Source organism: Bos indicus x Bos taurus, chromosome 16, assembly GCF_003369695.1.
Source record: "Bos indicus x Bos taurus breed Angus x Brahman F1 hybrid chromosome 16, Bos_hybrid_MaternalHap_v2.0, whole genome shotgun sequence".
In the NCBI taxonomy this organism is placed as follows: Eukaryota; Metazoa; Chordata; class Mammalia; order Artiodactyla; family Bovidae; genus Bos; species Bos indicus x Bos taurus.
Window position 1 is genome coordinate 12,930,755 of NC_040091.1, and position 72,089 is coordinate 13,002,843.

General features: G+C 37.0%; 1 protein-coding gene across 1 annotated transcript; it reads right to left on the reverse strand.

The window, feature by feature from the left end:
* Positions 1-2,683: 2,683 nt before the first annotated feature.
* Positions 2,684-30,513, reverse strand: RGS21 (regulator of G protein signaling 21). The gene is made up of 4 exons (XM_027565940.1): positions 30,430-30,513; positions 29,175-29,292; positions 24,689-24,855; positions 2,684-5,401 (listed from the first exon to the last, which is right to left on the reverse strand). The coding sequence occupies exons 1-4, from the start codon at positions 30,511-30,513 to the stop codon at positions 5,198-5,200; spliced, it is 573 nt and encodes a 190-aa protein (XP_027421741.1). The 3' UTR covers positions 2,684-5,197.
* Positions 30,514-72,089: the final 41,576 nt, after the last annotated feature.

Here is a 72,089-nt window from a genome sequence, read left to right on the forward strand (position 1 = left end):
AATAAACATGCTTTTAAAGCAAATTTTTAATAGTTCAATCATAAACTCAACATTTAAATCTCCCTCAATGTGCTCTTGGTTTTTAATAATGGATTTTGGTATGATCCCCAAAAAGATTCATGTTCAGGTATTAAACAAATACAGCTTTGAAATATGAATTTTAAAATATATTTTTCCCTAGTACATAATAGGAATTTCCTCTGTCTTTTCTGTTTATAAGCAGTAATGAAAACCAGTTTTGTGGTTTTGATTCCTGATTATGTCTTTGTGGTAAACACAATGTATTTGGAAAGTAGAACAAAAATAATAATTCAGAGGCATCACTCAAAAATATTAACTTTTTAAAACCTAATCTTATATTTTAAAATAAGATAGTTTAATTAAAATAGATGAAACAATTATAAGAATATTTAATATAACCTACATTATGAAACACTTAATTTTTTATCAGTTTTTAAAAAGCACCAGATATTTATAATATTTTATATCCAAGCCAACTGTTGAGGAGGACATGGCAACCCTCTCCAGTATTCTCACCTGGAGAATCCCCATGGACAGAGGGGGCTGCAGCCCATGGGGTCGCAGAGTTGGACATGACTGAGCAGCTAAGCACCGCACAGCACATCATCATTTATAAAATTAATTTACAACTTATTTTCCCTAATGCACAAAATGAGTAAAAGTATAAGAATAAGGAAACTATACCATATTTGTTAAAAATTTACTACTTCAAAATTCTTATTGTAAAAATATAAGTTGATGAAATGTTTTATGTGAGATATCCAGGAATAACTGAACAATCATCACCTCAGGGAAAAATGTAAACTTAAGAAGACAGGTTTCTTTTTCCAGAAATCTTCATTGCTGACTTCAATCTGGATATAACACAAGGCATAAATATTCAATGGCTAAACAATAACCCAATTAAACTTTTTTGTTCTCTTCTAGACATCCAGTATTATTTTTGTATCTTAAATAAGGAGAGAAAAATTATGTTTCTTAGAGAAATGAGGTTATTGTTAGAAATGTTATTTTCCCACCTTCTGTTTGTTATACTTGGAAACACACTAATATCTATCCATGTATTATTATAATTAATTATGCATATATATTTTACATTCAAATGTACACTATAAATAGTAATTTTAATAAAACATATAAAATTCCTCTGAAGTGGCATAGCTAAAGTAAGTAGTTTTTCTTTAAAATTCATTCTCCATGCTTCCCAATTAAAATGCAAAGACAAATCTGACAAAAAACGAAGAGGAACACAGAGCGAGTGCCCTTTATTCATATAATAATTGATTACTGCTGTGACAACATCCCACCTTTTCCACACAGTTGTGAAAAGAGTTCATTTTAAATTAATTGGCATCACCATGAAATAAATTATAAAACTGTGTAGTTGGGAAGAAAACCAGGCCCACATAAGATATAATTGGGTGAAACTGATACAAGGATTGTGTGGGCGAATGTTAGAAATGGAGTTTTTGCATAAGAAATAAATGTATGAAGCCTATGATACTGAGACCAGCCTGTTTTTGTTTTTAAGGGGAATTTCCTCTCTTTAAAAAAATGAATGTCTTTGGACCGTACAGTCCACGGGGTCACAAAGAGTTGGACACGACTGAGCGACTTTCACTTAGTTATCTAACAATGATTATTATTGATTACTTATTTTAGGACGTGGCTTGTATAATTCAGAAGATTAGCTAATCAGCTTCCATTTAAATGAAAGGGGAGGTCCGTTTAATTTAAACTTCAAGTCCTAGATAATAGATTTGAACGTTCCTTGAAATATTGGAAAATAAATCTAGACTATTCTCCAAAATTGGAGAAGGCAATGGCACCCCACTCCAGTACTCTTGCCTGGAAAATCCCATGGATGGAGGAGCCTGGTAGGCTGCAGTCCATGGGGTCGCGATGAGTTGGACACGACTGAGGGACTTTGTTTTCACTTTTCACTTTCATGCATTGGAGAAGGAAATGGCAACCCACTCCAGTGTTCTTGCCTGGAGAATCCCAGGGATGATGGAGCCTGGTGAGCTGCCGTCTATGGGGTCGCACAGAGTCGGACACGACTGAAGCGACTTAGCAGCAGCAGCAGCATTCTCCAAAGTTATGGGCCAGGATGCTACTGTTTGTTTAAAAGCCAAGATGATATTAAACTCATTAGAAAAGATATTGGAAAGGAAACAGAAAAAAAACATTTTTCTCTGCTTTTATTATATCAACATATATGCTTATTGGGAATATTATGGATACATACATAATAACTACACCACACAAAATTTGAAACACTATATAAAAAAGTAAAACAATGAAGGTGAATAGAATGAGTTCTATATAAACACAGAATGAAAAAAATGTTTGGGGAAAGAAATTTGACACTAGCTCATGTTTGTAATGCCCCAAAGATTTTAGTTGTTTATAATATAGGATTAGTATTAAAAAAGTTGATTATATTTTGAGGTTGGAATAGATACTTCCTAAGCAAGTATCTGCATAAACTTATAGTCTTCCCAGGTGGCGCAGTGGCAAAGAATCTGCCTGCCAATGCAGGAAACTCAAGAGGTGTGGGTTTGATCTCTATGTTGGGAAGAGCCCCTAGTGAAGGGAATGGCTACTCACTCCAGTGTTCTTGCCTGGAGAATTCATGGACTCAGGAGCTGGTGGGCCACAGTCCATGGGTGAGACAGTGTCGAACATAACTGAGCAACTTTAACACACATAGTAAAAACTATCAGAAAATGGAAAACACTAGGCTTGGGAAAACTCTTCTTATAATTTGAAGATTATATCTATGTCACTATTTTATTACTGCTTTACTGCTTAGCTTAGTTTTTAATATAAGTAATTCATTTCTTAAAGCTGATGTAAATATTTTTAGAAAATGGCATTAAACAATTGTTGAATATTTAAGAATGTTACTGGGAATGTTAATGATGTTATTCATTTTTGGGGGAAATTAACCTTTTATTTAAAAATCCCATCCATAAAATCACTCATCAGTGATAACTGATGAATAAAGTAGCATATGGAGTAAAAGAGACCTACAGAGAACAACGTATCAAAGATAAAGATCTGATATTTTACCAAAATTCATCATTACCAAGTGTTCCAAATACTGATTTTATTCCCCAAACTGGCAGTTTTATTTTCTAAGTCAGAAAACCTATAATTATAGTTGAGGAGATAAGGGGAAAGGATTGCTATTGAGGGCCTTTGCCTGGAATCTGCGAGAGGTGATTCAACATCCAGTTTTTTAACAGATCTCATTGACACTTACTGTATTTTTAGCCACTACCCACCATCTGCTTCTGGGTGGTGAAAGTCTGACTTGTGACTGCCTGTGCATTCTTAGAGAAAACCTGAGGCAGTCACTGAACAGGAAGTCTTGCTCTAAGGTAACCAGAAGGAATTTGCAAACTGACTGTAAAAGGACAATTTGCATGTTCAACGAAAGGAAAGGGCGCCTAAGTATTTGAGGTTGAGTAGGATAGTAGATTTCTGGCCTTGGTAAGGTCCTAATGGGAAGGACGTTGCTCTGCTCTTGTGGAAAAAGGTGCTGGTGTGGCCCGTGTGGAAAGCACTGCTCCTACCAGCTCTGCCTCTTACCAGCATGTGACCTAGGAAATAACCAAGATCATGGTTTTTTATGTCTAAAAGGACCGATGTGATTTTAATTTCTATTTTGAAGTTTTCTTTTTCTGTCTCTAGGAATAATTTTTAAATTTCCTCTTTAAATACAGGATAAATTAAGGTTGGGACCTTCCAAATAAATGTTGCAGAGTATATCTCTTTTCCATTAAGTGCTGCTTAAGGAACACTGAATATTCACAATCAGTGTTCATTATGTTTTCCTTTAAAGAATTTGCAAGTATCCAGGGAACACTCCATTTGCATGTGTTTAAATGTTTATTTTTAAAGATAAAGAGTAGACAGAATTTTGTTTATCAAATGAATAGCCTGTGGAAACATAAAACAAATCCTGCTATTTTTCCTCCATTTTCTAATGTTCAAATAATCTGTAAAATAGACATATCAACAAAGTTAAGTAAACCCGTGAAAACATGGAAGTGGAAACATGGAAGATCTATTGAATCTTTATAGCTTCTCATATTGACATTAAATTATTCAAAATTATCATGGAATGTTTACACGTAGTGGAGTAGGAAATGGCAATCCACTCCAGTATTCTTGCCTGGAAAATCCCATGGACAGAGGAGCCTGGTGGACCACAGTCCATGGGTTGCAGAGTTAGTCAAAACTGAGGACATTTACATGTAGAAAGAGTATGATGTAGGAACATCTCAAAAGAAATGCATTTTGAAAATCTCTTTGAGTTCTATAAACAAATTACAGTGCTGAAGGAGAGAATGCTTAACTCCATACTTATTTGAGTAGATAATGTTGCAGTAATTTTTTGTTTTATGGGATAGGTACTGCTGTGCAGCTCATCATATATGCACTTATCCATCCTCTTTATTCCTCCTCTTTTCTTTATATTTTTATTGAGCTAAGAAAATCAATCCTTCTTACCCACAAGGCCCATTTCATATATGCCTGTGTGATGCCGCAGAATTAAACCAAGTGATCTATTTTGATGGTTTAATCAATGGCATATATATATGTGCCATTTTTTCTTTGTCATTAATCTGAGGGCCATAGCAGTTTAGATAACCACTGCATCATTATGTAGCAGATCCTGGTTGCAAAGAAATAGTTGATATACTAAACGAAGGGTTGTGTTTCGGTTCAGAATTTCTCTTTTTACAAAAGTGAAGTTTTGAATAATGCAAATTGTATTTAAAATTATCTGTATGATGCTAAACAGTCTCCCATGCAGCAACATGAAGATATATAGTTTCCTGAATTTATAATGTCTTGAGAATATCCACTTATGGTTTAAGAGTGTATTATATCTCCATAAACTTTCTTTGTACTCTCCCAGTAAGAGATTTTTAAGTACCTGATAAAATAAACACATTCTAAACAAGTCACTTAAACATTCAGGCTTCAGATATAACATATTTTTCTACTGAAGTAAAGCATGTTTTCTAAATCCTAAAAAAACTTACATTGTGTTTGTATATTTAAAACATTTTAGCCTTGAAGTTTATCGATTGAGCTGATCTATCCTATCACTTCTTCCCTCCAAATTATAATCTGATTGTTAGCTTATCATTTACCTTCTTTACAAGAAAGGGAGCCATTTTTTATGACTTCCAATCTCTTTGCTGTTTACCAGTTTCTTATAAATCTCTGACTTTAGAAATCGAGGAAAAGAATCATTGGCCATCAGACTATAGATTAACTTCTGAGCTTCATCAAAACATTTGAGAGTTGGTTCTGCAATATTCTTTGAGATGAGGTCCCTGGTACTGAAGTCAATGTTAATCTGTGGAAATAAATTGCATCACATTAGACTAGTTTCATAAAGACTGCATGGTCTATACAGATGGGAGATCCACATATGATCTGAATTTTTTTAAGCATCAAGTTAATCTTATGCAAAACAACAGAAAGGTCACACATTCATTTTCTGAAATGCAGAACACATGCTTTGTTTAATTACTTTACCTAGGTTGAGAGGGTTGGCGTTGACAGCAAACAGAGGTCAAACCTTATTTTCAGATTATAAAAAATGACAAAGGAGATGCATAAAAGAATTTTTATGACCTCACATTCTTTTTGCTTACCATCTTTTATTTCTTTCTAGTACTTTGGCATTAATACCTAAAATGTTCTTCTATAGGCAGAGCAGTAATTAGAATTTACTAAACTGGCCTTCACCAGCACATTCCCTTTCTCCATAACTCCCGGTGTTGTTTCTCATAATGTTGCTTTTTATCCTAAATTGTGTTTCTTTTTGTTTGCCAAAATGGACCACCTAACACTCTACCCCTGTTCACAGAACACCACGCCTCCCATGGGATGTACATACACCCGCGCAGATGTGCGTATGTACGTTCTTGCCCCCTTAGCACTACCACAAGTAAGCATTCTCAGCAAGGTCTAATAGAGATCTATTATACTGCAACACAACACACCTGCAAATACACAAATGCCGCAAACCTCATGGAAATTCTTGTTCAGTTCTACCCATTTCCAGGATGCTTTCTGAGAAGCAGAAAATTTCTATTCCAAGTTTTTTCACTTAAACTGAAAATATTCGTGAATTATCAAAGAGATGTGAATCTTAAAACTCAAAGCTCACCAAAGGCAGGTGCTGCTGCTGCTATAATAGGCAGTCAAAATTATTTGTTGCATAGAATTATGTCTCTTGGCAAAATAAGGGAGACTGTAAAATGCTAAAAATTGGGGGTCTGGTGAAAAACTATAAGTTACAATTTATATTCATTGAAGTTAAAAGATAGGCAGACAGACCTTCAATCAAATTTCTTAGCTACTTACTTGCTGTTCACATGAGTAAAGCAAGTTTTACAGTTTCCTTCAACTTTCTATTTCCATAGTGTAAAAAAGGATAATAATAATGTCTTGAAGTCTTTTAAGGGCTAAATGAGATAAGTGATATCAAATTATTTCAATATTATTATTCTAGTAAAAAGAAAAAAATATTTTGAAAAGAATCATCAAAGGCTGCTATTTGCTCACTGATATTTTCTTTCTTAGGGATTTCAGCTACTTGGGGATTCAGATTACACCTTGTTTTTATTTCTTTGATCATCCTCTCAGTTCCTGCATCAAAGTTCCAGATGAAATTCTGCAAAGTCCTCCAAGGCTTCAAAATCTATAATCAGTTTCTGCTTCTTTACACAGAAAGATGGTGTGGAGTAGTAGTAAGATTATAGGATAGTTTTCCAATCTGTACTCTGACGCTTATGACCTTAGTAACCTGGGTTACCAAGCTATTTTTCATCTTTAAGCCCAGTCATTCTTGACTGAGTTGTTATAAAAATTAAAATGAGATGATCCATATAATCATTGATTACAAGATGCTTTCTATATTTGGAGAAAGTACTATATATTTTCTCTACAGTGTTATTTTAGATTTACACTTGAAGAATGAGAAGGAACCAGTTCTCTAAGAATCTGAGGAAGAAGGTTTCTGGCCAAAAAAAAAAAATTCAGAGTCCCCAAGGCAAGAACAAATTGGTGATGTTCTGAAGAGCCTCTGTGTTTGCGTGGTGGGGGTGCAGGGGGTGATAGAGTTCCTGTGGGGAGACTGGGAGAGGAGGTACAGGTCAAGTCTTGTAGGATTTATCTGCTGTGGTAAAGGGTTCCTATCTTTCTACTAGAAGCAGTGGGAAGACACTGAAGGGTTTTTGAACAGGGAGATGACATGATATCATGCCATGAATCTGGTATAGTTCTTGATTTCCATAGTGGGAATAAAGAGTAGTGGGTATTTTCAAGATTCTGTAGGAGTTTCTCAACATATAGTGGAATCTTTTTCATATCCTATCTTGTGTTGCTAGGGTATGAGAATATAGATTGCCCATTTCCTCTTTGAATGCGCTATTAATTCTTCAATGGTGTCATCTGCAATTTGTTTAACTTTATATTCCCCTTAATGGTAAATATACCAAGATAACTCCTTTAGGCATTCATTCATTGGCTGAGTTTTCACTGATAGCAGGGACAGTGTGTGCAGAGTGCTGCCTTATTATTTTATTCAGAATGGAACGCCTGCAATAGCTCCTTATTCCCTATTTAAAATGCCCAAAGCCCTGAACTTGGCATTCATGACCAATACAATATGGTCCAAACCTATATACTTTTTCTCCTCTCTGTGTGCCCTGTGTCACCACCAAGGTAGACTCTTACCCTCAAATTTCTTATATTTTGTTGCTGTTGTTGTTCAGTCGCTAAGTAGTATCTGAATCCTTATAACTCCCTGGACTGCAGTATGCCAGGCTTCTCTGTCTTCTACTATCTCCCAGACTTTGCTCAAATTCATGTACATTGTTACCAATGAATATTTTCCCTGACCATCCCAGGCTAGCTGAAACCCACTCCTCATCTAAGTCTTTCACAGTCTTTTATGTCCTTAAAGTGAAAGTTACTCTGTTGTGTCCGACTCTTTGTGACCCCGTGGACTGTCACCTCTGTCCATGGAATTCTCCAGGCAAGAATACTGGAGTGGGTAGCCATTCTCTTCTCCAGGGGATCTTCCCAACTGAGGGATGGAATCTGTGTTTCTTACACTGGAGAAGACTCTATCATCTGAGCTACCAGGGAAGCTCTTACGTCCTTAAAGTGAAAAAGTGAAGTCACTCAGTGGTGTCCGACTCTTTGAGACCCTGTGGACTGAAGCCTACCAGGCTCCTCTGTCCATGGGATTTTCCAGGCAAGAGTACTGGAGTGGATTGCCATTTCCTTCTCCAGGGGATCTTCCTGACCCAAGGATTGAACCCAGGTCCCCTGCATTATAAGCAGACGCTTTTACCGTCTGAGCCACCAGGGAAGTCCTTAAAGTTACATTCAAATAATATCTACCTTGTAAAGTTCACCTTTTCTGACCTGTGAAGGGACTTTGTGTTACTTACATTATATTTACATTTTGCCTATCCCTCACTATGCCTTGAACAGTGTAAGGATTCAATACATGTGTGTTGTATAAATAAAGTGAAAAAGGCTTCTACATTTGTTAAAAATCACGGTAGCATTTTAAGCAGAAATGTTCATTTCAATATATCACTGGTAATTAATATTATTTGTTCAAATATACTAACTTTGTATGTCTGACTTGCCCTTCTCACTTTTCTGATTTGCCTGTTTTCCTACCAATAAGCTGCCAACATCAGCTATAGATATCTAAGTGATGAGCAGAGACACTGTTCCCAGGAGGTAATCAGTAATCTTAGGAAGATGTGTCTTGGCAATTCATTTTAATGTCAATGACAAAATATCACACCCACATGTTTTTATAAATGTCATTATTTTTCTCGAAGTTGTTCAAGCTGGAAACTTAAGAATCATCTCTGACAAATCTTTTTTCCCTCTGATCTCTCTCTTTCTCTATCTATATATAGAACTTTCCTTATTCACCTTTTCTTGGTAATTTCACAATGCTCTTTTTATTTATCACTCCTTCAGTTTAGTCCTCAGTCGTGTCCAACTCTTTGCGACTCCATGGACTGCAGCACCCCAGGCTTCCCTGTCCTTCACCAACTCCCAGAGTTCGCTCAAACTCATGTCCATAGAGTCGGTGATGCCCTCCAACCATCTCATCCTCTGTCGTCCCCTTCTCCTCCTGCCTTCAGTCTTTCCCAGCATAAGGGTCTTTTCAAATGAGTCAGTTCTTTACACCAGGTGGCCAAAGAATTGGAGCTTCAGCTTCAGCATCAGTCCTTCCAATCAATATTTAGGGTTGATTTCCTTTAGGATTGACTTGGTTGGATCTCCTTGCAGTCCAAGGGACTCTCAAGAGTCTTCTCCAATACCACAGTTCAAAAGCATCAGTTCTTTGGTGCTCAGCTTTCTTTATATTCCAACTCTCACATCCATACGTGACTACTGGAAAAACCATAGTTTTGACTAGATGGACCTTTGCTGGCAAAGTAAATGTCTCTGCTTTTTAATATGCTGTCTAGGTTAGTTATAGCTTTTCTTCCAAGGAGCAAACATCTTTTAATTTCATGGCTGCAGTCACCATCTGCAGTGATTTTGGAGCCCAAGAAAATAAATCTGTCACTGTTTCCCTTGTTTCCACATCTATTTGCTATGAAGTGATGGGACTGGATGCCATGATCTTAGTTTTTTGAATGCTGAGTTTTAAGACAACTTTTTCACTCTCCTCTTTCAGTTTCATCAAGGTGCTCTTTAGTTCTTCTTTGCTTTCTGCCATAAGGTTTGTGTCATCTGCATATCTGAAGTTATTGATATTTCTCCCAGCAATTTTTATTCCAGCTTGTGCTTCATTGAGCCCAGTATTTTACATGATGTACTCTGCATCTAAGTTAAATAGCAGGGTGACAATAAACAGCCTTGATGTACTCCTTTTCTGATTTGGAAACAGTCTGTTGTTCCATGTCCATTTCTAACTGTTCTTGATCTGTGTACAAATTTCTCAAGAGGCAGGTCAGGTGGTCTGGTATTCCCAACTCTTTAAGAATTTTCCAGTTTGTTGTGAGCCACACAGTCCAAGGCTTTGGCATTTTCAATAAAGCAGAAATAGATGTTTTTCTGGAACTCTCTTGTTTTTTCTATGACCCAGTAGATGTTAGCAATTTGATCTCTGGTTCTTCTGCCTTTTCTAAATCCACTCCTATCTCTTCCGTTTATTTTGTTTTTTTTTTTTTTTTAGTGTAAACATTCACATATTTAATAGTACCTTTAAAATAAGCATTACTACATTTAAAATGGTTCCAAACAAATCTATAAATGGTAATATAAATTAAAAAATACAAACTTAAAGTAAATAAATTTAACTTTAGCTATGGTATAAATAATGGTAAATGTAAGTGTACCTTTGAGTCATTAAAATGTCTTTTTTAAAAAAGGACAGCATATTACCAGAACATTAGAAACCACAGCCATGATTCTCAAACTTCACCAATTGCCATTTGATATTATTTTGGCCACTGCATTCTTCCTTGAGTAAATTAATGCTATAATTTCCAGAATTAAGTCCCAAGTCTTTTTCAATAGCTCTTAAATTCTTTTCACACTCAGTGTTGAATACATGGCTTTTTTCAAATGAATAAAACAAGTGCATTTAAATTAGAGATCCATTTTGCGCAGACTCATTCGACTGAAGGAATCTCTGTGGCAGGTAACAGGTAATACTGCCTTGTATAACTGAGGGATCTTTCGGTTTATCAGAGGCTGTAGGGCCTCTTTAAGGCGATGATAATTTCTCTCCAGTTCCCTTTGATACCAGTTTATCTTTCTCACTCCAACTCTCCAGTTTAATCTTGTATAACATAATATTTTGCTTAAACCGTGGAATTTTTCTCTTAGTTGATCCCTCCCCTTGTACACACAGTGGACAGCATTCAGTTCAGTTCAGTTCAGTTCAGTCACTCAGTCGTGTCCAACTCTTTGTGACCCCATGAATCGCAGCTCCCCGGGCCTCCCTGTCCATCACCAACTCCCGGAGTTCACTCAGACTCACGTCCATCGAGTCAGTGATGTCATCTAGTCATCTCATCCTCTGTCGTCCCCTTCCCCTCCTGCCTCCAATCCCTCCCAGCATCAGAGTCTTTTCCAATGAGTCAACTCTTTGCATGAGATGGCCAAAGTATTGGAGTTTCAGCTTTAGCATCATTCCTTCCACAGAAATCCCAGGGCTGATCTCCTTCAGAATGGACTGGTTGGATCTCCTTGCAATCCAAGGGACTCTCAAGAGTCTTCCCCAACACCACAGTTCAAAAGCATCAATTCTTCAGCACTCAGCCTTCTTCACAGTCCAACTCTCACATCCATACATGACCACTGGAAAAACCATAGCCTTGACTAGACAGACCTTTGTTGGCAAAGTAATGTCTCTGCTTTTCAATATGCTATCTAGGTTGGTCATAACTTTTCTTCTGAGGAGAAAGCATCTTTTAATTTCATGGCTGCAGTCACCATCTGCACTGATTTTGGAGCCCAAAAAATAAAGTTTGACACTGTTTCCACTGTTTCCCCATCTATTTCCCATGAAGTGATGGGACCAGATGCCATGATCTTCGTTTTCTGAATGTTGAGCTTTAAGCCAACTTTTTCACTCTCCTCTTTCACTTTCATCAAGAGACTTTTTAGTTCTTCTTCACTTTCTTCCATAAGGGTGGTGTCATCTGCATATCTAAGTTTGTTAATATTTCTCCTGGCAATCTTGATTCCAGCTTGTGCTTCTTCTAGCCCAGCATTTCTCATGATGTACTCTGCATATAAGTTAAATAAGCAGGGTGACAATATTCAGCCTTGACATACTCCTTTTCCTATTTGGAAGCAGTCTGTTGTTCCATGTCCAATTCTAACTGTTGCTTCCTGACCTTCATACAAATTTCTCAAGAGGCAGATCAGGTTGTCTGGTATTCCCATCTCCTTTAGAATTTTCCACAGTTTATTGTGATCCACACTGTCAAAGGCTTTGGCATAGTCAATAAAGCAGAAATAGATGTTTTTCTGGAACTCTCTTGCTTTTTTGATAATCCAGCGGATGTTGACAATTTGATCTCTGGTTCCTCTGACTTTTCTAAAACCAGCTTGAACAACTGGAAATTCATGGTTCACATATTGCTGAAGCCTGGCTTGGAGAATTTTGAGCATTACTTTACTAGCATATGAGATGAGTGCAATTGTCTGGTAGTTTGAACATTCTTTGGCATTGCCTTTCTTTGGGAATGGAATGAAAACTGACCTTTTCCAGTCCTGTGGCCATGGCTGAGTTTTCCACATTTGCTGGCATATTGAGTGCAGCACTTTCACAACATCATCTTTCAATTTCACCAAAACATCACTTTCATTGTATGAATGTTCAGTCGACAACCATTAGTTTCTATAATATAAAATTTAAACATCTTACCCTTGCATTTGAGCTTCCTCATACCTGGGCTTCAAATGTTGTTTTGAAATTACCTCCTACTTATCTTTGGTGACATCCAGAGATGAACAGAAGTTCATCTACTTTCTGTTCCCAGAGTGAATTTTCTTTCTAAAGCTCTTGTTTATGCTGTTTTACCATCTAAAGTCCCTCTCTCCTCCACAACTTTATTCTGTACAGATTATCCTCAACCCTTTATGATTTAGCTGAAGTTGAATATCCTCCAAGAATCCTTCCTTGATCACAGAAAGAGTGTCACTATGATTTCCTTATCATCATACATTATTTTTTCAAAAATTTAAGAAATTTGATTTCTTGTTTAAATAGGTTTGGAGACAGTGGCTTCTGTCAATATTAAGTATTCAGTCTGATAATCAGAGGAGAAAATTTGTCACTATAAAGGGAATTCAGTAGTTTGTGGCATGGAATTAACCTGTCTTCTATCTGCTATCTTTCCCTATTTCTTCCCTGATTCTTTTTTCTCTACCTGTACCTCAACATATGAGCAGAGGAGTCAGACATCGTCTAAGTTCCGTGCCCAGTCTTCTCTCCCTGGATTATTTTCCTTGGTGACTTTGTCATCTCCTGTTTAAAAATATTTAAGCAATGACATTATCTCTAAAATAATCCTAAGGATATTTAAAGAAGATTATTTTAACTGTAAATATTAATAGTTAATATTCATCAAATATTACTACTGTTGTGCTAAGTCTTTATATGGCTACTGTATGTCACACACACATACCTATAAGATGGATAGTATTATTGTCCCTATTTTTCTTTAATAAAAAAAGACCTCATCTGAAAAAGTGGTTGTTTTATAGTAAATTTCTATAATTTATTCATTTAAATTATTTCATTGAATGGTTACTTAGGAATTGTGCTAAGATCTGACCATATAAAAATAATTGAGAGTCAATCAAGAAGACAGATTTTGAGAAAATAATCCAAAGGGAAGAAGCTACCTTCTTAAAAAAAAAAAAAAAAAGTCTTTCTAAAGGAAATGAGGTTGTAAACTGATCATCAAGGTATTATCATGAGTATAGAAGATTATGGAAGGCACTTGGCCATGGAGGGAAAACTGGAAAAAGCTCAGTAGGTTTTCAGAGTGAAAGGAGCAACAGCTTGAAAAGGCATGAAGGTCTATATCACATAGACTTTTATAGGTCTTCTTAAATAATTTTTAATTAACTTGAAAGCAACAAGAAGATTTTTAAGTAATGTAAACACATGTGCTTGAAAAAACATATTACTGGCTGCTATGGGATATAATGACTAGTTGTGGATAAAGGGCAGAAAAATTAGTAAGTCATACCAGAAATTCAGGTGGTTAGTCATGGAGGATTAGGCTGGGTCATTTCACAGAGAATGGAGGGAAATGTATAGATTTCAGAGATACTTAGAATGTAGAATAGATGAAGCCTGCAACTGAATATTTATGAACTGGGATAAGCAACAACATTTTTTGGAATGACTGGATTTTAGAAATATTCTGAAGAATGAGATGACAAAGTGTCAATGGATCGGATATAGTGCTGAAGAGAAGAACCAAGAATGAGTATGAATTATTCAGCCAGAGCAAAAAGAATGGAATTGCCATTCACTGAGACAGAGAGACTCAGAGAAAAGTTTGAGGAGAAAATAAGGACTCAGATTTGTAGTGAAGTGTGAGATGCCCTTTTAGAGCCAGAGACTGGAAGAAATCCCCTGGGGAGTAAATGCAGGCAGAAAATAGATGACAACCACCTCCCCTCAAGATAGTATGTGCTGGGCTATAGGTAGGAACAGTAAAAGAAATTGGCAAAGAATTGTCAGTAAGAGAGGAAGAAATTAAGTACAGGAAGCCAACTGAAGTTAATGTTTCAGTTAAGAGAGCGTGATACGTGTCATTAAATGGTCCCAAGGAGTCAGTCTGAATAAGGTTTGAGTGCACTCTACCCACAACGCCCTGTCTTTTCTTCTTGAGTCCCCTGAAATTTTAGTATCAAGACAAAAGTGAAAATATTCAGCCTAGCACATATTTTGATACATACATTCCTTTAATATGATCACTTTGAGGTTCATGTCTGCCAACTGCATCTCCAATTGTGCACTCATCTCAAGTTTGATTTTTGGGGAAGTTGTTGTATCAATTTCCGTCTCAGAAAGTAAGCACAGAGGAGATATTGAGATTGGAGTAGTAGATTGAAAGCAGGCACCCTGACAGGAGGTAACCCTCTAGAGATGCAGGCCTCTCAACTGTGTGGACCTGAGGCCGTCCTGAGCTGCTTGGACCTTGGGTGAAGCTTAGACTCAGCTGAGCAGCTCAGATTAGTAGGTCCAGAGCAGGGGCTGAATGGCACATCGATTGATGAAATAAAGAGAGTTATATCTATATTATTTACTCATGGGAATAGTCACTGCATTTTGTTTCTATGGATACACTCAAGTTTCAAGGATGCTGAGAAAGACATTTAATTTGCTTATTTTTCCAAAGGTCACGAATTATCTTAGCTCTCTGAGACTGCTGCACTGCCAATCTCAGAAAACAAGACATAGGCTTATGATTCTCACAGAATGACAGCTGAGATGTCATTGCAACTGTTTAGCGACTTTTAAATCCTGTCATTTTTGAAAAGGCCTTGACACAGCTGACATTGACAACAATCCATTGCATTAAAATGAGTGCCTCTGGTTTGCATTGTTGTTTAAAAAATGATTTTATTATAATGAGCTAGGGATAGTTTAATGCTCAGGTGATTTTGATAACTCCAAGTTATGCAAGCCAATTCCTCTTTTCTATGACAACAGTTTTAACTTCTTTTGGCTTCCAACAAATTATTTTAGCAGGAAGAATGCATTTGAAACTGTACCTTTTGGCTTTCCTGTGACCCTAGACTGTGCTTTATATATTTTTACATAATTTGAATGAGAAGTTTTCAGTCGAACTCTCACATTCAAATGAGATTGCCTTTCCCTCATTTAGTATGTATAGTGTAGCAGGAGATGGTCATTATGCAAAGAGTGTGTGCATGCATATGGAAAGCGCCTTACTCAAATGGGGCAGGCAGCCTCCTCAACCTCATTCACAGCAGTGCTTAAAAATTACTATTCAAATTAAAGTTGCCTATAATCATGTTTTTGGCTACATAATTCTGTTTAATCACCATTAACACCTCTAGTATTACTTCATTTTTGGCATCATTAAAGGCACATGAATATCCTGAGGTATAGTCTCAAGGGTTACTATGAAAGTTGAGAATAGCCAAGTTTATAACATCGAGAGGGAATCCATTCTGCACAGGAGTGTATCCTTTGTCACAGTTGGTATTAAGGACAGAAATAAATGACATGAGTTGGGAGGCAGCACTGACACTCTAAATTGGACAAGAGAAATGAAAAAAAAAAGAAATCAAACGTATGCAATCAATGTATAAAAGCTTGACGGATACGGATTGCTAAAAATAGATGTACGCAGCAAGTGCTATCTGGAGCAGGCGACAGAGAATAAGATGGACAGGTTTCCGTGAGGAACCCCGACACGCTAACCCAAGATTAAGTGGGACAGGGATATGCGCAAATTCAAAGAGCGTTTTGTTTTAGAGTTGAAAGGCAGTAGTCATTTTTTCAGAGGGCCAAAATGATACCACAGGCTATTAAATGAGATGCGCCTGTGACTTTTTTTTTTTTTTTTTGCTTTACAAGTTTAAGAAGTTATACAAAATAGAGAGAATATGAGAAGAGAAATACAGCTTCTGACAGAAAGGAAGATAGACTCTATGTGACGAGATAGTTTTCTGCTTTCACCTTCAGTGTAAACATCGAGGTTCCCAGGCTGTGCCATGAACATTTAAAATAAGTAGAACATTTAAAAGAAGATCTAGAGGAAGGAAATTAAAATGTAAAAGCAAGGGCAGAAGACCTCCCTCCTTATGATCTGTGAATCTTAATGACTGCAGGACTCATCATTTTTCCTGTCTAAGCCTCAGTTCATTTTTCACCTGTACAAGGTGGGTGATTGTCGTGCCTAAGACAGAGTGCATGGTGATCGAGTCAGATAGTCCACATAAAAGCCCTGGGCAAGTGTGCGGCTTAGAGTTTCTTTATCTCTGCTTTTCTTCCTTTCTTCCTCCTCCTCCCCGTCCTCTTCTTTCTTTTTCTCTGTCTCTCTCTGTCACTCTCTCTCTTCCTTTTTAAGAGATCCCTTGAGCTGAAGAGGAAATAAACAAAGATGCAGAAATCACTAGGAATCAGAACATGCTCTTGGCTCCACTTATGCTTGGAGGCACCCAGAACTAGGCTTCTTCCTCTACTGGGTCAGCCTTCTAGGCACCAGCTGGTGCCCTGCTAGACTCTTCTTCGGTTTCCTCTCCTATCATCCTTCCATCCTTCCGTGTTGTCTTATTTCCTTCTGTATTCACATCTCTGATCAAAGCTCACTAATTACTTCCTTTGAGACATGTTTCCTGATCCCTTAGACTTGGACTTTTCCAGTTACAGTGACCACATCACCTGTATTTCCCTATCACAACATCCATGAACGTTTATTCTAATTTTTTTTTTTTAAAAACTAGAGTCTTCCCACCAATATGGTTAGCTTGATTTATTCAGAGACTCGGTCTTTTTTCATAGCTGCATCAGCATGGTGCTTGGTATGTAACAGACCACTAACTATTGATTAGTGTACAAAAACTTAGGAAATTAATAAATAAGCAAACATTATATCTTGCGGTGATTCTATAGTTTGGGGGCACTGTTGACAAGCAGCAACTTGTGAGTCAGGACCAAGACTCAACATAGCATCAGCTCATTGTGGAAGGAACACTTAAAAATGCAAAGAGAAAAGTGTTAGTCACCCGGTCGTGTCTAGCTCTTTGCGACCCCATGGACTGTAACTCACCAGGCTCCTCTGTCCATGGGATTTTCTGGGCAAGAATGCTAGAGTGGGTTGCCTTTCCCTTCTCCAAGAGATCCTCCCAACCCAGGGATTGAACCCAGGCTTCCCACATTGCAGGCAGATTCTTTACCGTTTTGAGAAAATAGGAATTAAAATGGAGGATACAAAACTGCCATTTTGAGAATATCAAGAAATGCCTATAGTGCCACGGGTTTCTCTCTGCCAAGAATTCAGAGGTCTATCTTTTCCCTCAGGATTATAAAACTAACCTTATTTTTGTGTGTGTGGGGTGTACCGTGTGGCTTGTGGGATTTTAGTTCCCTGATCAGAGCTCCAACCCCAAGCCCTCGGCAGTGAGAGTGCAGAGTCCTAAACGCTGGACCGCCAAGGAATCCTCAAAATTAACCTTATTTAAAATAAAGGCATGGTTTCTCTGGTGGCTCGGAGGTAAATAATCCTCCTGCCAATGCAGGAGACAGGTTTGATCCATGATCTGGGGAGATTCTTCATGCCTCAGAGAAACTAAGCCCCTGCACAACAAGTACTGAAACCCACGTGACATCCAGCCTGTGCTCTGCAGCAAGAGAAGCCACCACAGTGAGAAGCCCACACACCACACCCAGAGAGTAATCCCCATCATGCCAAAACTAGAGAAGAGCCTGTACAGAAGTGAAGACCCAGCATAGCCAAAAATAAATGAAGAAGGCCTTATCTCAATATTCTTCCTCAGTACTATTCAATCATTATCAACTTTTAGATATAATACAAGGACTTCCCTGACCATTTAGGACCTTTATAACAATGTCCCTTTAGAACCAGACATGGAACAATGCACTGGTTCAAAATTGGGAAAGGAGTACATCAAGGCTTTATACTGTCACCCTGCTTATTTAACTTATGTGCAGAGCACATCATGCGAAATGCCAGACTGGATGAAGCACAAACTGGAATCAAGATTGCTGGGAGAACTATCAATAACCTCAGATATGCAGATGATACCACCCTTATGGCAGAAAGCGAAGAGGAACTGAAGAGCCTCTTGATGAGAGTGAAAAAGCTGGCTTAAACTCAACATTCCAAAAATGAAGATCATGGCATCCGATCCCATCACTTCATGGCAAATAGATGAGAAACTGGAAACAATGACAGACTTTATTTTCTTGGGCTCCAAAACCACTGCAGATGGTGACTGCAGCCATAAAATTAAAAGACGCTTGCTCCTTGGAAGAAAAGCTATAATAAACCTAGACAGCATATTAAAAAACAGAGACATCACTTTGCTGACAAAGGTCCATCTAGTCAAAGCTATGGTTTTTCCAGTAGTCACGTATGGATGAGAAAGTTAGACCATAAAGAAGACTGAGCACCAAAGAATTGATGCTTTCGAACTGTGGTGTTAGAGAAAACTCTTGAGAGTCCCTTAGACAGCAAGGAGATTAGACCAGTCAATCCTGAAAGACATCAACCCTGAATATTCATTGGAAGGACTGATGCTGAAGCTGAAGTTCCAATACTTGGGCCACCAATTGCAAAGAGCTGACTCATTGGAAAAGTCCCTGATGGTGGGAAAGATTGAAGGCAGAAGGAGAAGGGAATGACAGAGAATGAGATGGTTGGATGGCATCCCTGACTCAATAGACGTGAATTTTAGCAGACTCCAGGAGATAATGAAGGACAGGGGAGCCTGACATGCTGCAGTCCATTGGGTTGCAAAAACTGGGACACGACTGAGCAACCGAACAACAAAGACTTCCCTGGTTGTCCAGTGGTTAAGCCTCTACACGCCCAGTGCACAGGGCACAGATTTGATACCTGGTCAGGGAACTAAGATCCTGCATGCTGCATTATGTGCCCCCCACCAAAAGAAACAGAAAAGAAAAATAAAAATCCTAAAAATAGATATAATGCAAACAATTTCATCTGTTTTTACAATTTTTCCACTTAATCATTTGTTGCTTTGCTGTTTTTTCCTGGTTCTAGAAATCTAATTTTTTAACCCAACTAGACTGACTGTTTCTTTTGAGCCAAACCATGCTGCTGCTGCTGCTAAGTTGCTTCAGTCGTGTCCGACTCTGTGCAGCCCCATAGACGGCAGCCCACCAGGCTCTGCTGTCCCTGGGATTCTCCAGGCAAGAACACTGGAGTGGGTTGCCATTGCCTTCTCCATTGTGTGAAAGTGAAAAGTGAAAGTGAAGTCGCTCAGTCGCGACCGACTCGTAGCAACCCCATGGACTTCAGCCTACCAGGCTCCTCCGTCCATGGGATTTTCTAGGCAAGAGTACTGGAGTGGCTTGCCATTGCCTTCTCCAGAGCCAAACCATAGTTTCAATCTATTCTATTTTCTTGCATTTCCTTATCAAGCTACCTCATTTCCACAACACACTGCATTGTACTTCTGTGTTTATTATGTGTTCTCTTGCTTAGACCCAACTTCCCTTCCATGGAAGGAATTTATCTTATGGTGGTTAATTGTAGGCACAGAATAAGCATTTATTGATATGAAATAAGAGTCACCAAATAACACTGTGCTACAATAAAAATTAAAAGCAAAACATCCAGACACAGATATTTTAAAAGTGTCCTGCATAACGCATTAAGATTCTTTTCCTTTATGATGATAGTTTCTTCCCTTTAATGGGTTATGATGTCTTCACAGTTAATAAATACATTTAAGAATTAAATTTTTTGTAATTTTTTTTTTTTTTACTTAAAAGACTGCCAATGTATTTGCTCCCAGATTGGTCATAATTTGAATTTGAATTTATATAATTTTTAAACATCACAGTGTGGTATAATTGGGAACATTTTCTAATCTCACAGAATGACAATCAACATAAACAGTTTTCTCTTTAATCATATATTTTCCATCCTCACTAATTTTCTTATTAATATAAGAGATGATACAAACATAATTCATAAATGACAGAAATAAAACATAAATATTTAAAATATGTCAGTATCTTGGGTTTCCTGGATGGCTCATACTATTTTAATTTTTTTTAAGATTTACATTCTTCTGAAACCAAATATTGTTTGAAATTTTTAAAATATTATGAAATTAATGGTCCAAATTGAAGGAAGAATAAATACAATGTTAAGAATTTTTTTTTTCTTTGCCACATTCGAGTTCTTACTGTGTGTGGAGTAGGGACACTTTAAAATATATATTGCTTATCTAATAATTTTCTCATTTTCAGAATACTTGGTCAGAAATATCTGACTCACACTTTTATTTCCCCTTGCAATATCTTCTGAAAATATCTAGGTATAATCCATGCAATTAGTAGATATTTCTACCTGAAACTCATGATTTGCTAATGTGTTTTTCTAATTTGTGTTCATATATATATATAAAACATTTGTGTGTGTGTGTGTGTGTGTTTATATATATACACACACATACACATATATATACATTTAGGGGCTTACTTGGTGGTTCAGACAATAAAGAATCTGCCTTTAGTGTAGGAGACCCAGGTTCAATCCCTGGGTCAGGAAGATCCCCCAGAGAAGGGAATGGCTACCCACTCCAGTACTCTTGCTTGGAGAATTCCATGGACAGAGAAGCCTGGCGGGCTATAGTTCCTGGGGTTGCAAAGAGTCGGATACAACTGAGTGACTAACACTTTCACTTTCATGTATACATTTATCAAGTCATTCAAAGTGGCTTGTCCTCAGATGGTCTTAGAAGTTAGTTAATATTTTGGGGTAGAGTCAGTAGCACTTATAGTGACTTGTGTAAAGAAAAAAAGGAATTAAAACTTCTTAAAGACTATTCTGCCTGTTGCAAACCCTAGATATGCTATCTCATTCACCATTTTCATCTAACCTATATGATTGCTGTGTCCTTTTTCACAGTTACGTTTTTAGATGAGGAAAGTGTGGCTTAGAGGGATGAAATAGGTCAACACAAGATTACAAGATTTGAGTCTGTGTTTCTAACCTTTAGATTTTCTACTACATCACACAATTAGTGTAGAAGACCAAAGAGATGATAAAACTCTGAGGGAGAGGGCATAAAGTTTCCTGCAATTATCATCTCTCATAGAGACCTTAAAGTTGTTTTTCTGTGCAGTTTTGCCTATTAGAATAGGAAACGAAGAACCATTAGTAACATCCATTTATAGACAGGGATTGTTAGTAAATAGTCTGATGGTAAACTGTCTAATTGCATCAATTAAAAACTATTGTCATGCTAGCAATTTTACAGATGAAGAAATAAAGACATGAAAAGTTGAAAAGAAAGTAAATGGGACTTAATAGACATCTGGATGATGTGACCTTGTCATTGTTCTCTATTTTAGGGTTTTCTACCAAGGAAATTGGTTATAATTTTGATTTCTTTATGCGAGACAGTTTTACAACTGTAATTGAATATTGAAAAATGAAGAATGCTTTCATATGAATCTCATTCTTGCATTAATTTTCTACTTATGAAAATGGTATTTTCCAACCTGCATATCAGATATATCACGTTGTCTTGTGAAGTCTGCCTACTAGATAAATCTAGGTTACTTCCCACCCTCTCTTTATCTTTATCACTGCCTGTCCAGCCTTAAACCACTGCTTCTCATTAGTGATATCAAAATGCTTGTGATTTCTGGAAAACTCTAGGGAGTTCTGTACATTTACACTGTACACTGTGCCCTCAGTCTGAAATACTTTCTTCATTTGCTCTCTTGATAAATATGACATAGTTTTCATATGTGAACCACCCTACAAATCCATCCTATAAATCTCTGGATAGACTTCATGGCTCTTCCACACACTGCTAATAACAAGCTTTAAATGATTCAACTTATTAGTTGCCTATTGTGTATTTGACTGGTTTTATCACATGTCAATCTCCCCTTCTACTGTGTGACTTCATTGTGGGAACAGACTCTCAAAAAATTTCCATTTAATGACTCATACTAATACTTGTAATATATAATATATAATTGATGGGCTATAGCAAGATATGCTGAAGACTGAAATTGGTATGTAAGAGACAAATGTCCTTTAGTTAATTTGAATTGGAAATAATTAATGGCAAATAATAGGAAAGATGATGGCTGTTTCAATTGTATACATACACTTCATCTTCAATGAGAATTTTGTCATATCCAATAATAATATTTTTAGACGGTTTGAGACAATATAATCCGTGATTTGTAAAACAACTATAAAATTAACTCGATGGACAAATTATAAAATAAGTATGAAAGCTTTGTATCCTAAAACAATAACTGTACTATTCTTTTAAATTATTACCATATTAATTTATTTTGGCAGGAAAGATTAGGAAAATAAAACTATTTTATCCAAATTGATAATTTATTATATAACTTTGAGTTCAGCTGTAATTAAAAGATTACATTTCTTTAGTATTAATGTAAGATTTTTCATATATAATATTTGAAAAACTTAAAATAATCATTAAGCAGATTCATGAAGAAAAATAAATCTGGCTTTCAAACCAATAATAAATAGATTACCTTTAGAGTTGATTTCAAAGCCTTTTAGGGAATGACACATTAATCAACTTGACAAATCTTACACACTACATTTAAATTTTTCTGGACTCATTTATTGATTCTTAGATAGTGACTGGGAAATGAATGCTGAAATAGCTCCACAGGAGTTAAGTTACTTTTTCTTTCCCCCTTTGAATTCCACTCTAAGCTTCAGTGGTTCATATGTCAGCAAAATTGTACTGTACCAACATATGCTTCAGTAATTAATGTCCATCTAAAACTTGAACTATTGATACAGCAACTTTATGCCGTAGATTAAAAAAAAAAGTTTGCATTTCATCTTTGCTGTCCTCTGTCCTCATTAGTACAATAACTTCTCATACCGTGAATTTTAATTTTGGATTAGAACATATAGTAGCTGTCACTTGGGAGGGTATCAGTATTTCAACTCTGTAGGGAGAGATGACGTAGGTGGTTTATGTTTGGTGCTAGTGACTTAAGATAGATTCCCGTTTGCTGCTTAGGCATTAAAACTCTCTGCTTAGATGTTATAATCAGTGAGGGATTACAGCAGTTTTAAAATGTAAATAGTTTAAACTTTAAAGTTAAACATTAAGGGGATGCAGCAGAGATGATCATTATTTGGTTCTGGAAATTAAATCAATTATAAATGAGATGGTATACACATAAAACATTTTTGAGGGGCTCTTCTCAAAGTCCTTCCAGGTTTTCCTGTAAGGCCTTCTCTATTTTCCTGATCTTAATGCAGCACAGGTGGAATCTGACAACTTGAGACATACCCGTGGCTCATTTTTACTGTTGTAGGACCAGGCCACCCGCACACCTGTGGCTCATTTTCACCACGCTTATCTGCCCACGCAGGATGGCTGGCTGCTCACTCCCTGTCCACTCCCTGCTCCTGGAGCAGTTCCTGGTTCCCTACAGCCCACTCACAGGATGGACCTTAGTCAGTAAACATCTGTATGTTTGCCCCTCAGGCCCAGATAATGACTCTTTAGGACAAAATGATGCCCTTTGATAGTTGAATAAGGGAAGACCTCTGCCCCAAGAAGGTGCTCAGAGGGCCCTGACCCTCTGCTGGTTTCCCTGGTAACCCAAGAGCCAATCAGATGTCAGTCATTTCCCCTAACTAGTAGCCTTCCCATTCTTCCCCATCCCCCACGGCGAAGTCTGCTTCCATGTTCCTTCCACCGTCCACCCCAAACCATGGTGTGTGGCTCCAGGACCCTACTTAAGACGTGTAAGCTCCCGCATTCAGTGGATGTCTCTGCAAGCCTGCGTGCGGGGTGCAGCCCAACAGCCATGAAGGAAATAAAGTCAAGCAACCCCCTCTTTGAGAAGGTAAGGCATTATTATATGCCGTGATGTGGGCCTCCAGAACATTAAATATTATGAATTTGTACTGTTGGTTAGTAGGTTTTACCTTCACATATGTATCTTTTTTTATTTAAAAAATTGTATTCAAGAGTTCTATTCCAAATCGACCCCTGTGCTTACAAAAGGAAAAATGAAGCTGAATTTGAAATCCAGAAGCACGCTTAAGTAGGATTTCTGTAGAGCTGTTTAATTGGGAACATTAGACTGTTTTTTTAAGAGCCTGCTTGTTGTGCTCAGAAAATAGAAACACTGAAGCACATAGAGAGCGCTGGAAACTATTTAGTGAATCAGTGCCAGAGGATCACCCTAAGGAACTTCTGTTCAAATTTACAGATATCTTCTGTTTGAAGACATGGTGACAATTTAATTTCCCTTGAGGTGGCCTTAGTGTCCTTCAATTGGGAGCAGATGTGTTAGTGGATAAGTGGATAAATATTCACTGTTGTGGAATATTTCACTCACCTCTTTGGGGGCATCAGCTTCAATGAATTCAGAATAAATCATCCTGGCTTTGGAAGCAATTTTTTCTGCACTTTCTGTTTTCTTAAAGTCTTCACAGGCAAGCCAGAACTCAACATTTTCTTCACTAAACTCTGATTTTAGGAATGTTCGAAAAGCATCTAGACCAGCTGTAAAATACACGAGGAAAAGGTTTGTGTATCACACAGCGCAGTCATGTGACCAATTGTATACATTGTTTAGTGAAAGCATTTGAGGATTCAGTGGCAAATATTTATCATCCCTCAAATATAGCATTTATACATTTTAGTTTTTAACTTTAGAAAGCTTGATTTTGGATCAGTAGTCATCGATGTAAAATATTCAATCTATTTTTCTAATATTAGCACTTTAAAAAAATTGAACAACAACCAGAAATGCTAGGATTCCTGTACGTTCCAGCTCTTTTCACTGTCTTATTTTCAGCCACATTTAAACATTTATTATTCCTGTTCATAAATGTTTAAGTTTCTGACCACCTGTTTAGCCTCTTTTCTCTAGTTTCCTCATGTAAAATGTGCCCCAGAATCTTCTTTGGCACACACAGAACTCTTTTGAGAAGGCAATGTTTCTAAATCTTTTACAGCCAAGGATAGTTACGAGAGGGCCTCTACTGAGGTATGAGGTACCAGGTTAGAAAGATTATTATCAAATTCCTGCAGTTGCCTGAACTAAGCAGGCCTTTCAGTTTGTGTTAGTTTCAGTCCGTACCTTCCTATGGCAGCGTCTGCGCGTCAGTGAGACTGTGCGTCTTGGAGGAGGAATCACCCATTGGCACGCTTGTCCTTCAGAGGATTTGCCTTCTGAAAATTGGTGGTTTTCTCCTACACCTGCCAAGGGGGCCCCTCAGCCTGGCTCAAAGCCACTCCTCCCTAACTATGTGCTAGAGGGCTGACTCTTCAGGTTGCAAAGTAGGGAGAAATTGACTAGCAAAAAAGTAAGTATCAGAGAAACATGTATGGAAAGGGGCCTAAGTTAGTTGTTTATTGGTTGCTGCAGGTTGGAAGGAAAGTGAAGGTTAGTATAGAAAATAGAAAAGGTCTTCATGGAAGAAGGTGATTATCTAGAAGCCCTGGATTAAAACTAAGCATAACAATTTTATTTTTAATGATTCGAAGTACAGTTGAAATAACAGGTCGTTGCAAAAGATTTTCAGATACCAATTAAAATTCTCAGTATAAATATTGCAGAGTGTGAAAGTTGTTAATATGTAATCACTTTAAAAATTCAATTGCACATGTCTTGTGTTTAGAAAATACATTAGAGAAGCTTCTGTGACACAAATTTGGTTTATAAAAATCCTCTTAGTAACACAATTAAAATTTTCCATGAGTTTGATCCAAACAATGATGAATTTGAGAGGTCTAAATAGAATTTATACTAAAAAATCTATTTTATAAAGTAAAGTATATACTTTAATAATACTGAAAGAATATTGAGGAAGCATGTCTGGCACTATTTTATACGTGTGTCGTTAAAGCATACGAAACTATTTTGCAATATGGGTTATCTAAATACATCCCAGAGAGATGGGAAGTTAAAGATCTAAAAAAATATCATTATTCTCTCCCCTCCTGCCATATTCATAGAGAGAGACATTGAACTAACAGTCACTCCTCCTTTTTTCCTCCCATTGCCCTGTTTGGACACATAGGAACAGAATAAGCAGGTAACACTGGGGCTAGTTATCTCTTCCTTGCATAGACAATCATTGAATCACTCATCTATTATATACATACAATTTGAAAGTTCACAGGTCGTCAAGTGACTTTAGAATAGCCACAGCCACAGCCATATATTATCTGAGGGTCCCTCTGTGTGAGGGAATAGTTATGGGTAAGTGTGACAGGGGCTGAGGAGTGGAATATGTCAGGAGCAGGTGGCAGAAGGCACATTAATATCTCTGCTCAGTATGTGCAAGGCGTATCATCAAGTTACCAAACAAGCAGGTAATATGGTGGGTCATCTGTTTAAAGCATTGAAAAGCATGGGAGATATTTTTCTGGTTTTAGAAAAGCAAAATCCAGACAGCTTTGCAGATGAATCTATGACTTTTGTACTTTCTGTGGGCATGAGGTACAAAATCCCAGGATATCTGCAGGGTGGTGTGTCTGCCTTCATCTATAACCTTCATGCCTCTGTCTGCACTGCTGCAGCGGCCAATCCCCCACCTGCAGAGACACCTTCCCTAGGGTGTTAGCAAACCTGATCTGTCCCGCTTGTCATGTATTTAAGGAAAAAAGAAACATGCTCTTGAAACTTACAGAAATGAAATTCCATATGGCTTTCATATATGTTTTTAGTTGGATTCTAGGGTTTTGATGGGTTATTTTATGTCTGTGCTTTGTGTGTGTGTGTAGTGTCTGACTCTTTGTGACCCCATGGACTGTAGCCTGCCAGGTTCCTCTGATCACGGACTTTGTCATTTCTTACTCCAGGGGATCTTCCCTACCCAGGGATCGAACCTGAGACTCTTGTGTCTCCTGCATTGGCAGACAGATTCCTTACCACTGTGTCTCCTGGGAAGCCCAAAGTATGTGTGCATGCGTGCTTGGTCATGTCAGACTCTGCAGCCCCATGGACTGTAGCCCACCAGGATCTTCCGTCTATACTTTAGGAATTAGTTATTTAAGAATCATAAAATGATAGTGTAATTTCATCTGAATCAAATTGTTTTTATGAAAAAAAAAAAACAGCCATGAAGAACATATTCAGATTTATCATGTTTCAAGCATTTCTAATATTCTGATATTTACTTTATAAATTTAAAGTGGAAATGCCATTTGATTAGAACAAACACTACGTTTAAATATTTTCTATGTATGTCTCTTGTAGCATCATTTCTATCCTGTATGAGACAGAAATGCTGTAAAGCAGGTTTGTACAGCAAACGCAGAATTCTAGATATCTTTGTATATGACTGTTTTATATTAAATTCTGGGATGTTTTATTTATAATTGACCAAACGCACTTTATTGAGCCATCATTTTAATTACAAGTATATATCCACAGTGTACATATTTATATATATATACAAATATATTCAAATATGTTTTTGTATTCTCTAAAGTAAGAATAACTTAGTTGGAATAAATACTTTATTTTAGCCTGAAGAAGCAAACAATTTATTTAAATTTTCAACTTTTCAATAGTTTGTATGTTTTAATTTGCAACAATAATAGTCATGCTGCTGCTGCTGCTGCTAAGTCTCATGAGTCGTGTCCGACTCTGTGCAGCCCACCAGGCCCCGCCCTCCCTGGGATTCTCCAGGCAAGAACACTGGAGTGGGTTTCCATTTCCTTCTCCAATGCATGAAAGTGAAAAGTGAAAGTGAAGTCGCTCAGTCGTGTCTGACTCTTAGCGACCCCATGGACTGCAGCCTACCGGGCTCCTCTGTCCATGGGATTTTCCAGGCAAGAATAGTGGAGTGGGGTGCCATTGCCTTCTCCGAATAATAGTCATGATATATATCAAATGATAATGAGACTGGCTTCCCTGGTAGCTCAGCTGGTAAAGAATCTGCCTACAATGCAGCAGACCCTGATTCTACTCCTGCTTTGGGAAGATCCCCTGGAGAAGGGATAGGCTACCCACTCCAGTATTCTTGGGCTTCTTCAGGCTAAAATAAAGTATTTATTCCAACTAAGTTATTCTTACTTTAGAGAATACAAAAACATATTTGAATATATTTGTATATATATATATAAATATGTACATTGTGGATATATACTTGTAATTAAAATGATGGCTTAATAAAGTGAGTTTGGTCAATTATAAATAAAACATCCCAGAATTTAATATAAAAGTCATATACAAAGGTATCTAGAATTCTGCGTTTGCTGTACAAACCTGCTTTACAGCATTTCTGTCTCATACAGGATAGAAATGATGCTACAAGAGACATATATAGAAAATATTTAAATGTAGTGTTTGTTCTAATCAAATGGCATTTTCACCATTTCTGTGGTGGCTCAGATGGTAAAGAATTCACTTGCAATGTGGGAGACCTGGGTTTGATCCCTGGGTTGGGAAGATTCCCTGGAGAAGGGGATAGCTATGCACTCCAGTATTTGATATACATCAAATGATAATGAGACTAAGACAACTTTATCACTTCCTTTCTATTTGGAATTTTCTTGTTCTTTTAATGTCTGTAATTTCTATAATCTTGTATTCATTTATTTATTCATTTTTAAATTTTTAAATTTAAATTTATGTATTTTAATTGGAGCCTAATTACTTTACAATATTGTATTGGTTTTGCCATACCATTTAGACTCAATCTAATTCCATTTAAACTTTGGGCCTGTATAAGTTTGTAAGACTTTGGGGAATCTTATACTTCACATATTGATCAATCTCATTGTTTATAACATGTCTACAACTTTCAGAATTTATTTATTTAATTTTAATCCTTGCATTTTTAGGCCTGTTATCATTTGGATCTTACCTTGATTGGTTAAAAGTGTGTCCATATTTTCAGACCACGCCACTGTTTCTGTAGTTGGTGACCTGTGGAAACAACATCTACCCTTGACCATAGCATTGTGATCTTTTTCTTCTGTAATCTATAGTAATATTTGAGTTATGTGTATTTGTTGAATTATATCATTTAAATGAGCTTTGTATCACTAATTAAGCTACAAAAGGTCAACAAGGATTATATAATATTTTCCACAGTGGAAAGCAATAGCAAAGAAAAGGGAATGTGATTTGACACCAGCAAATTATTTACTATTCTAACCAACAGTATTGATCATACTTGCAAATTCTTGATTTCTAATGAAGGTATAAGAGAGATTGCTCCTTGCTCTGTAGAGCCTAGTGAATTTAATCTCAACTGTATTAATTGTTTTTATGTTGGTTACACTAGTCTGTTCCTGAAGAGTTATCATGATAGCAATGAACTGTTTTCTAAGTTTTCACAGTCTACAAAATTGTCCATTTCATAATTATGCATCTTAAGTTTCTTTATAGTTTTAAAGATTTTTTAATGTGGGATGATCTTGAAAATGTTTATTTATAGTATTTTAAGGAGTCTTCACCCCATTTTGAGACAGCCTTCATTTCTCTTTAAAGGTATGCTTCCATCTGGGTTGATTTATTTAAATCTAGGTATCTGTCAGGACAGAGTAATATCTTTTCCAAAGCAGTCAAAAAATTTATTGACTTAAGTCTTCTGAAGAAGGTATACTTTGGGAGATGTGATGTAGAAATAATAAATCAAGTTTCTGATATAAACTTTCTGAGATGTAAATATATCATGCATTATTCCCCTTAATAAACAAAGATCCTAATGAAATAAGTCCCCATCCATAGAAAACATCTGCTACCCAGAAGAAAAATCTTGGATGATGTAGCTGTGATGTGCAAATTACTTATTAGCTATGGAAAGGAATGATCTAATTGAAGGTTTCTATTAAAAAGATTGATAGTCTCACATCCAGTCATTCTTATAAAATTTATATTTGCATATCAAGGTGACTAATCTTAAATATGCTCGTGTGATGCAGTCCCTATGTTTTTACATTCTATTACTTTGTGTGATTTGCTCCAGTTTGCATTGCTCTCCTCTCTCCTGCTGTTGTAGTTATATTCTCAGCTGGTAATATCTGTACTCAGAGGCCACACAGAGGGGCTGGGTGACAGGGAGCACATGCTGATATCTCCCAGTACTTGGATTTCCTATCTGCCATTTCTTTTACTTTTTCCTCAATGACAGGCAACTGATTTTCCTTTCTCCCTTGATCTACTAAATCTTGGGAACACAAGGTTTCCTGTGAAGCCATTTTGAAATGGTGTTCTTTCATTCAAATGAACTGAAAGGCATTTTCATTTCTCACCTTTTATAAATGGAGAATGGGACCCTATATACGATCTAATTTTACGTAGAAGAGCTTGTGTGCACTGTAAAGACTGTTATTCTAAAATGATCATGTTGTATTTCATATGAGTCCAACATTAGTTCTTCTATCAAATTTTAGGAATTCTATCAGTTCAGTTCATTCTCTCAGTCGTGTCCGACTTTTTGCGACCGCATGGACTGCAGCACGCCAGGCTTCCCTGGTGTTAAAATTATCCTAGGATCACTTAAAATGCACATGTTTAAAATGTTGTCTGTATTTGTAGATTGAAACTTGGTGGTTAGCCTGGTACTCAAAATTCTCCTTAGTGTCTGTGGAATGTGTGTTAATGAAGAGGGCAGAGAGGAGATTTGATCTCCAGTCGGGCTGTAAAGTACATTCATTTTAAATAAGGAACAGTCATCAAAGAGAACCTTGAGAAGTAGACTCTAGGCAGAATCATTCAGGGATGAATATGTACTCCCCCATTTGTTTGTAAACTGTACAATGACAGGAAAAAAAAAGTCATTGTCCAGCATGGAGAGCAGTGTGTCTGGTTCGAGAAATATGTCTTGGATGTATAAAAAATAATGACTGAATGGCCAAGCCCCAAACAGTGGCAGGCGTTAAAGCCTTCAGTGGAAGAAGTACAGTGACTTTTAAGATGCTAGTAGATGACGGTGATGAGAAGGTTAGTAAAGGTGTAGCTGAATTTTATTAGCTTCAAAGTGTGTTTTGGGTGAGGAAAGCAGAGAAGTGATGCAAAAGCATCACTGGGCAGCAACAAACCAGGGACCTCTCTGTCAACCCCGAGTGAGTGAAACTATAGGGAGTGGACAACATCCATTCTGAAGGCATCAAAGCAAACCATGGCCTTTAGGGAGAGCCAGAGTTTGCTTAAGCCAAAAGCAAAAGGAATATTCAGTGAAGTGCTGGTTGGAATGTAAAAGAGTCTTTTTTAGAATGGAATTATTCAAATAAGTGTTAGCTATTCTTATTATCATCATAAAGGTAGGGAAACAGTAAAAACAGGAAAAAGAGAGCGAAGTCTTGGAGCTGGTATAGAACTGAGAACAAAAGAAAATTCCTTATGTGTTGAATTAGAGAGATTATACTAAAATATTATAGGTATTCTATAGGTATAGAATATTAGTGACAGTAGAATTAGAGATACTAGGATGTTATAAAGGAAAAAAGTTGTCCTTCAGCTCTCTGAATAAATACCTGCTGCTGTGTGTGATTGTGCCTGGAATGCCTTTAGCTCACTATTTTCTAAGAGTTCAAATTTGACTTAAAGGTTCAGTTTCAAGCCTGATAGAATGGAAGGGTTGGTTGTAAGGCAGTGCTTTTCAGATTCTTTATTTAAAGAAACAATGTTAATTTGCTGTCCAAATAAAAAATTGGGGGTTGATTATATGTAATTCTGTGAAGAGTAATTTATTGCTATATGTGAATAAACTGAAAGACAATTTTTATAATAGCACGAAAATGCATAACAATGCACCAGATGTTTACAGTCTATATCATATTGTGCTAAACACGTTGCATACTTTACCTTATTTAATCTTGAAAATGACAGTCTGTTTTAATTCCATGTTATCGATGAGTAAGAAGAAGGGATGTGAATAACTGGTGTAATATCACACATATATTAATGGGCAGTTAGAGTTCAAACACAGGTGTATTTTTGTGTTTCAAATACACAAACTCTTTTCACAATTCTTCTTGGCATAGATGAGTCAATATACATATGGTTATATACTTTGTTCACATTTTGGAACACATATAATATGTCAAATAAATTTTAGAGTGCTTTTCCTATAATAGGATTTATTACCTGTCACAGCAAATATTTTCTCTACATAGTTAAATTTTAATTTCTGCTCAATAGAAAGTTTTTCAGAAGACAGTGATCCTTCAGGTTTGTATGCTGTCAAACCAAAATAAGACCTTTCTTATTTTAGATGTGACTGACACATAGGTTTTAAATTTTTAGAAATGTAACTATACAAATGTTAAGAAAAATCTATTGAATTAAAATTGGGAGATAAAGAGGGTGGCTGGCTTCAGGACACACTGACTGGGTAGAACTGAACTTGACATGCGGTACTGTACATAAATGGACATTGTACATTTCCCTCCCTCCCTCTTTCCTTTCTGACCCTCTTGGTTTCCTTTTTTTCTCTTTTATTTGTGTTTTAGTTGCAACTTTACAAAGCTTTTGTCCAGCTCTTCTCCTTTGTGTGTGTGCATATATTTCCTGTAAAATTGTGATGCATGGTCAGGGTAACTTGTGTGTGTGTATGACTTGCCATGAAAATTTCACTTGTGTATCTGGAACCAGAATCACACTTGGCATTTCATGGGGTTTGGGCTGATTTCCTTCCTTATGTGAGTGCCATCAAGGCCGGCAGTCCTCATATTACGTGTCCAGAGTAGAGTCAGGCCAGATGGGAACTGTGTGAAGCTACCAGTTATCTTGCTAATGGTGCCCGTTAGAACCTGTTGTATTCCATTAAAAAAAATGTGAGCTCCAGCAACTGAGCGGTCCACACTCAATTAGCAAGCGGGAGATTCACACAAGGAGCCGGGTGCTTCAGGAAGTGACAGCTGCTGCCTTACCAACAGATATATCTGTGTTCAAGTTTCTCAGTCCATGTTGCAACAGCGAATAATTTTTGCTAGGATTGTGTATATCTTAGGTCTCTAACCTGAAGATCGAATAATTTGGGAGAGCCTCACATAAAGACAGTGGGTTTTCTCCACTTTCTAAGCTTGCCTTATCTTAGTAAATGTAAAGAATTAACTGTAAACACATGCACTGTGGGCAGATTTCAGAAAAGAAGGAAAACTCAGTTGAGAAAGGAGAAAAAGTATAAATCAGGAGGGAAGACAGCAATTAACATATTTATAATAAATGAAAGAAACGCAACATCGAGATTCATGGAGACTCAAGTGTTTTCATCTGTACATCGTCTGAGATAAGAAGAACTTTAAAAAGCAACTCACTTCACCGGCATTTTTCGTTCCACTGTCTGTCGCAAATGATGCCAAATTTCTCTTTCTGACAGATCTTCCAGCTTAAGGGAATGCGACAGCAGGAACAGTACAATTAGTATGCAAATAGCTATCCCCTGGGTCACAAACTGGCATTCTTTAAATCAAGCTGTCCTCAGCTTTGTTTCCTTTTGTTGTTAACTTTTCACTGGTCAGAACACTTAAACTTCTAAGTAACAAATAACTCTCTGAATAAGCATGGCATTTCCTCCAGTCTGTAGTATAACTGGAACAAATTCCATTTGGAAGTTTGGTTTCTAAAGTTCATATACATTCATTTCCAAGACAACTATTGTTCACATGAGGTTAAATCAACTCAGGAAAAAACATATAGATGACTTCACTTTCACTTTTCTCTTTCATATATTGGAGAAGGAAATGGCAACCCACTCCAGTGTTCTTGCCTGGAGAATCCCAGGGATTGGGGAGCCTGGTGGGTTGCCCTCTATGGGATCCTACAGCCTCAGACATGACTGAAGTGACTTAGCAGCATAGTTCTGTATACCTTTAGGTCTTTAGTCTGACTAAAAAGTCATTTTGTTTCTCTTCTTTGGTTCTCAAAGTCTGAGAAAGACTTTTTTTTTAATACTCTTATTTTAAGTATATGTGTTTAAGGATTTTTTATTCTAGCACAAGGCATCACACTTTTGAAAAAATTGTGCATGTTATAGTTTAATAACATACATTTGTCAGTTTATTTTACCATGAAACTCAAGGCATTCTGTGCCAATATTTCTTTATGCAATGCTGATGTTTGAGATAATAATAGCTGAATATATTTATCAAGGTAAAGGACTTATATTGGTATTTTTATTTGTAGTTGAAATTTTATACCTATAACCCCATGTTTCATCAAGCTTTTATGCCAATATGACAGAGTTCTTTGGTAGTAAAATTCTACCAGTGTATATTTATGACCTTTAATGTAAATTAAACACTCCTGAAAGATTGACAGTTTTCAGGGTGGAAGAAATAGGAGTCAGAAGATGGCAGAAAAGTTGCTTGTGCCTGAGTTAGCATGGAAACATCCCCGTTTCATTGATCTACAGAAATGCCAGAGGACACTCCCTAGGCAAGTGGCCCTGGGCTAATGAGACCAAGAAAAGCAGAAGCAATGACCTAAAAAGTCAGTATCATTAAGAAAGGAAGCCATCAGTTAGTTCCATTCATTTGGTTAATTCAAGCACCATTAAGTAATGTTCTTATGAGATGCAAAAACAGAATCATTAAACATATTTAGGCTTGTTGTTTTGCTGAAGGGGGATAATGAAGTACTAACTTATAAAGTATATAAACATATGCCTTGAATGTAGTACATTTTAGAAAAATAAGCTGTCCAAATTTAAAGATCCTCATGGTAAAAGCCATGTTAAGTCTACAAGAAATAAGAGGCAGGAATAGACTAATTTTACAGTAAAACTTAAAAAAAATGAAATTTGTTTTGAGTTCAATGCAATTGCAAGTATATTCCTTCTTATAACTCCTCCCCCACACATAAATTGTTATTTAATGTGTACTTCCTATGCTTTTTAAACTTCTTTTAATTGCTCAGGAAGAACAGAATTGAATTTTATTTACCAACCTGAAAGTTCATAATAAAATGAGCAGGTGAGTAAATAAACTTGTCTTCTTAAGCTAAATGATTCTTAACTGTGTTCAATTCGCCTAAAGAGAAGATTGTCATGTTCATGTTGCTAGGACACCTAATTATCAACAGCTCTTAGTTTCAGGGGACTTAGACTCTGTCATCAGAGCTCATGCCCAGTGTGCCAGGCTGAATGATGGCCCCCAAAGAGGTTCATGTCCCTGTAGCCAGAAACCTGTGGGTGTGTTACCCTACATGGCAAACGGAGGTTGATGTTTCCAGGTTAGTGAGATGGGCCCAGTGTAATATAAGGGTCCTTACAAGAGAGGGCCAGGAGGGTTCAGACCAATCATAAAATACATGAGGACAGAAGCCAGAGGCTGGTGTGGTGTATGGATGGGCCAAGGAATGCAGGTGGCCTCTAGAAGCTGAAAAAGGCAGAAAAAGAGGTTTTCCTCTCAGAGCCTGCAGAAGCAACCAGCACTGTCCAGTAAAGCTGATTTGGGGTTTCTGACCTCCTGGTCTCTAAGATAACAAATAACAAATTTGTATTGTTCTGAGCTTCTCAATTTGTGACCATTTGTTACAGAAGCAGTAGCAAAGTAATGCATCCATGGAACTCTAATCTTTAAAAAATGCTGCTTAAAAGAAGACAGGAATGAAATAAAATGGGCATGAATTTTGAGACCAGAGTACTGAGTTCACATAAAATGTGGATCCTTCCTACCGAGCATTAATCTTGACATCTCTGAGGCTCTTTGCTACTGAAATGGAGATAGGGTCTCTTTCACGGGTTATTGTGTGAAACTAAATGAAAATATGCTAAGCCAAGACACCTTACATATAGTACTTGTATGTTTGTTTTTTATTCTTTTCCCTTATTTGGCGTTCACAGAGCAGTGAATGTCAAATAATGGTGGTTAAGATGTAGTATGGGGCTTGTATGGGCAATACTACCATCATGCAATCAATGGAGGTTTCTGTGTAAGGAGTTGAGATTTATTCTATGAATTTTTGAATGTTTACTTTGTATAATGAGTTATGATAGGTGTACTAAATGACGTGCATGAGAGGAATATAAAACTTTAATCAGGCAATCTGAGATTGATGATTCTGGAAAATTAGCATGATGAACTTGTATGTGGAATGAATTGAAAGAATGTGATAATAAAGTGGTCCACATATGAGATGCCAGGGGTTTGGATAAGGACAATTATAGAAGAGTAGAAGAGTAGCCATCAGTATTCTGGTGGCTGTGTAGAAGGGATGGAAGAGAGAAGGTCAGAGGACCAGATTTCAAACCTGATAGCCTGAAAGAATGGTATTCCCTAGTAACCATGGTAATAGCAAAAGAAAAGCCAGTTTAGGGAAATCAATAGGTAAAAGAAAGTTTAGGGATACACAGTACGTTGGCAGAGTTTTGATTAAATTTCCTGTCAGTGGGAGATCACAGCATTTTTGACAGCATACCCCAAGACAACACAGAGCTTTTACATCTATATGAAGCCTCTCTGTTAATTTAAAAAAGCTATTTCTGTCTACCCTTCAGTACCTTTAAGTAGGAGAAAAGTCATTTTAAAAGAATTGAATTCTCTTACAAAATTTAATCTATTAAACTAATAGATCCATGTTTTGTGAAAGCATAACATTTTATTTTGGTGCAACTTCTAGACAAAGTTTATATCTATAAAAAAAATATGCTGAATGGATTGTATGACATCCAAGTGAGGATGTCATGAAGTATTGGTGTGTGTGTGGGGGATCCTAATAGTTGAAATAATTGAACACTTAAAATATAACAAAAAATTCCTAAGCATGATTTCCTTGATCATTATTCTGTGAGATAGACTGTTCTTTTATCCTCATTGTACACATGAGGAAAGTGAGACTCAGAAGGTCAGAGAACTCGATCAAGGTTGCACAACCAGAAAGTGGTTATGAATGGACTGAGTCTGAGTACTGGCACCTGATATTTGAGCAGCAGTGATAGTTAAATGTATAATATGTAGTTTAACAAGGGAAACAGCACAGAAAAGCAGAGCCAAGGACAGAGTCCTTAACTATTTATTCAAGAAATATTTAAATACTTCTGTAACTGTATGAACAGCAACACTTATATGAACAGGGGACGAAGACATGGCACAGTAAGTCAGAGGATGTAGAGCGGTGGTGTGGAATTTCCTTTTAAGAATGCTGTTCCTAGCATTTTTGATGGGAAAAAGGATGATCGAGAATGTCAGATGACTAAGAGGTTGTGAAGAATAAGAAGAAATAAAATACTAGAATTTGCCAAGGTGGTCATTGGAAGAACAAACAGGACCATCAAGCATGAAGTTAGGAGAGTGAGGCAGCTTACAACACAGCTGCACTGATTATGGGTTCATATTATGTCCCCAGGCAGATTCGAAGGGGAAAAGAAGAATGATGATGATTACGTGTATTATTTTTGCAATTGTCTTTTTAGATTTAAATAATAAGCTTATAAAAGCAGTTTATTGGGTTTAATAATTTAACATTTGTTGCTTTTTGTAAACAAAGAAAAGAGAAAATTGCATATTTCATTTCTGCTTTGCCTCAAGTTGCTGCTGCATGAAGTGTAATTTATAAAGCAGCGAGCCTGAGCGTTGTGTGGCTCATAAATTATTTCTGAGAGCCTTCTAAAGGAGAAGCTGGAGATGCGTGGAGCAGTGGCAGCACCACTGAAATGTGTGTGATCTCCCGTAGTGGCTGCTTAGAAATATAATGCTCGTTTGAATGTTTAGTTTAGTATGCTGGTTGACAAATCAGTCACATTACTTGCTAGTCACATCTCACGATTGTGTGTCTTAAATGTACTTTTTGGTTATTGTAGAATACCAGGACACTGATTTGCCTTGATAAAGTGACATTTTCAAAGTTTACCAAGCTTCAGAAGCGAGTAAAATGGTCTTTTGTGTTTTAAAAGTTAAAAAATATTTTAAATTTTAATGCATTTATATACCTTAATTAATTAGAATTAAGCTTGTTTGTATAATAGAATTGAGTAAAGCTAAATGTATCAGCCAAATCAAAAGATCAACTTCTCTTTTTCCTTTGGTAAAGACTATTTGACACCACAGTATAATCTCATAGTCTATATAATATCTGTTATTAATTTGTGGTTTTTCTTTACTTTAGCTGAACATTTTGACATAGAGGAAAATGACCATTGAATTCACTTTCTTCCCCCTCATGTTTCAAATTTCTGTGTTGCCGTCTTGTACAAACATATCTGACTTTTCTCCTGAGTGAGGCTTCCCTTTCCTCACCATCTGATAGAGTTCAGTATTCAATCCTGTACAAAAGCATGTAGGGCAGGATAGCAGTCATGGGAGATAGCAATACAAGTAAGTTCTATAGTTTTTAAAACAATATTTCAACTGGAATCAATGTACATCTTTGGCTAAAAATATTTTTTTCACTTTATGTGGACCAACAGAATATTCAAAATACATTCATAGGGACTAGCCTGGTCTGAGTAGTGGAATTTTGATATAATGAGAAGAATGAGTCTTCTTTTTAAGATTACAATGTAATCTTAAAATACACAAAAGAAAGAAGATGCTTACACACTCCTTGTATTTGAGGGCACTGATTCCTAAAAAGAAAGAATAAAATACAAATTCAGGCTATATATGCCTGAATCAAAACTCTGTTACATCCAAATACATTGCAGACATAGCAAACAGTGCCCTGTACTATTTTAAAGACCAGTGATTCCATTCCTTTTACAATGTATTAACTAAATCAGATACTTAAGCCATGATACAAATTAAAGTTTATTTAATTCTGCTGTTACATCTAGATTCAGATTCCTACTAGGGATAGCTTGACACACCCTCTTATAAGTTACCCAGAATCAAAAAGGAAAAAGGCAAAGAAAAATCTCACCAGGGTGATCAACTTTTTCCTCAACACATAACAAGATTACTTCTTTTCTTCTTAGTCATGTATTTCCCCTTAGAAAATAATTTGCTGTCATGTATAATATATATACATATATGTATATCTCTCTGTGTATGTGTATATATCCATATATATTTCAGCTTTTAAATGTGAAATATCTTTTCCTAGAATGGAGAAGGGATAAAGGCAATGAACAGCTTTTCACTCTTTGTAGCAAGTATTAGTAAAATATCTGACTAGATACGTCAAGATTTTAAACCATTTAATTTTTGACAGGCTGAATGGGTTTCCCTTAATTTGCAGATTACTGCTGGAAGAACTCTCTTTGCAATATTATGAAGTAGGCAGGAAGTCATCAAATATGTGCACTGCTGGGAATCAGACAGTAGCAACGTCTTCCATTGAATTTATCACTTTGACTACTTGAGCCTTTTAATCTTCTGATCATTGGTGCTTAGGCTTGACTTATAGACTGGCTACAGGAAATTCAGAAATGTCATACGTACATTAATTTTCAATCAATTGATTTTTAGACAGTGTACTTTACACAGAAGGATATTATGAGTTGTTAGCCTATACTATTACAGTGAGTGTGCTTCCCTGAGCACTGGTTTCCGATTGCTTGTCCAGTAAGCCCAAAGGCCATAGCATGGCAGCATGTAAATCATTTCTCTAAGACACAGATTTTTTTTTTTTTCCTTTAGACAAACTGAGTGCCTGCATTCCCTGAGGGTGCCTCTGCAGTCTAACCATTCCGTTCTTGGACTTTTTACTATTCTATCCATTTTCTTTCTTTCTTTCTTTCTTTCTTTTTTTTTTTTTTTTTGTCTTTTGAAATATCTCTAAAAGCATAGCCTAAAAGTTGCCTCTCTGGGGAGTTCCTGGCTGGTCCAGTGGTTAAGAATCCACCTGCCACTGCAGGGCACACAGGTTTGATCCGTGGTCCAGGAAGAAAGCACACGCCACAGAGCAGCTAAGCCCATGAGCCAGAGCTGCTGAATCCTGCTCACCACAACTGGAGAGTAACCTCTGCTCCTCGAAAGTAGAGAGAGCCCTCCCACAGCAACAAAGACCCTTCACGGTCAGTTGCAAAGCAATCATTTTTCTTCAAGTTGCCTTTGCTTAGAAGCCTTTGGTGTTCGGAGAACCATTCTGTCGTTCACCTTCAGTTGGTAATACTGCAAGGCTCTTAGTGTCTGTGTTCTACTGGTCACACTCTGTGTCTCAATTTTCTTTTCGTTTCTGAGGCCGAGATAAAGTTTTGTTCATCTCACGGCACATGGCATAGTACCTTGCCCCCTAGGAATGCCCTCTGAATATTTGTAAAAAGAATAAAGTGAGACAGATATGGTAGGAAACCATATATAAATCTAGGAGACATATTGGAAATATTAAAGAACCCACAAGTAACCATGAGGAGGGTAAATAAAATAATTAAGGACAGTGATTCCATTAGTAAGCCTCTACTTTATGCCAGATGTGTATATAGCTTTGTACAGCATGTTCAAGTTCATTCTTATACCAGCTCTAAGGTTCTCATTCCATGTGTGAGAAAACAAACTCAAAAAGTCAGTTTTTTCTTCCAGAAGTTATTTGGTTTAAGTGATTTTGCAAGGATTTAAATATGGGCTTCCCAGATCCCAGAACCTATGTTCTTTCCTTGCATATAATTTAAAATCTCAAATTACATTAATCCTTTGCTGTAAAGATATTTGTAATAGCTTTAAAGGAACAAAGGTATCAAGCATTTTCCCAACAACCTATGAAATTATTATTTTATGGAAGATATGTCTGAGGGAATAATATAATGAATGTATTTATTTAGGATCATATCTGAATACTCTTATTTGTAGATCCAGCTAATGGTAATAAATAATTAATTGGAAGAGTATATGAAATAAAACATGAAAATAGAATTTATGCAAACTCATTGGGTAGGCTTTCAAGTTTTGTAGTAAGTAAGTGGTGTATGGATTATGATTTATTTTAAAAGAAGCATTACACTAGTGTCAGCCTAAATTTGGTGGGACAAGGGAAAGGAAATGAAGGGGGTAGATAGAGGGCATGTTTACTTTTGCAGTTTTAGCAATACGATTTAACATACTTAGTGCCTTTGTTACACGGGCTTTTTTAAACTAAACACACACACTCATAAGCACTGTGTATTATCTCCTCATGTCTCTTCCTAATTTTGCAACTCATTCTTTATTCCACCATCTCTGCCCTTTTCAGCATTTCTCTGATATTTTTTGGTGGTGGCTGTCCTAAGTTTCCTACATATATCCTAGCATAAATTAGACATCACTTCATAAATTAGACATCACTTGTTCTCTTTATTTTATAAAGTTTCTCAGAACTTTATAAAGAGAAAAGCCAGGGTTAGGTGACCTTTCATGATGCAATCATAAAAGTAGGTTATACTCATTGTTATGTGAAGGAATGTAAGTTCTTCCCAGCATAGACCAATACTTCTATTCTTGAAATGGAAGGAAAGTTGGTAGAGATAACTTCATAAATTGTGTTTTTTTCTGGACCACAAAACTATATATTCACTATTTATTATCTGTACTTTAAATATTATAAGCTGAACCTTAGAAAACAAGGTTTTTCATATGACTGCATAAGTAGGGGGGTTTCCCTGGTGGCTCAGATGGTAAAGAATCTGCCTGCAGTGTGGGAGACCCAGATTCGATCTCTGGGTCAGGAAGATCCCCTGGAGAACGGAAAGACAATGAACTCCAGTATTCTTGCCTGGAGAATCCCATGGGCAGAGGAGCCTGGCGGGCTATCGTCCTTGGAGTTACAGAGTCAGACACAGCCGAGTGACTAACACACAACACACACACACAAGTAGTAAACTTCTTAAATTAATAACCACTGGATCTTAGATTGAAGCTCACATCTCTCTCAGTCTTAATCTGTTTTCCACCACACTTCTGATGAGAAGTTCTGTTTTAACATGGAGCCTAGATTAGCAAAGGGCATGCAGACTCAAAGATATATACAGGAAGTCCATCTTTTTATATCCAGCATGCGTTTAGGGAGCCATATGTTAAAGTAGTTCACTCTTTCCAAAAGACTAATGGTATAATTTTGAGTTATATTTAAGCCATACAATATGTTTTATTTTACTTTTTTACAAGCTTTTTATTTTGACATAATTATAGATTCTCAGGAAATTGTAAAGATAAGACAGAGGGGAACCATATGTATACCCTCCACTCAGTCTTTCCCAGTGCTTGTGTCATACAAAATCTCAGCACCGTGTCAGAACCAGAAAACTGACATTTGTACATGTGTGTTTATTTCTGTCATTCGCTACATCTAGGTTCATGCAACCACCATTGCAATAGAGATACAGAACTTCAGTGACCTCCCCATTCTTCTCGTTTGCAGTCATCCCTCTGCCTCATCTCTAACCCCTGGGAATTAATAGGCTGTTTTCATCTCTCTTGTCTTTTGATCTTATTATATTATCATACATGTATGAAATCGATTATTATGTGACCTTTGTAGACTGGTTGTTTTTACTTAGAAAACGTCCTTGAGATCCACCCAAGTTGTTTTGTAACCCAAGTTGTTCCATTTTATTGGTGAATAGCGTTCCATAGTATGGATGTAGCACTGTTTGCTTAACCATTCACCCACTGAGGAACATATTAATTGTTTAGAGTGGTTGGTCTATGATAAATAAAACTATTATGAACATTCGTGTGGATGTAAGTCCTCTAGAGGAGGAAAAGACAACCCAGTTAGCCACTAAACAACAGCAACAAAGTTTTCATTTATTTGAAATAAATGCTGAGGATTGCAATTGCTGGGTCATAGGATAAGTACATATGTGTATATATGTGTGTATATATGTATATGTGCATGGGGTCACAAAGAGTCGGACACAACTGAGCGACTTCACTTTCACTTTTCACTTTCCTGCATTGGAGAAGGAAATGGCAACTCACTCCAGTGTTCTTGCCTGGAGAATCCCAGGGATAGGGGAGCCTGGTGGGCTGCTGTCTATGGGGTCACACAGAGTCGGACACGACTGAAGTGACTTAGCAACAGCAGCAGCTAAGTTGCTTCAGTCATATCCAAATCTTTGCGACCCTACGGACTGTAGTCCTCCAGGCTCCTCTGTCCATGGGATTTTCCAGGCAAGAATATTGGAGTGGGATGCTGTTTCCTCCTCCAGGGAATCTTCCCAACCCAGGGATCAAACATGCGTCTCTAACATCTCCTGCACTGGCAGGTGGGTTCTTTACCACTAGCGCCACCTGAGAAGCCCATACATATGTATACATCTAAATATATATGTGTGTAAAAAAAATAGCCAAAATGTTTTCAGATAGCTGTGTATATACATGTATATATACATATGTATTCATTTACATATAGGTATATACATAAATCAGAGAAGGCAATGGCACCCCACTCCAGCACTCTTGCCTGGAAAATCTCATGGACTGAGAAGCCTGGTGGGCTGCAGTCCATGGGGTTGCAGAGTCAGACACGACTAAGCGACATCCCTTTCACTTTTCACTTTCCTGCATTGGAGAAGGAAATGGCAACCCACTCCAGTGTTCTTGCCTGGAGAGTCCCAGGGACGGGGGAGCCTGGTGGGCTGCCGTCTATGGGGTCACACAGAGTCGGACACGACTGAAGCGACTTAGTAGCAGCAGCATATACATAAATATATGTTTAAAAATAACCAAAGTATTTTAAGATAGCTTTTATTTTCCTTGTTTGCTTTAGTTTTGTCACTATTTTTAATTTTATCTCTTCTAATAGGCATGTAATGATAACTCATTATTGGTCTTAATTTTAATTCTCTAATAGCTAATAATATTGTGCATATTTTCACGTGCTTATCTACAATCTGTATATCCTTTTCAGTGAAGTACCTCTTCATATGTTTTGCCCATTTCATAATTGGACCTCTATTTATTTTTTAAAACTATTGAATTTTGATAACTATATATATCAGAGTTTTGATAAATATATATATATATATCAGATATGTAGCTTCCAAATAGTCTTTCTTAGTAGTATGTCATCCTCTTACAGGGTCTTTCACAGAGCAACATTTTTGATTTTAGGAGTCCAACTTATTAATTGTTTTTTCTTTTATGGATATGCTTTTGAGGCTGTTTCTGAGACTCCCCCCTCCCAAGTCCTAGGTTTTAAACATTTTCTCCTATTCTAAACAATTTAGAGTTTTATGTTTTATGTTTAATTCTATGATCCATTTAGAGTTCATGTTTATATAAGGTGGAAATTTAGATGCTGCATTTCTTTTGTATGGAGATTTTTTTTTTTTGACCGATGGCTATATTACTGATAATTTGAGTGGGATAGAATTTAGGTTTAAAACCATTTTCCCTTGTAATTTTGATAGTATTGGTGGCCAATCCTCCCCCATGCAACATTGCTGATGACTGATACCATATGATTCTCATCTCTTTATATTTTTTTGTTGCTGGTTTCATGAAATAGTTTAATACTTTTACTTAGTGTGGTTCTATTTCATTCACGTAATAAACTGGACACATGATCATTTCAATATAGAGCTTTATGTTCTTTAGATCTGAAAGTTTTTCCTTCATTATTTTCCAGTAAGTTCTTCTCTTAAGGTTTATTTTCTTTTTCTGAATCTTCAATTTACCAAGTAGATTGTGAACATCTTGAGGTTTATATTTATATTTTTGGTCTTTTTCAGCCATTGTGAACCTTTAGTCTAAGATTCTGCTTCATCTGCTCTGATGCATGATCTTTTTTTCTTCTTTATAGCATTTTAACTTTTTCAAATTAAACATATCTTTTTTACTCAAGACTCTTCTCCAAATATCTTTTTTATATTGGATATATAGAGTATTTATTCTTTTAATATTACTTCACAATGGTATTCCTTCTCTTGAAGGAGAAGCAATAAATATATTTGCAATGTTACTTTTTAAACAAAAAAGTAGAAATAATTGTATATCCATTTTTTAAAGTCCCTAGTAAATATTTTTCATTATCTCATAATGAAAATTATTTTTCATTATTTCTTTATTTCATAATTTTCATTATTTCCTATAGCATTATAATTTTCTAGCCTATGCGTCTAATGATTTCATGGAATTTAATGATTACCCTGGGGCTTCCATGGTGGCTCAGTGGTAAAGAATCTGCCTGCCAATACAGGCTAAACAAGTTTGATCCCTGGGTCAGGAAGATCCCCTGGAGAAGATAATGGCAACCCCCTCCAGTATTCTTGCCTGGGAAATTACAGTCTATGGGGTCACAAAAAAGTCAGACAAAATTTAGCAACTAAGCAACAATGATTAACCTATCAGTTTAATCATTTCAGGTATTAAGTACCTGGGCTTAATTTTTAACCATTACTCTCACTATGCCACTTATTAGGTATTTAGGTATGTCTGATTCTCTGAACAGTATATATTAGCATACAAAAAAAGTGGACCATTATCTACACCAGATGTACAAGTATCAACTCAATGGATTAAAGACTTACACACATCCTAAAATTATAAAACTAACAGAAAAACAAAAAGAAAAGCTTTTTGACATTGGTATTGGCAATGTTTTCTTGGATATGACACCAAAAGCACAGGCAGTAAAAGAAAAAATAGACAAATGGAATTGCATGAAATGAAAAAGCTTCTGGACAGCAGAGAAAACAATTAATAGAATTAAAAGGCAAACTACAGGATAGGAGAAAGTAGTTACAATTCATATATCTAATAAAGGGTTAATGAAGTTAATATGCAAAATATATTACAAACTCATATGGAGACTTCCCTGGCAGTCCAGTGGTCAAGACTCTGAGCTGCCATTGAAGGGGGCTTAGGTTTGATCTCTGGTCCAAGAACTAAGGCCCCACATATCATGTGACATAGTCAAAATAAATAAGTAAATAAAACTCATACCACTCAATAATGGATAAAGTAACCTGATCTAAAACATGAGCAAAGGACATGAATTGACATTTCTTAAAGGAAGACATATAAATGGTCAGCAGGTAAACGCATGGGTGCTCAACATCGCTAATCAACAGGGAAATGAAAATCAAAAGTACAGTGACTCTCACCTCACATCTGTTAGGATAGCTATTATAAAACCCAAAAGAGAACAAGTGCTGATGAGGATGTGAAGGAAGTGATTATTTCCCATTGTCTACCTATATCAAAACACAAAGTTATATGTTTTAACTGTATAAAGTTGTCATTTGTTTATAACTCTATAAGGCTGAAAAAACAGTTTAAACACATCTACATTTATTTAAAATAATACAATTTTTATCAGATTACCTATAGCTCTTTGACCCAGGAGCAAGGGAGAAAGTAAATGGTGAAGAGTTTGCACCGCTACATGCAGTCAGATTAAACAACAATGCAGAACTCCTATTTACCCCGGGTTCCATATTCTCTGCTTTAAGTGGCCTTGGTGGCATGGCTGAACTGTGTACATCCAGTTATAGCTAACTGTATTTGTTATTACTTTATATGGATGTAGGAATCAGTACAATCTCCTGGACTTCCTTGGTAGCTCAGTCAGTAAAGAATCTGCCTGCAATTCAGGGGGCCCGGGTTTGATCCCTGGGTTGGGAAGATCCCCTGGAGAAGGAAGTGGCAACCCATTCCAGTATTCTTGCCTGGGAAATCCCATGAGCTACAGGCCATTGGGTTATAAGATTTGGACATGATTTAGGGAGTAAACCACCACCACATATATATTTCCATGCCTGCATGCTCAGTCATGTCTGACTCTTTGCAACCCCGTGGACTGTAGCCCACCATGCTTCTCTGTCCATGGGAATTCCCAAGCAAGGATACTGGATTGGGTTTACATGTCCTTCTCCAAGGGAGCTTGCTGACTCTGGGATTGAACCTGTATCTCCTGCATTGGCAGGCAAATTCTTTACCACTAAGCCACCTGGGAAGCCTATATATATATGTGTGTGTGTGTGTGTGTACATATATATACATATATTCACATACATATAAATCAATACAATCTGCTATGTTATAACCACCTAATTAATTACCAAAATCAGTCTCATTGCCACATTGCCAATTGTTGCATACCTCCTTGCTGATTATCCCTCAAACTCATCAAATCCAATGTGTCAAAAAATGAATTTCTCACATTCCATCTTCTATCATTGATTCTTCAGTTTTTGCTTATGACCATTACTGTGCCCTCAGTCTCTCATTTGTAAACGTTATAGTTGGTATTGTTGATGTTATTAATGTAAATTAATATGGGCTTCTCAGGTGGCACTAGTGGTAAAGAACCCACTTGCCTATGCAGGAGACTTGAGATGCAGTTTGAATCCCTGAGTTGGGAAGATTCCGTGGAGAAGGGAATGGCAACCCACTCCAGTATTCTTGCCTGGAGTATCCCATGGACAGAGAAGCCTGGCAGGCTTACAATCCATTGGGTTCAGAGTCAGACACAATTGAACCAAGTTAGCATGCATACATGCATGAAGATAGTGTATTATCAGGTCATGTCATTTAGATATCACTCACATATGTATATAGCTCACAAGTCATGTATATGTATCACAGCGAACTGTGGAAAATTCTTAGAGGTTGGAATACCAGACCACCTTCCTGCCTCCTGAGAAATGTGTATGTAGGTCAAGAAGCAACAGTTACAACCAGGCATGGAACAACAAACTGGTTTAAAATTGGGAAACAAGTACGTCAAGGCTGTATATTGCCACCCTGTTTATTTAACTTATATACAGAGTACATCATGTGAAATGCTGGGCTGGATGAATCAGGATGGAATCAAGATTGCTGGGAGAAATATCAATAACCTCAGATATGCAGATGATACCACCCTTATGGCAGAAAGTGAAGAACTAAAGAGCCTCTTGATGAAAGTGAAAGAGGAGAGTGAAAAGGCTGACTTAAAACTCAACATTCAGAAAAGTAAGATCATGGCATCTGGTCCCATCACTTCTTGGCCTATAGATGGGAAACTATGGAAACAGTGAAAGACTTTATTTTCTTGGGCTCAAAAATCACTGCAAAGGTGACTGAAGCCATGAAACTGAGAGACATTTGCTCCTTGGAAGAAAATCTATGACCAACCTAGACAGCATATTAAAAAGCAGAGACATTACTCTGCTGACAAAGGTCCATCTAGTCAAACTTCTACATTTTCCACTAGTCATATATGGATGTGAGAGTTGGAACATTAAGAAGGTTGAACGCTGAAGAACTGATGCTTTTGAACTGTGGTGTTGGAGAAGACTCTTGAGAGTCCCTTGAACTGCAAGGAGATCAAACCAGTTAATCCTGTAGGAAATCAGTATTTTCTGAATATTCATTGGAAGAACTGATGCTGAAGCTGAAACTCCAGTACTTTGGCCACCTGATGTGAGGAGCCAGCTCATTGGAAAAGACCCTGATGCTGGGGAAAATAGAAGGCAGGAAGAGAAGGGGATGACAGAAGAAGAGATGGTTGGATGGAATCACTGCTGGACATGAGTTTGAGCAAGCTCCAGGAGACGGTGAAGGACAGGGAAGCCTGGTGTGCTGCAGTCCATGGGGTTGCAAAGAGTCGGACATGGCTGAGTGACTGAACAACAAGAATGACACAAATCAACCAGCATTACCCAAATATCCAACTAAACTAACACATTTGTCTTCAAACTATGCTGTCTCCAGATTCTTTTTTCTCTCCAACTCATCTCAAATATCTTAGAAGAGTCTTACTGAAAACAGATGTAATCTCATTAGTTTCTGTCCTAGGACCTTATATGTCTGTTTCTTCCTAAATTTTATGTAAACTTCTTTGGATGACTTTCAGCATCTTCCACATCTGGTTTCAGTCTGATTTTCTAGATTTTCTTCCAGAGTGTGTTGTTTCAAGTAGATTGGATGTTAGGAAAACTGTCTTTTTCCCACTTTAATTTACTCATTGTGTAACTTTGTTCATACTTTGACCCCCCTCTGGAATTGCTTAAACTGCACCATCTTTAAATTTTTAAATTCTGAATTTTGACCATAAGTCAAAGTTTGACTTACACACTTTCTTCTTTCTGATCCACAGAACTGGAAGCTATTGTGTTCCTCTGAACTTTCATAGCCTCTGCAAAATGTCTAATCACTTCTAACTAGGGAACTTTTAATGTCTCTCCTTCTAGATCTTTATTTTTAACCTGTAAAGTTTGTTTTTTATTCATCTTTGAATTTCTTCTCAGAACTTAGCATACTACTTGATACATAACAATACAATTGTTTACCATGTAATATTAATAGCATTAAATGTAAAAGTATAATTCAATAGAATATATAACTTGAGCGTTTTTATTCCTCTCTCAACAGCTGGGGAGACTTCCATAGCAACATGGCTTTAATTTTGCCATGGATGTATCTGCAAGATGGAATTCATCATTAAGTAGAATAGTGCTGTTGAAATAAATAAGCTCCTATATCTATTCCTGCTCATAATGTGAAAAGGCAAAGGAAATGTCTATCCTGAATATGTAGATTTTTGGAGTTTGGGGCAAGATTCAATGTTTGAACTGTTTCCTGTCTCTACTGACCACCTTTCCTCATTTGTATTATAGCCTCAGGCAACAAGATTATAGCACAAAGATTTGGCTACAGTTTTACATTAATTGCATGACACACCTCATTTGATAAACATCCCTCTGCTTTATAGAGTCTATGAATTGCCTAAAAATTTTAATTCCTCAGAAATGTTTTCTTCACAGCAGAGTAACAGGTGGCAAGACAGTTTAATTTTTCTTATATAAAAGCTGCAGTTTGCATAGATACCTTTTTTCCCCTTAACAATAGCCAGCAGATAAATTACAAGACATTTCCACTTTCCACTCTTTTCAGAAATAGACACCTCAGAGTCAGAAGCAGTCAAAATGTTGCTTTGATAAGCAGGAGACCTGGTTAATTTCAGGGTAATGGCCTTGAGAGGCAAAAGTAACAATGGAGTAATACATAGCCATAGCTTGTTTTCTTCATGAAGCTGACATATATCCAAAGGGAAAAAGAGGCTTGGTAATTGGATTTTGTGCTCACACTAATGGGATCAGTCCTGTATATTTTACTTGCCCATTACTTTTTTCACTGAATTTAATGAAGTGCTATCATTTATTTCCAATTCGACCTAAAGATATGAAGCCACTGACAAATGGAAAATTTGTTAATATTAAATTTGTGATTTATTGTATCATGTAACTTTTACTTGTGTAATTCTGATTGGGATGAACTCCTCTGATTCTTTTTGTTTAAAAGGAGACAAAAATGGCTCATGGGATTATTGCAATAATTGGTCTATTTGAAATTATATAAAATTGCATAATGTTTTAAAAATAAATTTAATCATATTTATAATGTGAAATATGAGATCCTATTAATATCAAACTTTAATATTTCCATATCAATAGATTTCTTGAGCATAGTACCCAGTGTCTGCAAATTATTTCATGATTTATTTAATTAATCCTCTGTTAAAGTTTGTGTTTTTTCTCCTTTTTCACTATTTAAGATAATTCTGTGATGAACCTTGTCATGTGGACATATTTTACACATATGTCGTTGTATCAGTGTAAGTTCCTAGAAATGAGATTTCTACATCAAATTCTATGCACAATTTATATTTTGATACTTAATGTCAAACTTCCCATTAGAAACATTTTACCAATTTGCATTTGCACAAAGAGCATTTCCCCAAAATTTATCTATGACTTTTTATTATTTTTAACAAAAGCTTTGCCATTCTGATTTTAAAAAGCAATGAAATGCCATAGCACATATAATGGCCTCTTTTGTTAAAACTCTTACGTGCAACTTTTAAATATGTTTGATTCAGAAAAAATATATGGAGACAAATTACTAAGGGAACTTACTAAGCCCTTACAAGTAATAAAACCAACTTTTTTCAGGTAATTGGTAAGCATCTGTGTTTAAAATTGTTTCCAATTCTTTTACCTCCAGGTTTATAAATGGAGTTCATAATATGAAATAATATAATATGTATATAGTGTATAACATGAAATTAGTGTTAATTTCAATTGATTTGCATTATTGTGTATATGTTTCACAGTATTAATTTCAACAGACATGAATCATTGTGTATCATTAATTTTTTAAAATTGAGGGTATTATATTTTATTTTGCATATAAGATATGGTCACATTGCCAATTACTTGGATTTTACTCATACAAGTGAAGACAACCTTCTTGGTTAATTTTGTTTGATTGGCCAGTACAACAAAAATAATCATATAAATACAACATATATTTTTTTACTTATGAAATTACTTCTAATAGTTATCTCAAAGTTAACATTTGAGATAAAAGCTGTATTTTTAAAGTGTGAAAATTGATTCACTTAGTTCATAAAGCTGACTACCTGGAGTGTTAAAATTGGAGCCCAAGTTTGTCCAAAAATTTTAGAGGAGTCTAATTTGGCCTCTTCCTTTCTCCTTCCAGGCCAATAATCCTGACGATAACACCACTGTTTAGCTCTTTGTTGTGTATTTTAAAATAACTTTTGTTTCGTCAAGTGATGCAAGATAAAAAGGAGTGTCATTTTAAAGTAATTCCTAGCATTTTTCTAATCTGGTCTCACAAAGTCTATCCAGGTTTGTCTGTCCCTGTACAAAACATTCTTTATTCTTTGTACTATAGAGTTGTAATAAATGGGATATATACCATTTGGTGATGGTTTAGTCAGAAGGCGTGTCTGACTCTTTGTGACCCCATGAACTGTAGCCCCCCAGGCTCCTCTGTCTGTGGGATTTCTGAGGCAAGAATACTGGAGTGGGTTGCCATTTCCTCTAACAAGGAATATTCCTCACCCAGGAACTGAACCTGGGTTTCCTGCATTTTAGATAGTCTCCTGTATTGCAGGTAGATTCTTTACTGACTGAGCCACCAGGGAAGTCCCATATACATTTTAGTATTAATTATTCACCATAGACTAGTCATGTTTTATTTCTACAATAATTATGTTACAATCTTTCATATAGAATATTACTTTTTCATAAGAAAACCTAAAAAGATCCATGTTCTCCCTACAACATCTGCCCTTAGTTGTTTGTCTTGTTCACTCACTCAGTCATGTCCAACTCTTTGCAACCCCATGGACTGCAGCAGACAGGCTTCTGTGTCCTTCACTATCTCCCAGAGTTTGCTCAAGCTCATGTCCATCCAACCATGTCATCTTCTGTCATCCCCTTCTCCTCCTGCCTTCAGCCTTTCCCAACATCAGGGTCTTTTCAAATGAGTCAGCTCTTCACATCAGGTGGCCAAAGTATTGGAGCATCAGCTTCAACATCAGTCCTTCTAGTAAACATTTAGGGTTGATTTCCTTTAGGATTGACTGGTTTGATCTCCTTGCGGTTTAAAGAACTCTCAAGAGTCTTCTCCAACACCACAGTTCTGAAGCATCAATTCTTTGGTGCTGTGCATTCTTTATGGTACAACTCTTATATCCATATATGACTACTGGAAGAACCATAGCTTTGACTAGACGGACCTTTGCTGGCAAAGTCATGTCTCTGCTTTTTAATATGCTGTTTAGGTTTGTCATAGCTTTTCTTCTAAGGGGCAAGCATTTTTTAATTTCATGGCTGCAGTCACTGTCAACAGTGATTTTGGAGCCCAAGAAAATAAACCTGTCACTGTTTCCATTTTTTCCCCATCTTTTTGCCATGAAGTGATGGGATCAGATGCCATGATCTTAGTATTTGGAAGTTCTCGCACTGTTGCAAAAGTTCTAAGCCCCACAACAGACTTTCCAACCTGGGGCTCTGGCAAAGGCACTGAGAATCCCCAGGGAATCTGACTTTGAAGGTCAGGGGGATTTGATTTTAGAACTTCCACAGGACTGGGGAAGCAGAGACTCTTGAAGGGTACAAACAAAACCTTTTGAGCACCAGGACCCAGGAAAAAGGAGCAGTGACTCCGTATAAGAGACTGAGTCAGACTTGCCTGTGAATGTTTGGGAGACTCTGGTGGAGGCGTGGGTCAACAGTGGTCTCTGTCTTCAGTTAATCAAAGCAAAATTCTTGTTATTACAAGGCAATGTAAAACTAAAATAATAAGATATACAAGGTAGAACACCTTCATTCACACACACAGTGCAACTTAAATACAGCAGGGGCAAATTTCATCCCTATTATCACAGTTTTTTTAAAGATTTTATTTTGTTTTTTATAGTTTTATTTATTTAGGCTGTGCTGGGTTTTCATTCCTGAACTGGCTTTTTCTGGTTGTAGCGGGCTGAGGCTACGCTCTAGTGGCGGCCTCTCTTGTTTTGGAGTACAGGCTCTGGGCGTGCAGGCTTCTGTGGATATGACACACGGGCTCAGTAGTGGTGAGGCATGGGCTCTAAGGCACAGGCTGAATGGTTGTGGCATGTTTGCTGCACAGAAAGTGGGGTCTTCCTGGCCCAGGGATTGAACCCCTGTCTCCTGCACTGGCAGGAAGATTCTCCACCACTGAGCCACCAGGGAAGCCCTTAAGAATTTTTTTGTTTGTTTAAGAGTTTTAGGTTCACAGCAAAACTGAGAGGAAGTTACAGGGATTTCCCACATAACCTGTGCCCTACACATGCATAGCATCTCCAGTTATCAACATCCGCCACCAGAATGAAAATGGAAAAATCTGCATCAATGAAGCATAAGCAGCCAAAGTGCAGAGTTTACCTTAGGGTTCATTACTAGTACTGCATATTCTATAGGTTTGGACAAATGTATAATGACATCTCTCCATTATTGTGGTATCATACAGTATTTTCAATGCCTTAAATTTTTTTCTGTGCTCTGCCTATTCATGGCTCACCCACGCAAATGGTGGTAGCCAGTGATCTTTTCACTATCTCCATAGTTTAGTCTTTTGCAGAATGTATTCTTTTACTTTAGTTAAGTTCAGTCACTCAGTCGTGTCCAACTCTGAGACTCCGTGGACTGCAGCACACCAGCCTTTCCTGTCCATCACCAACCCCCAGAGCTTTTTCAAACCCATGTCCATCAAGTCAGTGATGCTATCCAACCATCTCTTCTTCTGTCACCCCCTACACCTCATGTCTTCTATCTTTCCCAGTATCAGGGCCTTTTCCAATGAGTCAGGTCCTAGCATCAGGTGGCTAAAGAATTGGAGTTTCAGCTTCAGCATCAGTCCTCCCAGAATTGACTGGTTGGATCTGCTTGCAGTGCAAGGGACTCTCAAGAGTCTTTTCCAACACCACAGTTCAAAAGCATCATTTCTTTGGCGCTCAACTTTCTTTACAGTCCAACTCTCACATCCATACATGACTATTGGAAAAACCATAGCTTTGACTAGATGGACCTTTGTCGGTAAAGTAACATCTCTGCGTTTTAATATGTTGTCTAGGTTGGTCATAACTTTTCTTCCCAGGATCATGTGTGTTTTAATTTCATGGCTGCAGTCACTCTCCACAGTGTTTTTGAAGCCCAAGAAAATAAAGTCTTTCACTGTTTCCATTGTTCCCCAACTATATGCCATGAAGTGATGGGACCTGATGCCAAGATCTTAGTTTTCTGAATGTTGAGTTTTAAGCCAACTTTTCAACTCTCCTCTTTCACCCTTGTCAAGAGGCTTTTTAGTTCCTCTTCACTTTCTGCCATAAGGGTGGTATCATCTGAATATCTGAGGTTATTGATATTTCTCCCTAAATTTTTGATTCCAGCTTGTGCTTCATTCAGCCTGGCATTTTGTATGATGTACTCTGCTTATAAGTTAAATAAGCAGGGTGACAATTTACAGCTATGACATAATTCTTTCCCAGTTTGGAACCAGTTTGTTGTTTCAAGTCAGGTTCTACCTGTTGCTTCTGACCTGCATACAGGTTTCTTAGGAGGCAGGTAAGGTGGTCTGGTATTCCCATCTCTTGAAGAAATTTCCACTGTTTGTTGTGATCCATACAGTCAAAGGCTTTATGAAGCAGGTCAATGAAGCAGAAGCAAAAGTGTCCTCCATGTCTTCTTGTGGCTCGATGGCTCATTTCTGTTTAGTCCTAATAATATTTCATTGTTCAAATGTATTCGTGCATCTACTGAAGGACATCAGAGTCACTTCTAGGTTTTGGCGATTATGAAGAAAGTCGATATAAACGCCATGTGCAGGGTTTTGTGGGAGTAGGATTTTAACTTCCTTGGGTAAATGCCAAGGAGCCTAAGTGCTGCACTTTATGGTAAGGGTATGTTCAGTTTTACAAGAAACCACCAGAATGTCTTTCAAAATGCTGCTCCCGTTTGCATTTCCACTGACAATGAATTGGTGTTCCTGCGGCTCCACATCCTTGCCAGCATTTGTTGTCAGTGTTCTGGATTTTTGCCAGATATTAGGAGAGGTATGTAGTGGTTTCTTGTTTTAATTTGCATGCCTCTGATATCATGTGGTATGGAACATCATTTCATATGCTTATTTGCCATCTGTATATCTTCTTTGGTAAGATATTTGTTGAAATCTTTTGCTATTTTATTAGATTGTTTAATTATTGATTTTTTGAGAGTTTTTTTGTACATTTTGGGTAACAGTCCTTTTATCAGAATTGTATTTTGCAAATATTTTCTCCCAGTTTGTGACTTGTTACTTGTCTGCCTATTCTCTTGGGAAATGATTTTTCATAGCTTAAGAAATCTCACTTTCCCAGTCTATTCTTAGAAACATCAGTTTCCAATTATTTCAATATAGCTTCTGAATTATAGCCTGAGTCTAAGACTTTTGTTGGAATGGTTTAGATTTTATAGGCTTGCGTTTCACGAGATTTGATATCACTTATTTTTCAACATGAAAGTTAAAAGAGATAAGTAGTTTTTAATAAATGTAGATGAAGCCAGTCTATTTTTCCATGAGTGGAGATACTTAACAGTTAAAATTTTGTAAATATATATCCTTGTGTGAATACTTTTGTTTTTTTTTGTGTTCCAATTTCCAAGTGCAGCATAATCATTATTTCCATTTTTCCAGTGTGAAATTCATATCCAGGTGAAATACTATTCCAAAGGGAACAGTATATCATGTTATTGACTTTTAGTTCAATTTCACAACCAGTGCAACATGAAATCACTGTTAAGTGAAATTATTAATGCCTTATCCTTTTGTGAAATAGATATCTTTCAGGAAAAAACCTAAGCAAGGGGAAAATTATACCAAATGGAGACCAGTATCAAACTGAAGTGAAAATTCTCCCAGGGAGAAAATTATTTAAGTGGAATAATTGTAAAATTATTCTTGTGGAGTTTGTCATCCTCCTAGGGCTTTACAAACTTCGTTTTTACCTAAATATAACTGAATATAGTTGGTCGCAAAACATATTGATCTTTTAATATTAAAGAAAACTCTCTAATGCTGATTTTTTTGATATTATGACTCTAGAGAAATACACGTGTCTGTGGAAAAAATAATGTTTGTGTATGTATCATTTCTATCTCTAGCTATGTATTTGCTTTTCTTTGTCACTTGTGGTATTTCTCAGGAACAAATAATGAAATAGGCTACAAACACTGACTTGAGGTGTAATGGGTTTTGACAGTCAGTTTTTCCATACAAGCTACTTTTTAGATATAAATTCTGTATCGTAAATCTAATAAATAATTATGATCACTGCGCTGTGCATATCTAAAGCTTAGTACCTGACTTTTTTCTGTCCTAAATGTGCATTCTGTTTGCATTATCTCAATAACTGTTTGAATAATATTCAGTCAATTCATCCATGCCACTTTAAGGCTGATGTTCAAATCTTCCTTTGCAGAGCTCAAAAACCTTCTTCTCAGCTTCTTATCTTTTTATCTCCACTGAAAACTTCCCCAAACCCGCCAGCATGTTCATGTTTATCTCTTGGCCATCTAGCTAAATGGCTCTTTCTTTTGTAATTCCTCTTTCAGTCAGTTTTTCTGTCATTTACTCTGTGACCTGAGCAGAAGCAATCCAGGAGTCATTTTTGACACTTTCCTCTCTCATAGCACATCCTGTGTAGTTTATTACTGACCCTTCAATTGTCAATTCATGTTCTCTTTGCTTTCACTAATCTAGTGTAGCTCTTGGGTGATGTACCTACATATTCACCTGGAGTGCCCCCTCGCCTTCCTAAAGGCCACACTCCATGATGCAGCATGATTCATCTTCCTGAAAAGTAAACTTGTGATCATGTTGGTGTCTGACCAGACGTCATGCAAATGAATGCAGTTTCCTTCACAGCCAACCTTTATGTGAATGCAGAGGGGAAGCTGCCTCTACAAGGTTAAAGGAGGAGTGACTGACATTTCTTCACCTCAAACTTCTCCCTTTGCAGAAGCATCATGCTGCTGCTGCTGCTGCTGCTAAGTCGCTTCAGTCGTGTCCGACTCTCTGCGACCCCATAGACGGCAGCCCACCAGGCTCGCCCGTCCCTGGGATTCTCCAGGCAAGAACACTGGAGTGGGTTGCCATTTCCTTCTCCAATGCATGAAAGTGAAAGGTGAAAGTGAAGTCGCTCAGTCGTATCTGACTCTTAGCGACCCCATGGACTGCTGCCTACGAGGCTCCTCCATCCATGGGATTTTCCAGGCAAGAGTATTGGAGTGGGGTGCCATTGCCTTCTCTGGCAGAAGCATCATACTAACTGGAATTTCCATCTTCCTCTTTATTTGGGTTCCTACATTGAAATCTCATTTTAAAACCCAATCTTGGTTTTTGAAATACACCACTTATTTTGTACTAGTTTTATTTTTACAGAGAAGTGGCAAAGCTAATGCAGAGTTCATATAGATGCCTCACCTATTCCACCCTCCTCCCTTAAATTCTTAGAGATGGGAATACCAGACCACCTGACCTGCCTCCTGAGAAATCTGTATGCAGATCAAGAAGCAATAGTTAGAACTGGACATGGAACAACAGACTGGTTCCAAATCGGGAAAGGAGTTTATCAAAGCTGTATATTGCCACCCTACTTATTTAACTTATATGCAGAGTACATCATGAGAAACGCTGGGCTGAATGAAGCACAAGCTGGAATCAAGATTATCGGGAAAAATATCAGTAACCTCAGATATGCAGATGACACCACCCTTATGGCAGAAAGTGAAGAAGAACTAAAAAGCCTCTTGATGAAAGTGAAAGAGGAGAGTGAAAAAGTTGGCTTAAAACTCAACATTCAGAAAACTAAGATCATGGCATCTAATCCCATCACTTCATGGCAAATAGATGGGGAAGTAAGGGAAACGGGCAGATTTTATTTTTGGGGGACTCCAAAATCACTGCAGATGGTGACAGCAGCCATGAAATTAAAAGACACATGATCCTTGGAAGAAAAGCTATGACCAACCTAGACAACATATTAAAAAGCAGAGACATTACTTTTTCTAGTAATGTCTAGTCCATCTAGTCAAAGCTTTTGGTTTTTTCAGTAGTCTTGTATAGATGTGAGCGTTGGATCATAAAGAAAGCTGAGTGCTGAAGAAATGATGCTTTTGAACTGTGGTGTTGGAGAAGACTCTTGAGAGCACCTTGGATTGCAAGGTGATCCAACCAGCCCATCCTAAAGGAAATCAATCCTAATATTCATTGGAAAGATTGATGCTGAAGCTGAAACTCCACTACTTTGGCCACTTGATGCGAAGAACTGACTCATTTGAAAAGCCCCTGATGCTGGGGAAGATTGAAGGTGGGAGGAAAACGGGATGACAGAGGATGAGACAGTTGGATGCCATCACCGACTCAATGGACATGAGTTTGAGTAAGCTCTGGGAGTTCATGATGGACAGGGAGGTCTGGTGTGCTGCAGTCCATGGAGTCACAAAGAGTCAGACACGACTGAGCAACTGAACTGAATTGTATGTATGTTCATCAAAACTGAGAAACCAGCATGGGCACATTACTGTGAAGTAAACTCTAAGACTTAATCAGATTTCATCTAATTTCCCACTGATTTCCTTCTTCTGTTCCAGGACCCATTCCAGAATGCACAGTGCCTTTCGACAGCATTGATTTTGATAGAGACAATTAATTGCCGTTTTTGAAAACATATAAAGAATTTTTTATTAGACAAATAAGCCAATAGAGGACAACAGTCTGCAAAATTTGGAGGGAGCACTTTGGGGTGTCTGAGAGGTCTGCTCTCGTGTGGGACCCCAGGTGACATGGGTATGTATGGCATTGGGACAGACCCTGGGAAACCAGGGGACACCCTGAGGACACTTGATTTAGGGATTCAGAGTGGAGGGCGGCGAATAAAAGAACAAAATGAATCATTGTACACAAGCATTTCCATTCCTAATTTGTGTAGGAATAATATTTGTTGATAGATAATGATCAAACCATTATGAGTCCAAACCCAGAATGAGAAAATATTTGAAGAAAACATTAAAAGCATATGTACCATGAGCTAGAACTGCAGATCTGCAGATTTCTTAAGAGATCCTTTGTGTAGCGTCTAAAGGAGATACCAGTTTGAAGATGGGAAAATATATCCTGAGTAACTAGTTTGTTACCATCTGTCATGATGGGCTTTTCTTCAGCTGCTACAAAAGTGATGATTGGCCTTAGGTATTTGAATGTCATATTTCTATATTCAAACGAATCTTCTCAGGTTCTCAAGGGGACAGACAGAACTTCCTGGCTGACTCATCTACCTTGGAAGCTGAGGGGCATGTCTGTGTGTTTGTCAGCCTCCCTGGAAGCGTCAGCTGTGGCCCCTGCAAGGGGCAGGATATTGGATTAACTGTTCCACTTCTCATTTCCTGGGAACATATTGTGTAGTTCCAAGGACATGATAAGAAAAATCCTGCATTGAAGTCTTTTTTAAAAATGAGGCATTACAGAAGATTTACCTGCTATAAACTGCATGGGTAGGGGAAGAGTTTGTGGGTGTAGGTTTGTGTTCTGGTTGTTCTAGTCTATGGAGTTAGATTTTCCATTTTAAGATAGTATAATGTGCTATTGAAAATGAAGGGTTTGTTCAAGTACTGAAAATGAAAAACATTCAAAAAGCACATTATTCTCAGATCAGAGTTCTAAACTATATTTATATATATACTATACTGTACTATATCTTATTACTATATTAATGTGAAACTTTTGATTTACTAATTGTGCAGCTTTATAGTACATATTTCAGTTTTATCATGTGTTTATTATATATGAATATGTAAATAATTAATAAACAAGCAGTGACAAAGCATAAAAATAAAATGAATAAAGATTTACTCCTTTTGATAAGGTGTCAATAACTTTCTTATTTATTTATATTTTTAATGTTTAGGACCTACAGTTATAATTAGAAAAAAAGCAAGGATCAGGATGTTATTTTATTGGAGTTGGATTTTATCAATATGCCTCTAGATTAGAAAAGTCTCAAGTCATAAAACTTTCCACTATTTCCAATGAAAATTCAGCTGTAATGTCAAATCACTAAAAGTTTATTAGGCACTTGTCATAACAACACTAATTATAAATTAGATCATTTTATATTCTTGAGAATGGGAAAAGTAATTACACTGGTGGTTTCACTAGCTGATGAACCATTTTAAGAGTTGTTTTGGAAAATCAAGGTGTATTGTTCTTTCTTCTTCTAAATGAGTGCTTAGTATAAAAATGGGTTTAATAGAAATCTAAATTTAATGGAAATAAAATAATCCTATGAATATTGACTTGATTTTTTTAATGAACTTTAGGATAATTATGTTAAAGATGTAAAGCCTTAGCTTAGAATTTAAATATTAGAATTTTTATTCATTATATAAGACTTCAATTTTAAGAACGATAGTTTAATTAGATAAGAACAGTGATGATAATATTACCTGTTGTAGACTCTGTTCTTTGAAAATATGCTGATTGTGGACTTTACAGAAGACATGGAGATTAAAATCTCTGTGAATCCTTAAGCACTGTAATTAGCCTTTATGTTTCTTTTTGTGTGTGTGTGAGCCAGATTTAAAAGCATACCCATGATTTATTTAGGATCAACCAAGCTGAAAAAGAATTTTTCAATATTTTTAGCTTATTCTAAATTAACTTTGTTTTATCTTATGCTCTTTCCTATTCTAAATATTTTTTCTAAAACTGCTAATGTAGAAGTAGGAAATAAAATTCACAATATAGTAAATCATAGAGGGGTTTCCCTGGTGGCTCAGATGGTAAAGAATCTTCCTGCAATGCAGGAGACCTGGGTTCAATCCCTGTGTTGGGAAAATCCCCTGGAGAAGGGAGTTGGTGGGCTGCAGTCAAAGGGGTCGCAAAGAGTTGGACATGACTAAGCGATTAACACACACACACACACATGCACACACACGGTAAATCATAAATATCACATCCTGATGAAGTTTTTAAAGTTCATTGTTTTTGTAGCCCTGTTTTAGATGACCAATGTTTTTCTTACAAGAAAAGCTTGAAGAGATGATTACACCACCTCCTCACACACACTCTTTCCTTTATGTTTCTTTTTCTTTTTAATGCTCTGAGCTACAGAATTAACATTTACTAAGTTTCTACTACATGAGGGACTTTTCCAAGTGGTGCTAATGGAAACAAATTCACCTGCCAATGCTGGAGTTGCAAGATTTGATCCCTGGGCTGGAAAGATCCCCTGGAGTAGGAAATGCCGACCCATTCCAGTATTCTTGCCTGGGAAATTCCATGGGCAGAGGAGCCTGTGGGCTATAGTCCACGGGGCCACAGAGTCGCCATTCTTTAGTTTTCAGCCTCTCATGCAGTCCTTGTCATGTGAAACATCTCATGTACATATATGGTTGCAAAATGTGTTTTGCTGTGTGAATGCATGTCCTTTTATTTTTGTTTTTTTGGCTGCACCATGCAGCTTGTGGGATCTTAGTTCCCTGACCAGGGATTGCATCCACGCCCTAGGCAGTGAAAGTATAGAGTGCTAACCAGTTGACTGCTAGGGAATTGCCCTATTCTTTAATTTAAAAAGCTAAATGATCCTGTGCTGTGTATTTCACTTTATTTCCTAATGTCTCTCGGCAGCATTATGCTTTAAAAAAAAAAAAAAAAAAGATTCAGCCATGTTGCTATGTGTCCTTTGCTGTAACGGACTCCATTCTGTTTGCGCACACGTCTGCCCTATACTCAAATGCTCCACTTCCCAGCAACCATGTGTTGAGCTCCGCCGATCATCCTCTTCTGACCTTCATCACCATTTTGTTTCAGATGAGGAAACTGAGGCATGGGGAGTGGAGTCATCCCCCCAGCGTTGCATGGCTGGGATTGGAACTCGGGTACTCTGCACCCGGTTTCCAGAAGCACTGTTAGCTTTCCCTGGGCACTGCTCTGATTGAGTAGCCCTCTTGTGTAATTTATTCCAAAAGGCCATATCTAGAAGGATTCCATGAGCCTCAGCTTGACCTTTGGACTTAGCTTAAGCAGAATAATTCACTGATCCACCCATGAATCTGAACTCTATTAGCATTTATAAGGAGGCACACAGTATGTAATGAAGAGTTGACAATATTAATTTTTGTAGGACTCGTCAAAACTGAAGTAGAAAGGGAACTGCCATTTATTAAATGCCCACTGAGTGTCAGGCTATTATAACAGAAATTTCATGTTCAGTAATCAACTTTATCCACTTAGCTGCCCTGTGAAGTAGCTAAAATGACCTTTCTCCATCAAATCTGAAAAGCAGCCTGAATTTTCGCCATTGATTATCAATAGAGTCAGAGTTCAGTCAATATTGGTTGACCCCCCAAAGCTCCTGTTTTTCTTACTGAACCACAAGGTCTTATTTTAATGAATCTGTTCTTTATAAAAAATAAATAAAAAGACTGAAGCCAGTTTGCTTGATGACTCAAGTGTTGATCTCATTTTGGCAAATTGTAGGCAACCTCAGCCAAGGTTTGTGTGAAATTCTTTCCAAATACCAAAGTCTATATACTCATCATTTTCTTATTTTTAAATAACCTATAGGAGGCAGCAAGAATAGAAAATGTGTTTTTAAAATTAATGGGAAATGAATTTTCCTGGAAAACAATCACTTCAAAACTAACTTGATTAGAGTTAGAAATGGGATCTCATATTACAAAGCTGGTTGCATGCTTAGGGCGATTTGAACCTCACCCTCCTCTGTTTATTGGTGTCCAGATGGACACCCAGATGATGTTAGAACATGGTTTCTGTTACATTTTCCTCCAAGTGAAAGTGACCTGCAGGTCTTTATGGTGATTACCATAAAGCAAGGAGTTATGAAGGGCTTGTATTAGTTGTTGGAAGGAACATTTTGAAAATTCCTGAAAATTATTGAACAAAACTTTCTTTTTTTCAGAGAGAGTTTTTCTTCTAAGCTTGAGTGGTGATGAGTGTGATGCTGAATCAATATCAGTTTAGGTCATAGAGTGTCACCCGAATGATAAATCCTATCAATAAAGAAAGCACTAACGTAGATAAAATTAAAAAGTAAATCAAGTTTGGCACAGGATTTCTCTTCTGTTAGATGTCTTTCTCCCCTTATTTCTGCTGGAAGACCAGTCCTGGAAGAACAGTGTGGCAGAAGGACCAGAGGAGAGGAGTTGAGCTCAGCACAAAGTTCTGGCAGACTTTGCAACTGTAGGAAGGTGGTTAGAGCCCAGCCCCAGGGAGGGGTGAAGTCAGAGGCAGGCTGGTGGGGTGAGATTCTGTGATGTCCCTTGAATCGGACCACATGGGAGACCACTTCGCTTCTTCTCCACAAAGTGTTCACTCGGCTCAGAGGTAATTAGCAGAAGTAATTAATAGTGTTTCTTCAAGGATGCTGAGGCTGCTTGAATTATCTTCAAATCAAATGGAAAACTGTAGTGTCCCCTTAACAAACCCAGAGGCATACTTGACATTTCTAAGTTTATTGACTGTGATTTTTAGATAATGCAATATTTTGACAGTGTCTAGAAATAGCAAGGCCTTGATTTCTTGAAAATACAGATATATGGTAAAGACATTAATGTGTATTAACATTTTATGATACACATATTAGAAGAAAAGGGGAAGAGCTGTCAGTATTTGATGTTATAAATTTTAGCGCATGCTCCAAATCCCTAATACATAACTGTATGGACATACATACTAGTATGGTACCTGTAATAGTAAATGTATAAATATGGTAACACCACTCCTTGAATTTGGAATGTACATACCAGAATCTGACAAAATTGCAAATTGAGTATGTAAACTATTTTAAAAGAATGCAGTATTTCAAAGGATTATACTTTAATTTAGAATGGTATGAGGATTCAGTTTTCAAAATGATTTTGAAAAGAAAACCTTAAATAACAGTGAAAATACTGATTTAAATATATCTCTTAAGCTTTAAACATTGTAAAAGTAATACTTCTATCCTTTTAAGTTCTGCCCAAGTTGTTTAATTCTATATAAATGCAGATATAGGAAGGGTAATTTTATATTTAATTTGCTTTTGTTTGCTACATATACCACCACATTTTCTGCATTTATATAGTATATTGCTTGATAAGATAGTAATTAGCCACCTACTAACTGTGCCCTTGTCTAAGGTCTTATTATTACTTGCTGTAGTTGCTTTGCCAAAAAGATAGAAACACAGAATGAGAGGTATTTTTTTTTTTGACCTTTTCCTCTAGTTCAAAATTCTGTGGGTTCTGTGAGCCTGTGTTTTGTCCCTTTTCCCCCCTCCCAATGGAGTCTCAGCTCCTTAGTTCATCTTACTCTTTTACAAACTTGAATCAGACTATTTGGCAGAATGTCAGTTCTCTGACAGTCTGTGACAATATATTATTTTGTGCAAATGTTACCAAATGAATAGCTAGTAAAAGTTTTCCATTTTATGATTCTAAACTTGCTGAGTTTGATGAATAGAATCTAATATTTGGCATTTGTATCTTCAGATGTCATCATTTTAATCTTTATAGCACATTCATTGATATAACAAACATTAAATCTCTATACTCACAAGTGCAATGCAGGAAAAACCGTCGTCGTCCTTGCTGTCTTGATTCTTTCTTTATTGACACTATCGATGGGAGAATCTGTACTTCTTTCAGAGGAATTTTTTTCCAAGTGGAAGCTTTTCTATATTGACATATTCCCTATCATAGATTTTTTTTTTTGCTATACAATCTTCATCTAACTGCATTATTTTTGAGGTCAAGTTTAATATATAAACACCACTGAATCCATTCCATACTCAAGATATTTAGATTTTAGTTTTAATTTGAAGGATTTGGGTGATATATCTACTAAGCATATTATAAATCAGGTTCTACAGCGGTCTCAACTATCTGAGTCTCTTTTTTCAGTAGCCGGGCACCTGTAGTGTCAGTGTCCTAAAATCTTCACATTGTGAAGTCACTTACCTTGTGATATGTAAATTATTTTTTCAGTCAAAAATATGTAAATCTCAGCTTTGCAACTGTGCTCTGAGGAAAGGGCTTCATTTGAGAAAAAAAAATAAACATTTAAAAATTTTTTCCAAAAGCAGCATTTGCATGGCTTTCATATGGTATAAACATTTTCATAGGAAAATTATCTTTAATTTTAATGGCTTATAGCCTTTAGTTTTTACAATTGAAAGCTTATCTGAAAAACATCTAAAATACTTAAAAGCTACATAACTATTTTTATGAGTTCAGCTAATTGGGAAATATCTTTTAATGCATAAACACCATCTTTATTGAGTTAAGACTTGAAGGGAAATGGTCACACATGGTGGTTTTTTAAAGGAATGAGCCCTAAATGGGAGAGACATACATGAAGTGTTGAGAGAAGGAGAACTAGCCACCTCATCTGCCCAGATTTTTGCATCTGTCTTGTAATCAATGAAACATCAGTTGTTGCAGTGATGGAGTTGTTGCATCATTTTTAATGCTCATGCTCTTCAAGGATTTGAAGGCACTAAAGATTAGTTTATGGAATATGGTTCATCTTTCATGCTGTAACACTGACATTATATAAAAAGCTAAATGAATTACTTTGTCACATTTTTACTCTTAACCTTTTGGGGTTTTAGCTCAAATAATTGACTTTTTGTTCTCTCTCACACAAACCCTCAAATTTAGTAATATCATCTTAGTATTACATTAGGTAGGGAAATATGTTCCTTTACTTGGTAATTCACTTGGTATTTTACTTTGTTAAATATACCTTATGAGTGCAGTATTTGAAATGTGATAAATCTGTAAAGGTAAATATTTAGCAAAATCATTAGCCTTACCCAAACAATCCTTAAAATTTGATTATTTTTGCTTTTGTTTAGTATCTGAGCACTTAAAGTGGTTTTTTTTTGTTCCTGAGTGCTATATAAAGTGACTGAAGAGAAATGAGCTTCCTGAGAAGAAACCAGTTCACATAGAAATGCTGAGTAAGTCCTCAGAATTCAAAAATCAAAGGGAAAAGTCAATATAATGTCATGTAATGAAGTAGGCCATCTGTAACAGGATAGTTTCTACTAATAGAAGTAGGCCATTTCATTAAGAAAAACAGAACAAGAGACTGGGCAGCTCAGGGCATAAAAATGAGGAATATATCCTCTGTACAATATCACTTTCTTATTAAGTTCTGGCTAATGGTTTTATTAAAAAATGCACATTGAAGATAATTAGTTTTTTTAAGTTTGACTGACAGTGTATTAGAAAGCAGAGATATCAGTTTGCCAACAAAGGTCCATATAGTCACAGCTGTGGTATTTCCAGTAGTCATGTATGGATATAAGAGTTGGACCATACAGAAGACTGAGTGCTGAAGAGTTGATGCTTTGAAATTTTGGCGTTGGAGAAGACTCTTGAGAGCCCCTTGGACTGCAGGGAGATCAAGCCAGTCAATCCTAAAGGAAATCAACCCTGAATGTTCATTGGAAGGACTGATGCTGAAGCTGAAGCTCCAATACTTTGGCCACCTGATGTGAAGAACTGGCTCATTGGAAAAGACCCTGATGCTGGGAAAGGTTGAAGGCAAAAAGAGAAGGGCACGACAGAGGATGAGATGGTTAGATAGCATCACTGACTCAATGGACATGAATTTGAGCAAACTCTAGGAGATAATGAAGGACAGAGGAGCCTGACCTGCTGCAGTCCATGGGGTCGCAAAAGTCAGACATGACTTAGCAACTGAATAACAACAATAGATGATGGCTTATTTTATTAATAACTCAGAAAACTTTTACATTTGAGTACTTGTAATCTTGTTTAAGTAAATGGTCAGATTTCGGACTGATTTTCTGAATCAGTTTGAACCTGTACATACATGCTAAGTCACTTCAGTCATGTCGGACTCTTTGCAACTCTATGGACTATAGTCCTCCAGGCTCCTCTGTCTATGGGATTCTCCAGGCAAGAATACTGGAGTGGCTTGCCATGCCCTTCTCCAGGGGATTGATGAACTACAATTTTTGTAGCTAAGTGATGAATTCTGAGTATTCAAAACAAAATACTGCTTTAAAAATTCAATATAAGATAATTGTGATGAGATCATGATGGGTAACATATATTTAGGCTACTTCCATGTTCAGCTACTTTCTGTTCATCCTTGGGCAAGTTATTTAAACTTTGAAAACCTAGTTTTTCTATTTCTAACATATAGAAAACAAGATTGAGCTTTTATTCCTGTACTGAGAATTAAATGCCCTTCATGGATCACAGCCTTGTCGTGGCGAAGCGGCTTGCCTAACTCAGTGAAGCTATGAGCCACGCCAGGCAGGGTCACCCAAGATGGACAGGTCATAGCGAAGAGCTCTGACAAACGTGGTCCACTGGAGGAGGGAATGGCAGACCACTCCAGTATTCTTGCCAAGAGAACTCCATGAAACCATGGGGTCGCAGAGAGTCAGACACGACTTAGCGACTGAACTAAAACAACAAATGATCAATTGAGGCAACTGAACTGAGCATTTATGAAAGCAACTGCTTCATGGTAGACACTAACAAATGTTATCTATTACTATTGAGAGATCAGCACTTCAGAACACACATTTGGTACTTATATAAACATCAAATAAAACTGAGAATGTGATTTTTAATCATGAGGAGAAAAGGAAAATAAAAGGAACATGACTATAATAAAGAACAAAGATAAGTGACAGGGTAGAGAAAAAAGTGGTACAACATGTTACCAAGTCAAGTTATTTCACTCTCGTGTGAGAGAAATTCCAGAGAGAAGTAGCTAAACTTTAATAACCTAAGGCTGTCCAGGTAGGTTGTGATAAAATTCTGAAATAAAGATGGTGAATTCCAAGAACAAGAGTAGAAAGAAAAGTCATTGAGTGATAGAATTATGCTTATTTTGTACAGATGTAGCGTTCTGAAAATGTGATTTACAGAGTTTATACAAAAGGCAGTCAAGGAAGGAAGAACTAAAGATACGGATTGAGCTTTCAACCAAGGCATAGTTTAGCTCTGGCTATGGGTGTTGTGAGAGAAATTTCAAGGATGAATGTGGTAATATATATGAAACACTCTCTGTTCCCTGGAAGAAAGGTTCTATAAAAACATAACATATTACTGATTCTTAGAATGAATGGTGAAGGTTGAAAGATTTTCAGACACAGGGAAAGGGCACATTCACAATCCAGTGAGAAGCAAAAGATTTTGAAAATGGAAGGTCAGAGTCAAGAAAAGAAGAACATTTTAAATCTCCTTAAAAGAACACACACACTCTTATACGCACACAAAGCACAGTTTTAAACAGAACTATCTTCATTTTGAGTTATACTTGTGCAATAATAGATTGTATTTATACAGGATTTTATCTCCATGATAACTTAGAACTGAATAATTTAAGTGCATGAAGTTAAAATGAATACAGTGATCAAAAAGAGCACAGTGAATTTGGGATAAATGTTGAAGGAAGCAATGTTGTAAACGAAAAAGTACAAGAGAAATAAATAATTTCAGTAAAAATTATTTTGCAAAAAACGTCAGGGAAATGGTTTAGAGAATGAAATTTTTATGGAACTTCCCTAAAAGAAAGTCTGCACGTAGTGAATAGAAAGAGTAAAAGCTTGCAAGAGGATTTATGGGCACTTTTAGATATACAAAATGAGTTGGAGGAAATACAAGGAAATTAGAGTCGTACCACCCAGAGGATCTCCTGTGGAGTGGTTGATTGCATGTCCGGATATTATAATTGGTGCAGGGGTGGCTACAAGGTAACTTGGCCAGCAGAATGCCTTTGAAACAAATCAAGTGTCCAAATTGCAAAGTCTGTTGAATTGCATTGCGTTATCATGAAACGTCTCTACTCCCTTCATAATCTGAATCTGGATATAATATTGCTGCTTTGATTAATTAGGCAACCATATTTGCTTTCTCCTGAAATGTATTATTAATGAGAATGTTATAGTTAAATGGAACTGAGGTTCTAATAGTAAATGTCTTAGGACTTGAGGAAGGGGCGTTTGGAAAACATTTAGTAAAATGCTTCCAGGGAACAGTTCAATACTATAATATTATCAAACATTGAAATCTTGTGTTTTGTTATACGTCTGATAAATACTTGGAGAGATAATAATAGATTTTTAATTTGCACCTAATATAAATCTTATGAAAGAAGTAATTCAATGTCCTTGATTTCTGGGTGTTATCAGATTCTTTATTATACCAATCTATCACATATTTAAGTGCAAGTAAGGAAAGAATAATCTTTAGCTATCTCATAGAGTTTTCTTTTTTTTCCTGAGCATTGTGGAGAAGAAGTAATTTTGACTTTGTTTATAGACTTTTCCTTATATTCTTTAAAAAATTTATTTATTTATTTATTTTGGCTGTTCAGGCTTTTCTCTAGTTGCAGCAAGCAGGGGCTACTCTAGTTGCAGTGTGAGGGCTTCTCGTTGCGGGAGCTTCTCTTATTGCAGAGCATGGACTCTAGGGCACCCAGGCTTCAGAGTGGGGAGCCTCTAGAGCACAGGGTCAATAGTTGCGAAACACGGGCTTAGTTGCTCTGTGGCACGTGGGATCTTCCTGGCCCAGGATTGAACTTGTGTCTCCTACATTGGCAAGTAGATTCTTTACCACTGAGCCACCAGGGAAGCCCCCTTGTATTTTTCTTTCACACCCTTCTTCCATTTAGGTGCCAAATCGTTTTGATTCTACTTTCAAGATGTATCCACCCCCTTACCCTGCTTTTTACTCGGTCAACTCCATCACCACCCCATGATCAAATAGCAACTATCCCTCCCAAGGATGGCCCTCCTTGCCTCTTTCACCCCTACGGCCTCTTCTCAATCTGGTAACCTGGGATCCTTTTTTCTTTCCTTTTGTCCCCTACCATTCCCCTGATAAGGTGGGAAGACATACGAGGGACAATATCAAAGTTATTAATATGTTTTAATATGATCTGTAATGGAAAGCTGGGGGTGGGATATACAGGCCAGTAAAAATCTACTGAACTATTTCAGGTGAGAAATAATGGTGGCTTGAAGAAAGGTAGCAACAGTGGAGGAGTGAGGGGTGATCAAGTTTGGGGGATGCTTGGATGTGTGGTGAGATTTTACTGAAAAATTAGATGCGTGTGAGTAAAACAAGAAGTTTTATTTTAGAAATACTAAACAGATACAATTAATTCCCAGTTTTTACTGATGGTGTTTCATATAAACAGCTTAAACTATTTTCTTAAAGGAAATATTTTTACTGAAAAAAAAGAGAAATTTGCCTTTTTGTATTTCACATACTCTATCTGATTTGGAATTCTCTATAACACAAAAACATTTACATTTTTTTTTCTGAAATTTGTCATTTCTCACTAAGTCCTCTGTAAGAAGACCACCTTGGAGAATATTTTGTAAGATGGATTCACATCAGTTTTCACTGTTTATTTCTTTTTTTTAAACAAAATACTTGCTAAATTATTTACAAGTAAGTCAAATCATGTTGCTCCTCCATCCAGCCCTTCCCATGACTTCCCATCCCACTCAAGGGTACAGCCCTGCCCCAGAGTGAGTGGAAATTTCCCTTGGAATTGGTCCCCGGTCACCTCTCTGACATCAGCTCCTATCATACTACCTTTGGTTCCAGCCTCCCACCCCACAGCCCAATGACATGAGTCTAGTTGCTGCTCTTGTACTTTCCCAAGCCTCCTCCTTCCCAGCTTCATCTCCTTCTTCCTGGGCATTCCTCCCCTGCATCTCTTGTCAATTATGACAACCTCACTTGATTTACTCAAATGTCAAGCGAGCCCTTCCCAGGTGGCTTATTGGAAAGGAATCTATCTGCCAGTGCAGGAGACGCAAGTTAAATCCCGTGGTCAGGAAAATCCCCTGGAGGAGGGAACAATAACCCACTTTTCTCTCTCTCACTACTTGAATGGAAGACTCTAGGTAAACAGGGTTTTGTGTCTGTATTGTTTACTTTTGAATCCCAGAAGCTAAAACAGTTTATAGTATGTAGAAATGTTGAAATTGTTTTTGTTGAGTATAGAGGTGAATGATGTTACGCTGTGATGCTTGCTAATGTCATGGCATCTTGATGAAATACCATTGTCTTGAAGTTACAGAATACTGGGAGGGGTAGCTGGGAGAGTCAAGGAAATGGTATATAGCAGGAGAAGGAGGGTAGAGAGAAGGATGGGATAAAGACAAGGAAAATCCCACAGAAATGCACAGAAAAATGAAGCTATGATCTGACTTGCTTGACAATTTAAGAAAACACTTTTTCTTAAGAGTTAAGAATACCATGTATTTGATGAGCTTAGCTAAACTTTCAGCATATTAGAAAATAAAGTTTCCCAAACTTGAAATTTGTTCTCAATCCACACATATTTAATCTTTTTTTACGACAACAAAATTGGTGTTCTAATTTTGTAATGTTATGAGGGAAAAAAATAAAAAGAATATTTCAGTCACTTCTAATACAGCTTCAGTGTTTGGGGCCATATATTTTAAATAGTCATGCCCTTACATAATTTAACCAAAATCATAGCTAAATATTAATTTCTAAATAAACTGTTAATATTTAAACTAGAGCCATCAAAAAATTCTATCTGGTTCATAAGTTGTGGCTCAGCTGGTAAAGAATCCACCTGCA

Excerpts from the sequence above, each read along its gene's own strand:
- RGS21 (XM_027565940.1), bottom strand. The coding sequence starts at position 30,513 with ATGGCTTCACAGGAAACCTTGTGTTCCCAAGATTTAGTAGATCAAGGG. Across the intron at positions 29,293-30,429 it reads TGCCTGTCATTGAGGAAAAA|ATTACAGAAGAAAAAGATCA; the intron begins GTAAAAGAAATG and ends ATATTACTATAG. Across the intron at positions 24,856-29,174 it reads CACACTTTTAACCAATCAAG|CTGGTCTAGATGCTTTTCGA; the intron begins GTAAGATCCAAA and ends TGTATTTTACAG.